At 43.4% G+C, this 70201-nt stretch overlaps 12 protein-coding genes across 12 annotated transcripts in view; 5 read left to right on the forward strand and 7 right to left on the reverse strand.

Moving 5' to 3' along the window:
* Positions 1-6323: 6323 nt before the first annotated feature.
* Positions 6324-10254, reverse strand: LOC308139843 (aquaporin-11-like). Its single transcript, XM_080509400.1, has 3 exons — positions 9595-10254; positions 7478-7594; positions 6324-7282 (listed from the first exon to the last, which is right to left on the reverse strand). The coding sequence occupies exons 1-3, from the start codon at positions 10184-10186 to the stop codon at positions 7176-7178; spliced, it is 816 nt and encodes a 271-aa protein (XP_080365526.1). The 5' UTR covers positions 10187-10254; the 3' UTR covers positions 6324-7175.
* A 1717-nt stretch (positions 10255-11971) lies between these two features.
* On the reverse strand, positions 11972-12631 carry LOC308139139 (histone H1.5-like; the record flags this gene model as incomplete). Its single annotated transcript, XM_080508484.1, has 1 exon — positions 11972-12631. The coding sequence occupies one exon, from the start codon at positions 12629-12631 to the stop codon at positions 11972-11974; it is 660 nt and encodes a 219-aa protein (XP_080364610.1).
* A 7793-nt stretch (positions 12632-20424) lies between these two features.
* Positions 20425-20953, forward strand: LOC308139922 (histone H2A type 1-C; the record flags this gene model as incomplete). Its single annotated transcript, XM_080509524.1, has 1 exon — positions 20425-20953. The coding sequence occupies one exon, from the start codon at positions 20425-20427 to the stop codon at positions 20797-20799; it is 375 nt and encodes a 124-aa protein (XP_080365650.1). The 3' UTR covers positions 20800-20953.
* Positions 20954-21943: 990 nt separating this feature from the next.
* On the forward strand, positions 21944-22312 carry LOC308139325 (late histone H2B.L3-like; the record flags this gene model as incomplete). Its single annotated transcript, XM_080508728.1, has 1 exon — positions 21944-22312. One exon carries the CDS (start codon positions 21944-21946, stop codon positions 22310-22312), a length of 369 nt encoding a protein of 122 aa, XP_080364854.1.
* A 4686-nt stretch (positions 22313-26998) lies between these two features.
* LOC308139326 (late histone H2B.L3-like) lies at positions 26999-27367 on the reverse strand (the record flags this gene model as incomplete). Its single annotated transcript, XM_080508729.1, has 1 exon — positions 26999-27367. One exon carries the CDS (start codon positions 27365-27367, stop codon positions 26999-27001), a length of 369 nt encoding a protein of 122 aa, XP_080364855.1.
* A 991-nt stretch (positions 27368-28358) lies between these two features.
* LOC308139823 (histone H2A type 1-C) lies at positions 28359-28887 on the reverse strand (the record flags this gene model as incomplete). Its single annotated transcript, XM_080509376.1, has 1 exon — positions 28359-28887. One exon carries the CDS (start codon positions 28885-28887, stop codon positions 28513-28515), a length of 375 nt encoding a protein of 124 aa, XP_080365502.1. The 3' UTR covers positions 28359-28512.
* A 20147-nt stretch (positions 28888-49034) lies between these two features.
* LOC308138979 (histone H2A type 1-C) lies at positions 49035-49409 on the forward strand (the record flags this gene model as incomplete). Its single annotated transcript, XM_080508274.1, has 1 exon — positions 49035-49409. The coding sequence occupies one exon, from the start codon at positions 49035-49037 to the stop codon at positions 49407-49409; it is 375 nt and encodes a 124-aa protein (XP_080364400.1).
* Positions 49410-50528: 1119 nt separating this feature from the next.
* Positions 50529-50897, forward strand: LOC308139219 (late histone H2B.L3-like; the record flags this gene model as incomplete). The annotated part of the gene is made up of 1 exon (XM_080508569.1): positions 50529-50897. The coding sequence occupies one exon, from the start codon at positions 50529-50531 to the stop codon at positions 50895-50897; it is 369 nt and encodes a 122-aa protein (XP_080364695.1).
* Positions 50898-52949: 2052 nt separating this feature from the next.
* Positions 52950-53729, forward strand: LOC308139140 (histone H1.5-like; the record flags this gene model as incomplete). Its single annotated transcript, XM_080508485.1, has 2 exons — positions 52950-53596; positions 53648-53729. The coding sequence occupies 2 exons, from the start codon at positions 52950-52952 to the stop codon at positions 53727-53729; spliced, it is 729 nt and encodes a 242-aa protein (XP_080364611.1).
* A 1968-nt stretch (positions 53730-55697) lies between these two features.
* LOC308139455 (late histone H2B.L3-like) lies at positions 55698-56066 on the reverse strand (the record flags this gene model as incomplete). Its single annotated transcript, XM_080508913.1, has 1 exon — positions 55698-56066. The coding sequence occupies one exon, from the start codon at positions 56064-56066 to the stop codon at positions 55698-55700; it is 369 nt and encodes a 122-aa protein (XP_080365039.1).
* A 1119-nt stretch (positions 56067-57185) lies between these two features.
* LOC308139007 (histone H2A type 1-C) lies at positions 57186-57560 on the reverse strand (the record flags this gene model as incomplete). Its single annotated transcript, XM_080508310.1, has 1 exon — positions 57186-57560. The coding sequence occupies one exon, from the start codon at positions 57558-57560 to the stop codon at positions 57186-57188; it is 375 nt and encodes a 124-aa protein (XP_080364436.1).
* A 3008-nt stretch (positions 57561-60568) lies between these two features.
* The window catches only part of LOC308139246 (alpha-1A adrenergic receptor-like), a 20351-nt gene continuing 10718 nt past the window's right edge, over positions 60569-70201 (reverse strand). The window contains exons 3-6 of the mRNA XM_080508618.1: positions 69227-69478; positions 67005-67398; positions 62367-62488; positions 60569-61817 (exon numbers count right to left, since the gene is read on the reverse strand). Of these exons, the coding sequence (XP_080364744.1) occupies positions 61506-61817; positions 62367-62488; positions 67005-67398; positions 69227-69478 (1080 nt within the window). The 3' untranslated portion in view covers positions 60569-61505. The remainder of the gene's footprint in view (positions 61818-62366; positions 62489-67004; positions 67399-69226; positions 69479-70201) is intronic.

The following is a 70201-nucleotide window of genomic DNA, read 5'->3' on the forward strand; positions in this document are numbered from 1 at the left end:
CCAGGTTTCACACTGAGGGAGGAAAAATAAAAAAAGAAATTGGGAAATACTTTTTTCTGTATTTATTTGATTCCTGTTGATAAAACATTGATGAGAATGACTTTATATTGTTAATAGAGGCTACAGAGGTTCACATTTTAACATTTCCGGGTGGTGGTGTGCCTCCAGATGTTTCCAAAGAAAAAAGTGTGCCTTGGCTCAAAAAAGGTTGAAAAACACTGTGGTAATACATGACTTTTTCTTTAGGGAATGTGTTTGATGGCAGCCTGCAACACACAAATGAAGCTTCAGTTGTTTTTTTTTTTCAGCTTTCAGACTTTTCCTGACTGAAAATCAAAAATGACACTGGTGTTTCAGACGGTAACCATTGTTCTCCTCAAAGGAGCCAAAGACGTCTCATAAGTGACAGACTTTACTGAAAACTAATACATGAATAGGTTTTGTGCGCATTTTCAAATGATCGCAAATAAAACTGGATAGAAAAGTAACTGACATTTCCCAGAAGATTACCTGCTCTGTGTGAACCGGCTGCCCAAAGCCTCCATCTTGAAGCACATTCTGCTGCCTGTATTTGGCCTAACAAGTCGCCTGATGTGATGATGATGATGATGATGATGATGATGCATCCTGCAGGTGAGAAAAACAGTAAAACATGAGCATCATCAAGAAATGCTGAGATGCTCAAACATCACCAGACAAACCGGGACGCCAGGTCAGGAAGTACAGGCTGGTTTTTATCTTCGAGGTACATGAGGACACTTATTCCGCCTCGTAGAGACTCAAGTCTTTTTCCAAACCTGTGGTTTTAGCAGGTTTGGCTGACTCTTCAACCCGCTACCTTTAGTTTTGATGTGTCTCCACATGACAGATCTTCCTTTTCACTGACGTGGTCTGTGGAGATGCTGTCTCATGACGCATCAAATTGTCAGTGTGATCTGTGAAAGAGCAAGCATGATTAAAGACAGACATACTATACAAGGCATATAAAATGACCACAATAGAGATAAAATCTTACAGCGAAACACAAGACAAAGATTAAAAAACAAAAACACAAAGACCCCACGTAGAAAGAAAACGACTAGAAAGTCAAGTCAAGTCATCAAAGACAAATATAACCATCAGATAAAGACATAAAATGAACTCAAAGAGGGAAAAAGACAAAAAAAAACTGACCGCATGACACAGAAAACAGACTCAAAGAGAAATACAAACACAAATGTTCCTAAAGTCCCAGGGGATGGGAGTCATCTCCAGAAATGGAGCTTCCAGTCACTGTAGCTGCCTGTTGTACAGCAACTGTAAGCTCCACTGTGACTGTCCAATCAGCTCACTAGTCCCTTTTATTAACTGACAGGGAGTTCCTCTCTTTTAATGAAGGTTTCCAAACCAAGCCACCAATGACAAAGATCAAATGGATTCATTAAAAGTGTGGCAAAAAGGTCTCATCAGACTTTTATCCATATTGAAAAGGTACAACTTTCACAGACAAAACAGACGCTGGTGGCCCTTTTTGTTCACTGCACCAAAGTTTTCTTTAAAGCTGTAATTGTGTTTTTCCTGAAGTCAATGTCATGTCCTTGATCTTTGATATGTTGAATTGTAGGTGTTTGTCCTCCTGACAAAGCTGTCAAGGATGGGGCAAAGACTGTTTTCATTTCCCTGTAGCAGGTTATTTTAGCAGCTATAAGTTATTTTAGCGGCTATAAGTTATTTTAGCAGCTACAAGCAGTAGCAGCACAGCTACTACTAAAGTAAGTAATATAATGTGATATATTTATACAGGTGCAGTCAGAGTAGCAGAAGCACAACGGACACGTTTCTGTTTTCCTCTCTGCAGCTGGACGGCTGAAGCGAGAATGACTCAGCGAACGAGTTAATTAAAGTTTGTTCAGTAAAAGAGTCACGGGTTTAGAACAATTGTTCAAAGTTGCACATCACTAATTGATGCAGTTTTGCTCATGTGCCGCAACTCTACACGAGGCCTCATCGACCCATACCGCGTGCATAAAGAAACATTTCCTTACATGTTAGGAAAAACTTACATCGTCAGGCCACGAAGCAGAAGTCAAGTGGGTTTGCTTGAAGGAGCTTGTTTTGCCAATTGGCACATCGCATTGTTGTGGTCAAGCTACTTTACATTGCAGTGCCAATGGCCGCCCGTCGAGGAGGTCACCATGTGACTATCCAGGGAAAATATACAGTGTATTTCAAATAAACAAAAAGATTTACTTTTTAAGTTTTACAGTTATTATCATAACTTGTTTGTGCGTGCAGTTAGTTTTCCCCTGTTCTCTATGAAATTAACTTAATCGGTCCCCAACTAATCGGGTGTTAGCCTAGCATAGTAAGCTAGCAGCTTAATATAAAATATTCGTTCATCTTCAGATCGAAATCAAACTTTGTCTGCTTATAGTTGGAACATAGTAAATCATCTCATCTGACCTTGGAATGTTCTCACTTCCACCAGGAGGGAGTGTACAGCTGTTGAAATGCACATAAATGTTTAATTGCTTCAGTCAGTCTGAAAAACTGGTCGATCTGAAAGATCTGAAATCAACGTGAGAGCTGGGGAGTCACTCTACATCATAGCAAGGATTACCACGGAATACCAATATGAACCAATCAGAAGGCTGCTTTTCCTGGCATGCCCTCCCGCTACACAAATAGATCAGCAGCAGCAGGATGCAGAGAAAATGATCGCGCTGAATCCACAGTTTGCCACATACCTGCTTACTGCAGTTATTTAAAAAACCAGCACCTGCAACGTTTACCTTTTCATTATTTATTTTATACTTTCACAGTCATTTCCTTTACCGAACACCCACATTTTTAATCATTATTCAGAATCTTCCGTCTTTGCCGTTTGTTCAATTTCCATGTTAACCTAGCATTAGCTGCTAATAGGCCTCAGTCAATGTCTGCACATGCTCAGTTCGGTGCAGTGTGTGTGAGGCGTGTTCCTGCACTGCCGTATTCTACCAGTAGTTGCCACCACTGAGTTACCCCTTCAACACACCGACACACACAAATGTTTTGTGTGAGTTGTGGGCGAGATGCTGAGAAGGTGACGGGGCATTTCTTGGGCCATTTTTCCAACTGATTCAAAGCTAATATTTGTGGAGACCAGCTTTTTGGTCCCCGCCAAAATTCTGGTTTCCACCCTGTGAGTGTCTCTCTCACACACACACACACACACACACACACACACACACACACACACACACACACACACACACACACACACACACACACACACACACACACACACACACACACACACTGGCCGGTGTCTATCAGGGTCGATCAACAAGTTGCCACCCACAGGCATGAATTAACTTATAGGTCCATGGACGAGCAATGTGGACTGGAGGAAATATAAGCAAGGTAACTTGGCTGTAGCCGGCCAGCCGCTTTGCTCTCACCACAGTGAAGTTAGTGGTGAGGCTGATGGCGACCACCGAGCCTCACCTAGTCTCTGAAGTGAAGCCTGAGGGATCGATTGGAGCCAGTCCCCGGCAGGTTGCCTCCAGTGAGTCTGGAGTCGGTCATGATGAACCTCCTCCGTCACTCCACTGCTTTAATCATATGTGGGTTTTTCAACTTTATATGCTTCTCCTTACAACATCTGGAGCAGGAGCAGCTGATCTCCAGAGGAGACATCCAGGTGACCCAGAGCAGTGACTCCCAACCAGAGGCCTTGATTTGATTCTAAAGCAGGGGGTTTCAAACATCAGAGCCGTGGATCAACACTGGCCTATAAAGTTCATTCAGTTGTTTTAGTACAGAATTGTACGGGCTGGTGGAGGTGGCCGGGGTTTACAATGGTAAACATTTGGGTCCCTCAAGTAAAGGGTTGGGAAGAATCACTGACCGTAAGTGGTGTCACAGTAGAGCAGTGGTTTGCGCTCTCACCTCACAGCAAGAAGGTTGTAGGTTCAAATACAGGGCCTTTCTGTGAGGGCTTTGCATGTTCTCCCCACGTGTGTGTGAATTTCCCACGGTTTCCCCCACAGTCCACGAAGCACTGGGTGTCCTTGAGCAAGACCCTCAACCCCCCCAGCTCTCCAGGACCCACTGGTAAAAGAGATTATTAACCTCAATGTGGTTCTCCTGGCTAAATAAAGGCACAAAAAGAAGTACAGTTTTGTGGATGAAATCGTGCAATTCATTAAGGAAAACTGCTCAGCAAGGTCACGGCTGAATCTTGTAAGAGGAAAGAGACGTCAGTCTGTGTGATTTCACAAAATTGACTTTTCAGTGTCATCAAAGACGTCCAGCCTTGAAAACAAGGAAGAGAGCCCCGGAAAGGTAAAGTGTGTTTTGTTGGGCTGCTTTTCATTGCTGCCATTATGATCCTTACATTTGCTGCTGTGTTACTGTTTATGATTGAATTTGGTTTTGCTCGTCTGCTTGATTTGCATTAGAAACCCAGGCTGGTCTGTGCTGGTCTGTGCTGGTCTGGGCTGGTCTAGGCTTGTCTGTGCTGGTCTAGGCTGGTCTGTGCTGGTCTGTGCTGGTCTGGGCTGGTCTGTGCTGGTCTGTGCTGGTCTGGGCTGGTCTAGGCTGGTCTGTGCTGGTCTGTGCTGGTCTGGGCTCCAGGAAGTTTAACTGACTTGCTGGGAGTCATTGGTCAATCATTTCACTCTTTGTTAAGGTGACATCATTTGCAGGACTGCCAGTAACACTAAGGAACAGACACTTTGAGCTTTGCTCTTTTCGTCAGTCTCACTGCATTTGATTGATGCATTTAACCTGAAAGTCTGTTTAATTTTGACCTTTGCCAACCGAGTTGGCCGTGAAAGTTATGCGTTTGTTTGTATGTGTGTTTTACCAATTTAGTTCAACGTGTCTGAAGAGAAGGAAACACTAAAACACCTTGAGTCCTTCTTCTTTTCCAATACGTTTTCAATAATCACATTGTACAATCATCCTTCTTCCTGAGTCTTTGTATGTAACAAATATCTCAGGTATTGTGCACACTGGTAAAACTACATATCTGAAACACACACCCAGTGTGTTCATGAACACATAATAACTATACTTTACATCAAACACGGTGACAGACTCACCAAACCTTTTCTACAATGTGTTAACAGGAAGGTAAAACCTGGAATTTGTCTCATTTTGAATCTCATAATTGGGAAATATGTGCGAGTTTAATGTAAATGAGTTTATATTTATTCAGGCCAAATATTTTCAGTCCTCTCCAGTGATGTAAAACATTACAATCCATCAAGAACGAGACAATGTCAAAGCACAAAATAATGATTAAACAAAGGAATGGATTTTCAAGTTCAGATCATTACAGAAGTTGCTACGACGACGAGATGATGAACTGCAAAGTTCATCACTTTGATCAGGAGCATTATTCTATTGCACTTGTCGGTATTATTGCACTTTGTCCCATTTCACTGCCTTTGAAAGTCACAAATATAAAAATCTCCAGGGATTATCCAGCACAGGGTTAATGGACGGTGTGCAGGCAGACACACGGCCCTCACATGTTTGTTATGTGTTGAAAATCAACTATGCAGCAAAGAGATGAGCTCCTGATCGAGTCCAAGAGTGAAACCAGGAGGAGGAGGAGGAGGAGGAGGAGGAGGGCAAAGGTCAGGTTGTGTAACAGCGATCATGCGGACTCTGTTTTTGGGAGGTGAGGATAATCCAGACCTCAGTGAAGAGATTAACTGCTGTTTGATTCAGATTTCATCGCTTCAAGTGTTTTAATTTGGGCGATTTTTTTTTTTTTAAGTCCTGGTTTGAAGAAACTGTAAACGATCTGACTAAGACTTGTTTGAATAGTAAATGCAGAAGTTGTTTGTTTACAAACTGGTATCACTAAATGTTTGATTAAACCCAGAGTCACTCAGGATCAAGTGAACTTTATTTCTTGAGCACTTTAAAAAAAAAAAACACAGCTGAAACTAAGTGCAGGATATAAATAGACATAAACATTTTAAAACAGAAGTGTGAACAGTAAAACACAACAAAAAACCCTAAAATATAAACAGAAAATGGGAGGCTGTGTTAAAAGCCAAGAAATGCAAACGCTTTTTTAAGATTAGTTTTAAAATGAATAGTAAAGTACAGATGACCTCTGAGACATTTTTGATTTTGAAAGCCTGCGTTTCATTTAAAAAATCTAGTCAAAAAAGTAAAAAAAATCTTTTGTTTCAAAATGTTTTGAAACACTTAATCTCCACTTTTGTTGGAGATTAAAGGGTTAAAATATTTTGGAGTAGATCAAGACTTAAAGAGACCAGATTAAAAAAATAACATATTTAAACATCATCAGGATAAGAAATGAACTACTGCGACTGTGAGACTTTTAAAAATAGATCATTTTATTTCAAATCTTCCAGTCAGGATGTTAAAAATGTCTATAAATTACATCAGTGTCTGAAAGTTCATTTATGATTACACTCACACTTAAAGCACAAGTGTATTGAGGTATTTAATCACTCTGAGTTCATTCACACGTAGAAAACAGGAGATTTTTTTTCATTTAACAGTCATAAAACAGTAACTTGCTTATAGGTATAATTATTGTTTCTCCATGTATTGGCAATAAAATAGAAGCTAGATCAACACATTCAATTAGTAAAGCATGGAGCAGACAGCAAAGCTTTGGTCTTTCAAGCATAAATATCTTATATGATCACTGTCTTTTACTTTGAAATTCTATTGAAAGCATGTTGATGCAGGTAAGTCACAACCACTCTGTGCTTTTCCTCCTTCAAACAACCTCCCACAGTCCTGAAGCTGATAAAGAAGACGCGTCCATGAAAAACCCCTAAACATATTACCATCTCAGACATTCTACTATTATTCTACCTCATCGTTTTGCAGCATTTAGCTGTTGTTGTTGTTTTGCTTCCATGCAGACGACTGTCACTTGGACTGGTTGCATAGAGGAAAGGTTTCATGTAAATGTCAAAGTGCTTCGTTACAACACTAAAACTGCTGAAGAAAAGTACGAGGATATCAAAAACAGCAGGTTACTAATGATTTATAGAGGCTTGCAGGTCACATCCTGCTGCATTTTAACCCGATTTGCTCGAGGCGTGTTGTGTGGCGGTAAACACACGTGATGTCGGCTGCTTGGATTCTTTTGCATTTTCACAGCGGCACATGAAAGGATGTTAACGTGGATGAACATGTGCAATAGAAAGTGGCTACTGGGTCTTCTGTTTGAGTGCTGCGGGGGCTTCCAGCCTCGCGCTGCTCTGTCCAGACAGGAAGGGGACGATCTTCTCCAGCAGCAGGATGCAGCTCGCCATGCCTGGAAGACATGGTCGTGTACCATCTTTATTCTCACTTTACAGTCAGTTTAGAGATATCCCGTTATATAGATTTGCTCAAATTAAATGAGAGTTAGCATCAGAGCAACCCTCGGAGCTGTCAGTTTTCTTCACGGCTCACTGAGATTGGCTTATTATCTCTCCCCGCATGCAGGAATTAAAGTGCCCCTTCTTACCCAGCAACGGTCCCAGCCAGTAGATGAAGCAATACTCCAGGTAGGTGTGGCCGCTGCAGGGGAACTGGATGGAGAACGCTAAGACTGGGTTAAAAACAGCACCTGAGGTACTTCCACCTGCACAGAACAAGAGAGAGAAATGGCATTTGGAGTCTTCGGACCCAGCTCAAGTGAAAATGCATCGTTTTGGAGATTTCGTTTCAGAAAAGTTCTATATTTACATGGCAATGTTCTGAAAATGACTTCTATTTCCATGGAAATGACAGAAATGCTGAAAACAATGCAGCAAACATGACAATCCTCTAGTTGGTGCTGTTGGTTGTCTTTGTGGTGAAACCAGACACACACACACACATGCAGCAGAGAACAAAATGCTCTAAACATTAACAAGTGAACACAGACATTCTAGTGGACAGGTGACCAAGTTGGATTCTTATTACAGTGACTGTCAAAATAAAACTAAGTCTGAGGAGAATATGGACTGGGGGTCAGGGAGTCAACCACGGGGAACCAGGTGACCATGACGAACCTGTTCATCCACTGTGCAGCCAGCATGGAAATAATCCAAACGGCACTTTCTCCCAATATTCAATCCATCCACCCCTCTTCTTCACCACTTTAACTCAACTGTTTCTGTCACCAAATCACATTTAGGTCACCCGCCAAAGACCTTTTCCTTTAAATGAGGCAAACACAGGTTCGGTTTAACTCTGTCTAATGACCTGAAATGGGTCAAAAACACTAACCGGATTGTTAAAAAAGCTCGTCAGCGTCTCTACTTTCTGCGTAAACTTAGAGAATTTACCACTAACTCTAAGATTCTGCTTAATTTTTATCTTTGCACCATTGAAAGTGTACTTGTTGGCTCTGTGACTGTGTGGTTTGGTAACACCACAGACAAAGAGAGGAGAGCTCTAAACAAGCTGCTCCGCTCTGCAAAGAGGACTGTTGGCTGTGAGCTTCCTGTTCTGGAAGTTCTTTATAAATCCAGACTTTTAAACCGAGCACTTGGAATAATCAATGACTCTTCTGGCCACCCTGGAAAAACCTTGTTCCAGCTTCTTCCTTCTGGCAGAAGATATCGTTCACTGAGATGCAGGACATCTCGATATGCCAGCAGCTTCTTTCCACAAGCTGTTATCAGTCTAAACAGCACTTTAATGAATGATCTTGCACTTTATTGAAACTGTTTCAGTCGATCGATTTCACAGTGTCAATTGTTTACTGTTCTGTTTGTTTTATTTCTGTACTTTTATCTTGTTTTATTTATGTACTTTTAATTAATGTTTTATTTCTGTACTTTTATCTTGTTTTATTTATGTACTTTTAATTAATGTTGTTTTATGGCTGTACCTGTCTTGTGCACACTGGGGACTTTTACAAATGTATTCCAATGTGGTTTTACTGCAAATGGCAAATAAAATTAATCTGAATCTGAATCAAAGGTTTCATGTAGAGTTCTGTGCAAATTTGCATTCATTAAGTTTCAATTGCATTTTAGGATGTGGAATCTTTCATTACATTGTCAGTTGTTCTTGAATCTGATTTTAGAGGTTTCACTCTTGTGTTTCACAATTTTGACATTTGAGCTTTACATCATTTTGGTGCTTTTTTTTTTTTTTTTTAAAGAACTTTTGCATGTTTTCTTAGTTATTTTAGTCATTTTCACGTTTATATATCCAAGTTAATCTTCTTTCTGGCCCCTTTCATTGAGGAATTTGAAAACCTTCATCCTGTATTCCATTGTATTGAATTGATGTATTTTCTTTATTTAAACAATGATTAAATAAATAAACCAACTTTTTTTTTAATTTATCCGTTTTAGCATCTTCCTTCATTTATGGTGGTTTTAGCTATTTTTCCTATTTTAGTTTTTTTTTTTTTTTTAGCCCTTCTTGTCCAGGAGTCAAGTCCTTTTTAAAATAATTGTTCAAATAATTGGTGCGTCAATAAGGTAAAATAAGACAAAATGTTAATTTAGGTATAATTTTCTGAACTCTTCATGGAGCAACAGAAGAGCCTCGTGAGGCTCCAGGCAGGTACTCTCTCCACTTCTCTGTGTCAATATGTGCAAACAGAACAAATAACTGATCATCCACGTTGTTGTTGTTGTTTACCGGCATACACCAGCACCGTGACGACAGCGGAGACGAAGTGCGCGCGGAGCTTCTCGTCCAGTCTGTGCAGCTGCATGACCGCAGCCTGGAGCGCGAAGGCGCACGCCAGCTCCACGGCCGCGGCCTCGAGCACCGTCCCCCCGAGCGGGTCGAAGCACCGGAACCCGAACCTCTGGTGCCGGACGTGGACGTCGGACAGCCCCAGCGACCACACGGACGCGGCGAAGTGCCGCGCGGCCACCGCGGCGGCGAACTGGCAGGCGGCGACCGCGGCGGCGGCGCGGACGCTGCTGGTGCCGCGGCAGACGCTCTCCAGAGCCGCGGCGGGGTTACACGTCGCCTCGCGGAACGTCAGCAGGTGCACGAGGGTCACCGTGTAGGTGAGGGCGAGGCCGAGCGACGGCTCCAGCGGGGACGTCTCGCCCAGCAGCTTCAGTTCGTGCGTGCAGCAGCAGAGCTGGAAGGTGGACGCCGCCTCCAGCAGGTAGATCCAGCACGAGCCGGGGGAAAGACGCGCGGCCGCGCGGCGGATCGCCTCGCTGACGAGCACCGCGACCCCCAGCACCGCCAGGGAAACCCACAGGTCGGTCATCTCCCCGCCGCCGGTCCTGCACGCTCTGCCGCTCTCCACGTGCCGGGTTGAAGTCCGGAGCCAAAGTCCGACCGATCCAAGCTGCTGTGCCGTCAGCGCGCCGCGCGCCTGGAAGAGACGCCTTCACAATCAGAGCGCAGCCGGGAATCCAACAGATTAGAGGGGAGGAGGAGGAGGGAAAGTTAATCCTCTCTGACCTGGATTAGTCTCAACATGCTGGCGGATTCCTGCACAACTGGAGAAGACTCGTGTTGGAACACAAATACATAAATGACGCCACGAATAAGACGCATAATGTAACAGACGCGTCTCCGAAATGAAAGTAACAGTGAAATGTTTGGTGTTTTGTCAGTTATCTCAGCCCGCCACACGTTTTAAGAATAAATTTAAGTTCATATATTAATTGTCTACTTATTAGTTTCTTGTTTTGATATTGAGACACAAAAGCAGGAAACGGGACGTTTTTATGTAAAATATATGGAGCGTATTGAAGTTCCACTATTATAGTGAAAAAACACATTTTCATTCTATCTATCTATCTATCTATCTATCTATCTATCTATCTATCTATCTATCTATCTATCTATCTATCTATCTATCTATCTATCTATCTATCTATCTATCTATCTATCTATAACTAACAACCCCGTTCAAGAAATAAAGCTACATTTTATATTTCTGAATCCAGTTTCAGGTTTACTAAAAACAGGAACTTCGTGGGAAATTACAAAAATGTTTTATTTTCTTCTTGAGGTGAAATACACCATGTTTAGTACTGCGTAAAACATATACATTGTTTAAAGATAAGAGTGAGTGTTTTTAGTTGAACTAATGTATGAATGGCTTCACCTTCCAATGTGAAATATGTATTAAGAGGTTAATATGTTCTACAACCAATAATACAAAGACACGTTTCTCCATATTAGAAGTTTTGCATGAAGAGAAAAGGCGAAGGGAGGCAACAAGGAAGCAGAGCTTCATACACTGTTATATTTCACTTTGGTCCGTATTTGTTTTTTTCTCCAAAAAGTAAATTCCACGTAATTAAACTCAACATGTTAACCTGTCAAACCTTCCTGGAGGTTTTCCGAGTCTGTTGCGGGCTCTCTCTCAAAATTTTATACTGGAAGTTAAAACCGGAATGAAAAGGTGACACTTCCCGCAGCTTCATGTTTTTCTTTTTTTGTTTTTTTTCTGGGAAGGGCCCAAAGTCTGGGCGGGACTAAACTGAGAGCCCGAGGGGCTCGAGCGGGGCACGAGAATTCCTGCAGGAGCAGTTGGGCGACTTTAGGAGCAGAGAGAGTGACGGTTACACCTGCAGCTTTGCCATTGGCTGTTTTAAAACTTTTATTCCCCCAGCGTTTGGAGCATTATTTAATCTGATTCGTCATCCTAATTCTAACTTCCCATGTATTCAGAGAAACATTCATCCTGCAGACATATTTAAGGTTATATCATAGTTTTATGGATTACAACTTACTTTGATTTCTAACTGACAGTACCATTCATTTTGAGTCCACGATAGAAAATACTCAAGATCTGGAACTTGAGGTGAGAGATGTCATAGGAATCATGTTTCATCAATAAAATAGAGGAATTATAATTATAATTATTGGAAGATATCTAATAAATACTGTTCGTCGTTTTAAGCTCTGGAGCCATTTTTGCATCTTTAGCTTGTTGGTGTCGGTTGTTGGTCTGCAGGTGTCGGTTGTAGGTCTGTAGCTCTTCACAGTCTGTTGTGGCTCTGAAAAGAGCCGTTGGTGTTTTTCGTTGCTGGATGATTTAATTGTTGGACCTCGATCTCTTGGTGGGTGTCGCCTTCTGGACACCGCTGGTCTTCTTGGGTTTGGTGGTCTTCTTGGCTGCTGGTTTCTTGGCGGTGGTCTTCTTGGCTGCTGGTTTCTTGGCGGTGGTCTTCTTGGCCGCTGGTTTCTTGGCGGTGGTCTTCTTGGCCGCTGGTTTCCTGGCCGGAGACTTCTTAACAGACTTCTTGGCGATGCTCTTCTTGACAGTGGTCTTCTGAACGGTGGTCTTCTTGGCAGTGGTCTTCTTCTTGGCAGGAGACTGCTTGGGGGTCAACGATCTGCTCTTGGGGGTCTTGAGCTTCCTGGGTGTGACAGTCTTCCTGGCCGGTTTGGCTTCAGGGGTCTTCTTGGCCAGCAGGAAGGAGCCGTTGGCCCCCACCCCTTTGACCTGCTTCAGGGTCCCGTTCGTCACCAGCCGGGCCAGGGTCAATTTGACGCGTTTGTTCAACATGGGGGTGTCCACCCCGTTACTGCGCAGGTACGTCTTGATGGCATAGACCGACATCCCCCCGCGGCCCTGGCTGGTGGACACCGCCTCCACGATGAGCTTGGAGAGGGGGGTCCCGGGGTTCTTGCTCCGGGGGGCCCTGTTCTTCTGGGCTTTGGCCGGAGCCGCTGCTGGCTTGTCTTCCGTCATGTCGAGTGTGATCGGTGAATCTGTTGGAACCTCCCCGCGCCGTGCGTAATTTATGACGCACATGAGAACCGTGGAGAGAGAAGCGGCCGCTCGGGACGCGCCGCTCTTTGTGTTTTCTCAGACACTTTATACGTTGAAATCCCGCACGAAAGAAGAGCGTGCGGGAGCGCGTGGCGCGGGGGCGGAGAGGAGACCCCCGGCCCTCCACACCGGGCTCATGTCCCACCTCCACCCCTCCCTCTCGGCTCCTCGGGGGGCTTCAAACCGCCCGCAGCGGCGCTCACACGGAGCCGCTCGCACACACTTTTACGCACGTTTCGTCTCCTGAATGCGTCAAAAGCGGCGCGAAGAAACGAATAAATGCGTGTTTCTGCCAGACGAGGAGTCCGGGGGCTGAGCTCCAGCGAGGTGGTCCCTGAGGGGGGGTCTGTGGGGGGGAATGGGGGCAGTTTCGGCTGGAGGTAAACACAGAGCGGAAGATGGAGCCTCAGGTGATCCAGACCTCACCTGATCCACTCCAGAGGAAAGTCATTCAACAGCAGCGTAATCAAGAAACACTCGTTTCAACACCAAAAGACTTTTTCTTCTTTTCTCTGATTATTGATTGTAGAGTAAATCAGATTATAAGAGATTTTAGTCTCTCTGGCGATCATTTCCTTCTGTTGTGGAAGTGACGGAGAATCACACAGGACAAGCAAAGGCGCGAAGACAAAGATAAATGATTAAATATTAACACAATGTGAAATATAAGCAATAAATGTGCATAAACAATGACATTCATTTGATATAAACAAAAGAAGTAAATTGAAAGATTTTTTGAAGTTTATGAAAAAGTTGCTTCATTAATAATTTTTTTCTTATGAACTTAAACATAGTTAAGCAGTCAACCAAACTATCCGATTTTAAAATGTTCCCTACATTTTCACTAATTCCCTCATGTGCAAACTTCGGTAGGGAAAGATGTTTTGTAAATGTGAAGATGTCTCAGTCTAATGAGGCCAAAAGTACAATTTGTATGAGATAATAGAAAGAAAATGGAAGGAGCCACATTTCTTAACATGCATGATGGTCTTTGTTTGGTCTTTGTGTATTAGCTGCCCTTTAATGTTGTGTAAATTTGGGCTACACCATCAGATCTCCTTTACAGAAGCCTTGTCTTTATCCTGAGAAGACGATGTAAAACAAGACATGAATGTATTAACAGAGGAATCAGGGAGGAAATTATTGTAAATGAGTCTCATCACCATATCACTGAAAACAACATTTGGACCTTAAAGGTTTCAGTTTCTGGTGTTTTAGAGGAGGTTGACGAAAGCTGGCTTTCAGGTTCTGTTCAAGTGTAAAATACTTTTAATACAATTATCATTTTGTTTTGACCAGCAGGTGTCGTTGTTCACTGAAGCTGCCTCACACACCTTCTTGCCACAGATTTTATATCCTGATTCATGAAATAAAACCTAAGATTCCTGCACCTTCTCATAAAGTGGATTTCACTAACTTTCATTCGATGTTTCATCAAAAATCGAATAAATGTCAGTGAAACTCCATTACGTGCATGTTTAAAGAGTTTGAATCAAAGAAAATAAAAAAGAGAGAAGAGGGCACTTCACACTACCTCCTGATCTTTTGTGAATATTTCATAGCTCATTATTGCATTTCATTTGAAACAGTCCTGCTTTTTTCTTCCTGCAAAACAAAACACATTTGTGTTTTTTAAAGGCCGAGAAAAGTAAGAAGGATAACTGTTATTATCTAGTTAAATGGATCAAATAAGTCAATACCATTTATTCTGTATTTCAGTATTTCAATATTAGGAAGTAAATATCATTTTTATTATTTCATTAAAAAGTAGAACATGTTGGTAAAATTATTATTTTTTTCATTTGAAAATTCCTTTGATAACTTAACAAATAAATAGAATAAAATAGAACTGTATTGATCTTTTGGTGGTGAATGAAGTCCAGGACGACGGACCGGTAAAGAAATACTTCATTAAATAATTAACATATAAAATAAATAATGAATAACATAACTATCTAAACTGAAGGGGGGCGGAGCTTCGGGAGGGGCTGGGAGGGCGGCTGAATGAACCCAGAAAGAACCCAAACTTTTAACCTTGACAAGCACATTGTGGAGACGGAACCTGGTGGTGCTGATTGTTATGTATCGGGTTATATTTGTGCCAAAATTCTGAGCGAGCGATGAGAAAATTTGAGCGCAAAAAAATTAATTATGCAAGCGCACTAAAAGCATTTTGAGGAAATATGTAAATTGCGCAAAGACAAACTTGGGATTGCGCGCTCAAAAATAATTTCTGCGCTCAGATTCTTCCTCTGCGCGCTCAACCTCTCTCTCTCTCTCTCTCCCTCTCTCTCTCTCTCTCGCTCGCTCGCTCAAATCTCTCCACCTTCGCTCAAGTCCTGCTGTGCGCTCGCTCAAAATGTGCAAAGCCCAAATGTGACAGACACTGGTTACTTCGGATTCAGGAAGTGCCTCATAACCAACGAAGAAGAAAAAGAAGAAGAAGAGGGAAAAACAAACTGCGAGGGAAAACATGTTGTAATCCAGGATCATTATCTTTAGTTTTCATTATTTCTGTTTTCCCTCGCAGTTTGTTTTTCCCTCTTCTTCTTTGTCGGTTATGAGGCACTTCCAGAAACCGAAGCAACCAATCAGAGTTCAACGCCCGCCCCGAATTTCTGTGATTGGTGGACAACCGTGTCTGTCACATATGGGCTTTGCACATTTTGAGCAGCGCACAGCAGAACTTGAGCGCGGACGTGGAGAGATGTGAGCGAGCGAGAGAGAGAGAGAGAGAGAGAGAGAGAGAGAGAGAGAGAGAGAGAGAGAGAGAGAGAGAGAGAGAGAGAGGTTGAGCGCAGAGGAAGAATCTGAGCGCAGAAATTATTTTTGAGCGCGCAATCTCAAGTTTGTCTTTGCGCAATTTAAATATTTCCTCAAAATGCTATTAGTGCGCTTGCACAATTGATTTTTTTGCGCTCAAATTTTCCCATCGCTCGCTCAGAATCTTGGCACAAATATAACCCGATACATTACTACTGAATCAGCAGCTCCATGTTCAAATGTCAAACTTTCCTCTTCAAATGATCCAGAGTTGATCAAACCGATTGATGATCAATTCTGACAAAATGTGTAACAATCAGTCTCATTTCAGAGTAAACACATAAATAGCACAGTGACAGCTGTGAGTAAAGCTGCAGTGTGGACGAGCTGGTGTGTAAAAAGTGATTCCTCTCCACTGACACTGACTGTCTGTGGCTGGGGACGTCTGTTCTGTTCCAGATGCTTCTATTAGTATTTACAGCGACAAGGTACAAATACACTGCAGTGTATGAACACGGTACGAACTAAAGTCAATCTCTGGGAAAGTCTCATGTAAAAAAAAAAAAACTGCAACTGAGATGATTTACCATGATTTACATGTGAAATAAAATGATAGATTCGATATTGCTTATTTTATTATTATACATACGTGATACGTGATACAGTTTAGTGTATTTCCACGTTATGGCTGTAAATCCTGATAAACGCCGCTCGCGGTCCAGTCATGCGCTCATGGCGAACTGCTGGACAACCTCCTCCACCCTCCTCCTCCAACTCTAGTGACGGAGGATAAAACACAAAGTCCACTGAACCTTTTCACCGTCCCTGTTCAAATATTTAATTCATACATTTAATAAACAGATCAAACTGAACGTTATCGGCCTGCTGTGTCTCAGACACCAGAGCAAAAGTCTGTTGCATATCTGGCAACAATGTTCCCCGTCAAGCAGCAACTTCTACTTTCAGTCAGGTTTGTACCCCCCACTGACTCTTCCCGTCACCATAGCAACCTCTGAGCCTCGTTCTCCAGGTTAAAACTCATTATAAACCACTTGAGGATCTCAGTGGGACAGGAGACACTGAGTGGACTTGTCATGTTGTCCACAGAGAACGAGAGAGCAAAGACAATGGACATGGATCATCGTGGACGAGTTCCCGGAGCACAAGACTCGTCTGTGTCCTTCAAGTAGTGGTGAGGAGGTCTGTAGTACTTTATACTGAAACTGTCCTTCAAGTAGTGGTGAGGAGGTCTGTAGTACTTCATACTGAAACTGTTTGTCAAGTAGTGGTGAGGAGGTCTGTAGTACTTCATACTGAAACTGTCCTTCAAGTAGTGGTGAGGAGGTCTGTAGTACTTCATACTGAAACTGTTTGTCAAGTAGTGGTGAGGAGGTCTGTAGTACTTCATACTGAAACTGTCCTTCAAGTAGTGGTGAGGAGGTCTGTAGTACTTCATACTGAAACTGTCCTTCAAGTAGTGGTGAGGAGGTCTGTAGTACTTCATACTGAAACTGTTTGTAGGTGAACATGTGGGCCAGTTTGACTAAACTTTATAACTATTGATACAGATTAGTAGCTTGCTGAGCTCTCATTGGTTGAACTAGTTAAAGTGGGGGACAAAATGAAGTGGTCGCTCTCCGTGGTGCTGAACTGATTTCAGTTTGTCTTGTTTTATCATCAGAGGCCATGGAGCCTCATGTTTTTCTTCTTCTCTTGGTTTCTCATACTTCAGGTCCGTTTGATGGACTTCAAGATGACATAGTTGCTCTTCGTGGTGCTGAAGCTTTAAGCCCCGCCGTTGAGGGCACGTGTGTGTTGTAAAATGACGTCATGCTGAGCTTTATGATTGAGGTTTAGAGGGCCCGGTCATGAGCCCCGCCCCCCGGCCAGGCTCTGATTTGTTCCCCGAGTAAAACTGAATGCAGAATTTACATACAATATATAGAAACCAGAAAAATATAGAGGCCTGAAATGTGCCGAATTTTAAGAATGATAAAAATGCAACCAAGCAAAACAACAACAACACAAAAACACAAACACTCAATATTTGAAATATGTACCGAATAATTAATGAACATTAATTTGCAGTAACAAGTTTAATATTGTATTTAATGTATCGTTGAGGCTATTGCAGAAAATGTATGGCTATATTACTATATTCCTACATTAGCATTCAATTTTAAATACAAATGAGCCACAGTCTAGACTAAACTGACAGAAGGATTGATGCTGGTATCAGTTTTAGCATTTGACAATAAATACTATAGTATTCTGGGAGAAAATATCATTGGTAGCAAAGGACTAACTTATTGTGTGACTATGAATGTACGTACACAGCCATTGGTAACCAGACTTATGACATACTGTGTGAGCAAAGCTGGACTACTTCTTAAATATAGCTGCTAAAAGTGGTGTAAAGTAAGAATAAATATGTGCTCTAAGTTTGTCATACCACAGAAGTGTGTTAATCACACTGTCAAATCTGAATGATTAATAGCGGGGGCTCGATGCACTGTCGTTGCAGCGTCTAAGGCAATTACATTATTTTGTCATTGAAATTGACTAATATCAGCACAGCCGAGGTAATTGCATGTGTTGCATCCCCCGTTGCAGCGCCTCTGCATGTTTGCATTCCATGATATTTCCAGTTAATTTACTTAAAAAGTTCATCATAACCAAGTTATAACTTGTTGTTATAAAGTTATTAATACATTAAGTGACAATCGAAAAGTAAACTCTGCGTCTTTGAGTGATTAATAATGGAGAATAATGGAATTAATATTAATTTTTAGAAGAAAAGAAAAAAAATCTTCTTTTCAGCAACTATTTTCTGGGCAGGGGAGCTGCTCGCTGATTGGTCCTGTTCACACCTGGCGGGAGAATGTGGGCGGAGCACCGACTCAGCTAAGCGCTGATTGGTCCAGAGCTGAGCAGCGCCACAAAGCTGGAAGAAACACTAAAAGTCAACAGTTTAAAATCTACCCAGTTGTTCCTATCAACTTTTGTTGAATATTATGATTTGCGATATTTAAGACTTATGTGTATAAATCGAGCAGAAAGAGGAAATGAATACATATAAATTCTATAACTTAAGTATTGATATGAAAATGATACTTGTTTTTTCTTTTTAAATACTAATATTAATCAAATAAAATACTGTTTGTTTATACTAGATCAGGCGGGTCAAACTCATTTCCATCGAGGGCCACGTCAACATAAGGCTGGCCTCAAAGGGCCAAATGTAACTGTAAGACAGTATTAATGTAACTAAATGTAAACAAATACAATGTAAAATAAATGCAACTACGCCTCAATTTTAAATAACTGACTTTATTACTTTTTCATATTACAAATATCACATTTGCATTTGCCGAGATATAAAAAACATATTAGCTAGTTGCTCTGTTAAATAATTTTGTCATATTTCGCTCTGCTTAGTGTCAAAACGTGGACTAATATTGTCTCTTTGACAACCGACACCCTCAGAACACTAAAGACAAACAGTTTTTTCTCCTTGAAGCACAAACATGTTTTCTCCTTCCCGTCGTTCATGAAACATCCGTTCATCTGCCTCACTTCTTCTCTTCCTGGACATTTTGGGATCGTTTGTATTTCTCAATTCGACTTGTTGAAAATTGCATTGATGTTTATACACTGCAATCTTCACTGCTAATATTTTATTTATTTATTCATTTATTTATTTGATTGGAAAACACGTTAATGAACAATCATATACAAATTGTACACAATGCCATATTGTAGCAAAATTGCAAATGTACATGTTTATTGTGTGTGTGTGTGTGTGTGTGTGTGTGTGGTGGGGGGGGGGGGGGTTATTTAAAACAGCACTGTATTTAAATTAAGACAATCAGATGTTTGATCAAGCGGCACATAAATAAAAATGTAGGTGATAAGAATAAACATTAAAAAAAAGGATTAGAGTACCTCAATAACAAGTCATTTCCTCCGGTTACATTTCAATGGCTTCTGAATAACTTAAATATACTAGACATTAAAAAAAATTGCTGAATTGTGATGACATTCATATTATTAAAAGCAAACAGTACGTTTAAATAATAAATGCTAAAAAAGGGGGTTCATTTCATTTCCGGCCTCAGTGTGATTTTTTTGTTGTTGTTGTCAGATTTGTGTTCTACAGGTTGATAAACGAAAACTCCATCCCACAACATCCATCCAATGGACTCTTTTTCATCTCATCTTAAATTTTTTTTTAATGTTTTGTAAAATGTGCTTTCTAAACAAACACATTTATTTTACACAATGTGAACCTGCAGCAAATCAGGGCTTTCAATGTTATTACTGCTTTTTGTGTCCAGAAAAGTACTGATAAATATAATGTATTAATCTTAGTAATAATAATAATAATAATTCTTATTATCATCATCATTAATAATAATAATAGTAATAATAACAATAATAATCGAATAATAGCAATAATAAGAATAATAAATTCTGTGATGTATTTTTTCTTGCTACTGTGTTTTTCTTTTATATTTGCACTGTTTAACACCAATCACACGACAACAAATTCCTCATATTGTGAAAAACGATTACTGGTATTAAATCTGTTTCTGATTCGGTATCACAAAAACAAAGAAAATTATTTACAAACCGCTGGTTCCCACAAAATGTACACTTTCTGTTGATACTGATTAAATGTCTGAATATTTTGGTCTGTTATAGTCAATGTGATGTTGCAGGTTGAAATGAAAACACTTCACCTTCCGTGTTTCATGTGACTGAAGTTTAAGTTCCGCTTCAAGTCAGCGGGAGAGTGAGACGAGCTCTGATTGGACGATCACACTCACGGTCAATACAGCCAATCAGCGAGCAGCAACCCCTTAATAAATACAGGAAACCGAGTTGAGGTGAAGAACGAAGAACATTTCTCTGTCGATCAGCCCGAAGAAGAAGAAGAAACATTCAACATGTCTGGACGCGGAAAAGGAGGCGGAAAAAGCCGAGCCAAGGCGAAGAGCCGCTCCTCCCGGGCCGGGCTGCAGTTCCCGGTGGGTCGTGTCCACAGGCTGCTGAGGAAGGGCCACTACGCCCAGAGGGTGGGCGCCGGGGCTCCGGTGTACCTGGCGGCGGTGCTGGAGTATCTGACCGCGGAGATCCTGGAGCTGGCCGGTAACGCCGCACGCGACAACAAGAAGACCCGCATCATCCCGCGTCACCTGCAGCTGGCGGTGCGCAACGACGAGGAGCTCAACAAGCTGCTGGGCCGAGTCACCATCGCTCAGGGCGGCGTGCTGCCCAACATCCAGGCGGTGCTGCTGCCCAAGAAGGCCGAGAAGAAGTGAAGGCTGCCGGGGAAGCCTCCGCGAACACAACGGCTCTTTTCAGAGCCACAAACTCCGATCTGGAGGGCGAACAGCCGCCTTGACGTCACAACCTGCTTCCAGCACGAGACTCACACTGACACTTCACGTTCCACTGCAGCCTGCAGCTAAAACGTTACATTACATGTATCTAAAGTAACAATGTCTCTTTCCTTGAAGCGACATTATACAACTTACTGATATCAGGAAGGAATTCATCATGATTTACTTCTACCTGAGTACTTCAGTGTAATGGTCACCATGATTTCTGCATTTATACTTTAAAATTCACATTTGTAAAAACGTTTGCTTTTTTTGTCCACTGTGTTATGAAATCTTGATGAGAAACAATTTGAATGCCAAAATAGATTCCCTTATTCCCTTAAACTCTTCTGTCGCCTCAACATCTTAAATCCAATATATGTTAGAGAAAAAATAGTTAAATTTCCATCACATATCTATCAAAAGATATATTTTTCTTACCACTTATTCTACCACTTTTTACGTTTATGTTTTTGTCCGTTGAATAATTGACTGTACAGTTTAAGTTGGGTCTTTGTGCGGCTCTAATTTGACGCACCTACAGATGAACTTTATTCACTTTAAATGTCTTAAGACAAAACATCAATATTCATGTTGACTGTATATTATCGTGCTCTCTTTATGTGCTCCCACTGAACAGTTTGAATGAAGTCATGAACACCAACATTTAATACGACTTCTTACCACATTCTTATTTTAGTCTTCCTGCTTTGTTTTTTACACTTCGTGTTTTCTATTGTGGCGCCATTCCACGTCGCCAAGTTTCACTTTTGAGCTGTTTTAACTAAAGTTACCTTCCGCTATGCGTCGAGATAGAAACCGTGTCGCCCGTTTTTTTTGTGTTTTGATGTTTCGTGACATGAAAAGCCTGAAAAGTTTCTCTGAATTCCGGACAAATCAACATTTAATATCGCTTCCGTGTGAAAATTCAAACAAGTGTAAACCGCTCCAGTTGACAGCCGTTGATTTGATAAAGCAGCCAATCAGGGAAGAGCAACAGCGCAGGGATATCTGCATGAGCTTGTTCAATAAACAGAGCGCTGCAGCCGCAGACGAGACACAACCTGAACCCAAAACAACCGACATGCCGGCGGAACAAGCTAAAGCGGGTAAGAAGGGCTCCAAGAAGTCCGCCCCGAAGCCCAGGACCGGGAAGCGCAGGCGCCGCAGCAGGAGGGAGTCGTACGGCCTGTACGTGTACAAGGTGCTGAAGCAGGTGCACCCGGACACCGGCATCTCGTCCAAGGCCATGAGCGTCATGAACTCGTTCGTCAACGACCTGTTCGAGCGGATCGCCTCCGAGGCGTCCCGCCTGGCTCACTACAACAAGCGCTCCACCATCTCCTCCAGGGAGATCCAGACCGCCGTGCGCCTGCTGCTGCCCGGGGAGCTGGCCAAGCACGCCGTGTCCGAGGGCACCAAGGCCGTCACCAAGTACACCAGCTCCAAGTGAGGAGCCCCCAACCCCACCCAAAGGCCCTTTTCAGGGCCACACCCCCCGCTGAGGGCCCCGCTCCTGCTTCCACTGCACCAACACTGGATCCATGTCTGATATTCACTCTGCAGCCTGGATCTCCATTCCTCACCAGCTCAATCACTCACCGTTTATTAACCTTTAACTAGTCTCACCTTTTCACAAACAATCAAATTATATCCATGACGGCTTTCAGTCTCTTGCTGGATCATCTTTACTTCAGCTCTTTCTTTTTTATTTGATATTTACTTTGTGCTTCTACACTTTAAGGATCAGAGTTACACTTGCAAACGACAGTTGATTTAGACATAAACTACTGCAACAGTCAAATCAACTCGTTCATTTATCAACAATTCACAACTTATTAGCATCTTTTTCACCTGGAAATCTTCCATTTAGTTGAGCAACATTTTCAACTGAATCTCAAACTGTTCTGATCTTGACTGATTTATTAAACTTCCCATTCTTTTAGAATTGTGAAAGTGAAGATAGTCATTTACATATACTAGTATTATACTTGAACTGTAAATGGAAACAAACTATTGATGAGTGGATTTATTCTTAAATGTTTTAGTGACCTCTTGGTCTTTTCTGAACAATCCCCAATTAATCTCCATATTGAATCTTAATTATAATATCGCAGCTTTTTTCTTCCTGAAAAAAAAAGTTATTTAACTTCATCCGTGTCAAAAATCACGTAAATAATATGATTTGTGTTTTTTTTTTCGACACACACTGAAAACATTTTCAAATTCAGTGGAAATAGAATTAATATGTCAGTTACTGGTTTGTCTTCAGTTTGAACTATTTGCTTGAACTTTTCTGGATCTTTGGCTTCAAGTTAATTCAGTCATGATTCTTCTTTGGTCATTTCTTTAATTTTTCAATGAGACACTTCATTCTGTGACTTTATACTCAGATTACTTTACTTGCTCCAACACGACACTGGCCCTTTTCTTACTGATGTAATAATATTTAAATCAGGATTAAAACCAACCTGAACTTTACACTCGGGAAAACTCAGGAAATTCTACCTCATTTAAATTATTTAAACTTGATAAACACAACATTGTTTGAATTGATTATCATGTATTGACTTATATTGTGTTCGAATCTCTCCGTGTTGCTCACACAATACAAGATATTTCACATATGTCACTTTTCATATCATATATTTATATTTATTCTTCCGCCGATCATGTTTTAAGTATATTGTCTATACATTATGAATGTGATTATGACATATATTTATATCGGTTATGAGAAACCGCACAATGTTTCATATTCAACAATGATGTTTGACTTCCTGTGTGATTCTCCGTCACTTCCACAACAGAAGGAAATGATCGCCAGAGAGACTAAAATCTATTATAATCTGATTTACTCTACAATCAATAATCAGAGAAAAGAAGAAAAATTATTTTGGTGTTGAAACGAGTGTTTCTTGTTTGCGCTGCTGTTGAATGACTTTCCTCTGGAGTGGATCAGGTGAGGTCTGGATCACCTGAGGCTCCATCTTCCGCTCTGTGTTTACCTCCAGCCGAAACTGCCCCCATTCCCCCCCACAGACCCCCCCTCGGGGACCACCTCGCTGGAGTTCAGCCCCCGGACTCCTCGTCTGGCAGAAACACGCATTTATTCGTTTCTTCGCGCCGCTTTTGACGCATTCAGGAGACGAAACGTGCGTAAAAGTGTGTGCGAGCGGCTCCGTGTGAGCGCCGCTGCGGGCGGTTTGAAGCCCCCCGAGGAGCCGAGAGGGAGGGGTGGAGGTGGGACATGAGCCCGGTGTGGAGGGCCGGGGGTCTCCTCTCCGCCCCCGCGCCACGCGCTCCCGCACGCTCTTCTTTCGTGCGGGATTTCAACGCATAAAGTGTCTGAGAAAACACAAAGAGCGGCGCGTCCCGAGCGACCGCTTCTCTCTCCACGGTTCTCATGTGCGTCATAAATTACGCACGGCGCGGGGAGGTTCCAACAGATTCACCGATCACACTCGACATGACGGAAGACAAGCCAGCAGCGGCTCCGGCCAAAGACCAGAAGAACCGGGCCCCCCGGAGCAAGAACCCCGGGACCCCCCTCTCCAAGCTCATCGTGGAGGCGGTGTCCACCAGCCAGGGCCGCGGGGGGGTGTCGGTCTATGCCATCAAGAAGTACCTGCGCAGTAACGGGGTGGACACCGACAAGTTGAACAAACGCGTCAACTTGGCCCTGGTCCGGCTGGTGATGAACGGGACCCTGAGGCACGTCAAAGGGGTGGGGGCCAACGGCTCCTTCCTGCTGGCCAAGAAGACCCCTGAAGCCAAACCGGCCAGGAAGACTGGCACACCCAGGAAGCCCAAGACCCCCAAGAGCAGATCGTTGACCCCCAAGCAGTCTCCTGCCAAGAAGAAGACCACTGCCCAGAAGACCACCGTTCAGAAGACCACTGTCAAGAAGAGCACCGCCAAGAAGTCTGTTAAGAAGTCTCCTGCCAAGAAACCAGCGGCCAAGAAGTCTCCTGCCAAGAAACCAGCGGCCAAGAAGACCACCGCCAAGAAACCAGCAGCCAAGAAGACCACCGCCAAGAAACCAGCGGCCAAGAAGACCACCAAACCCAAGAAGACCAGCAGTGTCCAGAAGGCGACACCCACCAAGAGATCCAGGTCCAACAATTAAATCATCCAGCAACGAAAAACACCAACGGCTCTTTTAAGAGCCACAACAGACTGTGAAGAGCTACAGACCAACAACCGACACCTGCAGACCAACAACCGACACCTGCAGACCAACAACCGACACCTGCAGACCAACAACCGACACCTGCAGACCAACAACCGACGCCTGCAGACCAACGTCCTCACACTGCTGCTGGGAGAGACTTGTCGGAGGTGGGAGTTATTATTGTCTCAGGGATTAGTTTAAACATATTTACTCCTCAATGCAGCAGAACAATATAGTGATCAAATATTGTCTTTATATATTATATATATACCTATTCATGTTCTTAACATCTGACCACCAACTTGGGTTTATGTCTGTTTTATTCTATTATTTCTTTTTTGATCATAGTTTTTTTTTTTTTGCTATAAATGTACTTTTATTACAGATGTTACGTTTCAATGTTTTTTAAGTAATGTCAGTAGTCGTCTTATAGATGAAACATATTTAATATTGGTTTATTGTTTATTAGGATTTTTGGGGTATATTTTGTGCTTGAAATTTAAATGAGCAACTTTCGCCTCTATTATCAGCAAAGTCTTTATCTTTTATATAAAAAAAAGTCTTAAATTTCAAATGATTACTTTTGTCCAATGGTGGAGCAGCTTTTTGGCGCGCGACAGCACTCCGGACCAATCAGCGCTCATCTGAGGTGTGGTCACGACCAATCACCAAGCAGCCCCACAAGCTGAGAAACAAATACTAAAAACAAACTGTTGTGATTTTCTGCTGTCATTTTCAGTGAAGTGACGCAAACACGTCGAATATTTTCTTTTATTTTTAGATTTCATGTGTTCGAAAACGCCTTTTTTGACAGTTTATTTAAAAACTTTGAAATTGACGTCATCGGCATGTAGCGCATGACTACAGGCGGAAGAAGAAGTAGTTCCTCTCGCACTGTCACGAATTTGCTCAGGAAATGTGAATAATTCAGATTTAACGGAAGATGCGTATTTGGAGTAAATGTTTACTCGTTCATGTTTATTAAAACAATTTAAATAATCATGAAATGTCTACCTGCTGTTGTAAAGTTCTATTTTATAAATCATGAACATATCTGAGGGAAACGATAAAAACTAATGGGAAAAAAAACATTTGCATTTTATTTTGTATGTGTCACATATCTAGTTTTTAGTAAAGTTTGAAAGAAATTCTGACAAAAAAGTTACATTAAAAAAAAAAACTCATCTGAAGAAAGAAAATGCTTTGTGTGTGTGTGTAGAAAAGAAAAACCCAAATCATATTATTTAGCTGATTTTTGACACGGATGAAGTTCTAAATAACTTTTTTCTCCTATATTGGACAATAAGAGTTAAAAAAAATGTTTTTCAGGAAGAAAAAAGCTGCGATATTATAATGAAGATTCAATATGGAGATTTATTGGGGATTGTTCAGAAAAGACCAAGAGGTCACTAAAACATTTAAGAATAAATCCACTCAATAGTTTGTTTCCATTTACAGTTCAAGTATAATACTAATATATGTAAATGACTATTTTCACTTTCACAATTCTAAAAGAATGCGATGTTTAATAAATCAGTCAAGATCAGAACAGTTTGAGATTCAGTTGAAAATGTTGCTAATAAGTTGTGAATTGTTGATAAATGAACATGTTGATTTGACTGTTGCAGTAGTTTATGTCTAAATGAACTGTTGTTTGCAAGTGTAACTCTGTTGCTTAAAGTGTAGAAGCACAAAGTAAATATCAAATAAAAAAGAAAGAGCTGAAGTAAAGATGATCCAGCAAGAGACTGAAAGCCGTCATGGATATAATTTGATTGTTTGTGAAAAGGTGAGACTAGTTAAAGGTTAATAAACGGTGAGTGATTGAGCTGGTGAGGAATGGAGATCCAGGCTGCAGAGTGAATATCAGACATGAATCCAGTGTTGGTGCAGTGGAAGCAGGAGCGGGGCCCTCAGCGGGGGGTGTGGCCCTGAAAAGGGCCTTTGGGTGGGGTTGGGGGCTCCTCACTTGGAGCTGGTGTACTTGGTGACGGCCTTGGTGCCCTCGGACACGGCGTGCTTGGCCAGCTCCCCGGGCAGCAGCAGGCGCACGGCGGTCTGGATCTCCCTGGAGGAGATGGTGGAGCGCTTGTTGTAGTGAGCCAGGCGGGACGCCTCGGAGGCGATCCGCTCGAACAGGTCGTTGACGAACGAGTTCATGACGCTCATGGCCTTGGACGAGATGCCGGTGTCCGGGTGCACCTGCTTCAGCACCTTGTACACGTACAGGCCGTACGACTCCCTCCTGCTGCGGCGCCTGCGCTTCCCGGTCCTGGGCTTCGGGGCGGACTTCTTGGAGCCCTTCTTACCCGCTTTAGCTTGTTCCGCCGGCATGTCGGTTGTTTTGGGTTCAGGTTGTGTCTCGTCTGCGGCTGCAGCGCTCTGTTTATTGAACAAGCTCATGCAGATATCCCTGCGCTGTTGCTCTTCCCTGATTGGCTGCTTTATCAAATCAACGGCTGTCAACTGGAGCGGTTTACACTTGTTTGAATTTTCACACGGAAGCGATATTAAATGTTGATTTGTCCGGAATTCAGAGAAACTTTTCAGGCTTTTCACGTCACGAAACATCAAAACACAAAAACAAACGGCCGACACGGTTTTTATCTCGACGCATAGCGGAAGGTAACTTTAGTTAAAACAGCTTAAAAGTGAAACTTGGCGACGTGGAATGGCGCCACAATAGAAAACACGAAGTGTAAAAAACAAAGCAGGAAGACTAAAATAAGAATGTGGTAAGAAGTCGTATTAAATGTTGGTGTTCATGACTTCATTCAAACTGTTCAGTGGGAGCACATAAAGAGAGCACGATAATATACAGTCAACATGAATATTGATGTTTTGTCTTAAGACATTTAAAGTGAATAAAGTTAATCTGTAGGTGCGTCAAATTAGAGCCGCACAAAGACCCAACTTAAACTGTACAGTCAATTATTCAACGGACAGAAACATAAACGTAAAAAGTGGTAGAATAAGTGGTAAGAAAAATATATCTTTTGATAGATATGTGATGGAAATTTAACTATTTTTTCTCTAAAATATATTGGATTTAAGATGTTGAGGCAACAGAAGAGTTTAAGGGAATAAGGGAATCTATTTTGGTATTCAAATTGTTTCTCATCAAGATTTCATAACACAGTGGACAAAAAAAGCAAACGTTTTTACAAATGTGAATTTTAAAGTATAAATGCAGAAATCATGGTGATCATTACACTGAAGTACTCAGGTAGAAGTAAATCATGATGAATTCCTTCCTGATATCAGTAAGTTGTATAATGTCGCTTCAAGGAAAGAGGCATTGTTACTTTAGATACATGTAATGTAACGTTTTAGCTGCAGGCTGCAGTGGAACGTGAAGTGTCAGTGTGAGCCTCGTGCTGGAAGCAGGTTGTGACGTCAAGGCGGCTGTTCGCCCTCCAGATCGGAGTTTGTGGCTCTGAAAAGAGCCGTTGTGTTCGCGGAGGCTTCCCCGGCAGCCTTCACTTCTTCTCGGCCTTCTTGGGCAGCAGCACCGCCTGGATGTTGGGCAGCACGCCGCCCTGAGCGATGGTGACTCGGCCCAGCAGCTTGTTGAGCTCCTCGTCGTTGCGCACCGCCAGCTGCAGGTGACGCGGGATGATGCGGGTCTTCTTGTTGTCGCGGGCGGCGTTACCGGCCAGCTCCAGGATCTCCGCGGTCAGATACTCCAGCACCGCCGCCAGGTACACCGGAGCCCCGGCGCCCACCCTCTGGGCGTAGTGGCCCTTCCTCAGCAGCCTGTGGACACGACCCACCGGGAACTGCAGCCCGGCCCGGGAGGAGCGGCTCTTCGCCTTGGCTCGGCTTTTTCCGCCTCCTTTTCCGCGTCCAGACATGTTGAATGTTTCTTCTTCTTCTTCGGGTTGATCGACAGAGAAATGTTCTTCGTTCTTCACCTCAACTCGGTTTCCTGTATTTATTCAGGGGTTGCTGCTCGCTGATTGGCTGTATTGACCGTGAGTGCGATCGTCCAATCAGAGCTCGTCTCACTCTCCCGCTGACTTGAAGCGGAACTTAAACTTCAGTCTCATGAAACACGGAAGGTGAAGTGTTTTCATTTCAACCTGCAACATCACACTGACTATAACTATTTATAAATATTCAGACATTTAATCAGTATCAACAGAAAGTGTACATTTTGTGGGAACCAGCGGTTTGTAAATAATTTTCTTTGTTTTTGTGATACCGAATCAGAAACAGATTTAATACCAGTAATCGTTTTTCACAATATGAGGAATTTGTTGTCGTGTGATTGGTGTTAAACAGTGCAAACATAAAAGAAAAACACAGTAGCAAGAAAAAATACATCACAGAATTTATTATTCTTATTATTAATGATGATGATGATGATAATAATAAGAATTATTATTACTAAGATTAATACATTATATTTATCTGTACTTTTCTGGACACAAAAAGCAGTAATAACATTGAAAGCCCTGATTTGCTGCAGGTTGACATTGTGTAAAATAAATGTATTTGTTTAGAGAGCACATTTTACAAAACATAAAACATTTTTTAAGATGAGATGAAAAAGAGTCCAGGGATTGGATGTTGTGGGATGGAGTTCTTGTTTATCAACCTGTAGAACACAAATCTGATAACAACAACAAAAAAATCATACTGAGGCCGGAAATGAAATGAACCCCCCTTTTTTTTGCATTTATTATTTAAACACACTGTTTGCTTTTAATAATATGAATGTCATCACAATTCAGCATTTTTTTTAAAATGTCTAATATATTTAAGTTATTCAGGAGCCATTGAAATGAAACCGGAGGAAATAACTTGTTATTGAGGTACTGTAATCCTTTTCTTTATGTGTTTATTCTTATCACCCACATTTTTTGGGCTTTGGGTTCAGGTTGTGTCTCGTCTGCGGCTGCAGCGCTCTGGTTATTGAACAAGCTCATGCAGATATCCCTGCGCTGTTGCTCTTCCCTGATTGGCTGCTTTATCAAATCAACGGCTGTCAACTGGAGCGGTTTACGTTTGTTTGAATTTTCACACGGAAGCGATATTAAATGTTGATTTGTCCGGAATTCAGAGAAACTTTTCAGGCTTTTCACGTCACGAAACATCAAAACACACACAAAAAAAAACGGCCGACACGGTTTTTATCTCGACGCATAGCGGAAGGTAACTTTAGTTAAAACGGCTTAAAAGTGAAACTTGGCGACGTGGAATGGCGCCACAATGTCGACACGGTTTTTATCTGGATGCATAATTAACGTAACTAACGTAGTTTTATTTACTTTTGGGTTTATCTGTCCCCCCCCTTCCCTTACCGGAGCAGCAGATTGAGCAGCGTCTCTGGATGTAGAACTGTGACGACAGAGCAGCATCATACCCACTGGAATAATATTAACCCTCCTTTCGTGTTCCAGTCGAATCTGACCGATTTAAACTTAAAACACTCATAAGTATTGTGTTTTACATCTGATTGCCTCAAGGCCTTATGATATCCTCCACACGATGCACTTGAACACATAAAAGTGGTGATCACCTCTTTCAGTGAATTTTAAGTGTTTTAATCAACCTTGTTCCACCTGTAGTGTCCCGGTCAAAAGTGACCACCATAGGAAATGAATGGCAGCCCTACTATCTTCATCCATAGTCATCCTCCCTCATGATTCCTGGTGAGACAATGGATCACATCAGGCCCGCCCCTCCCTACACGCAGAACACGCGCTGTGCGTAGGGCCCCGCGATCCATGGGGGGCCCCATTTTGCGCAAGTGAATTGAATTTCCCTCAGGATCAATAAAGTGTCATTACAGCAGCATTACTATTGCAACAACACATCATCAGTAGGGTAAAACTAACCTGTCTCACGACGGTCTCTGCAAATGCGCAAAGGATGCGCGTGCATTTTGCCGAGAGGCGCGTAGAGCACCGCCACCAAGTCAGGAGAGGCGAGAGAGAGAGAGAGAGAGAGAGAGAGAGAGAGAGAGAGAGAGAGAGAGAGAGAGAGAGAGAGAGAGAGAGAGAGAGAGAGAGAGAGAGAGAGAGAGAGAGAGAGAGAGAGAGAGAGAGAGAGAGAGAGAGAGAGAGAGAGAGAGAGAGAGAGAGAGAGAGAGAGAGAGAGAGAGAGAGCTTCCAAACGTCAATACGATTCAGGAGCTAGCAAAAGAAAGAAAAAGTCCAAACAGTCAGAGGCTCGTGCTTCACTTGAAGGTGGGATGTTGTTGAAATAAAAAAGAAAAAACTTTGTGGCATAAACTGTTTATGCCACAAAGTTTTTTCAGACGTGTGCATCTGTAAAGTTCTTGTTCGACTGTTGATAGAGGCTGTTCATTTGATTCGTTAGTAATTGTAGTTTATTATTATTATTATTATTATTATTATTATTATTATTATTATTATTATCATGTTTTTGGAAGGAGGGCCCCAAAATAAAATCCTGCTTAGGGCCCCCACTTGGCCAGGGGCGGCCCTGGATCACATCTTCACACAGACTAGAAGAGTGAGAGTCTGTTATGTCAGTGTTTTTCAACCTTTTTGAGCCAAGGCACACTTTTTTCTTTGGAAAAATCTGGAGGCACACCACCACCACCACCCGGAAATGTTAAAATGTGAACCTCTGTAGCCTCTATTAACAATATAAAGTCATTCTCATCAATGCTTTATCAACAGGAATCAAATAAATACAGAAAAAAGTATTTCCCAATTTCTTTATTTTATTTTGACTCCCTCAGTGTGAAACCTGGACCTGATGGATGAACACAGAGCTGATATCCTGGTTCACATTCTTCCTTTTCAAAAACTTCTCCATCACTGTCACTGACACAGTACTTTGATACAAGATGGTAGCAGGAGGTGGAGATTAACCACACTGACTCTGTTAACTTTCATTTCACCAGCAACGTTCTGTGCTGCCATCTAGTGGTGAAGAGTATTGTAGCATCACGGAGTTGGTCGCTGCAGGGCATGATGGGAGTTCAGGTTATGTGTTGCCGGAGGTTATTGAGGGTTATTGTTGGGGTTGTTGTGTGTGTTGGTTTGTGCTTGTGTTGTGTTTTTGTTCCTCGGTTCAGATAGTTAATTATTTCGTCTAGTTTGGTTTGGTTTGTTGGATGTTGGTGTGCAACCATGAGTGAGAAATGTGTTGTGTGGAGTCTGATGCTGTTATGAAGTTCTGGTTGTGTATGTTCATGTCTAAAATATAAGCATCTGGTGAGCAGCTGGTAGAAAAGAATCTTGACCCAGAACAATTCTTCAGTAGTGCTTGTCAGTTACAGATGAAAAAACCCAACTTCTTTAACAGAGTCAAAGGTCTTGGAGTCATTCATCCAAGCAAGTCGGTTGTCTGAGTCATTTGATTCAGTTGCGCATGCGAACTATAACCACCCGCTCCTGGACCTGGAGGCTCAACTGAACTGCGACATGAACCAGGGGGAGAATCATGTATTCATGGTAAAATGCTGAAACACTTGTGAGGAAAATAAACAATAAATACACATTAGTTTTCAGTGATCCTGGTCTCCTTATTCTAGATTATGTGTGTTGTTTCTGAGGTTTAGTTGAATCAGAAAATAAATTAGATAAATGATTAAACTGAATAAATACCTGGCATCCAGAACGGCAGATATACAATATATATTAATATATACATATGATTTTATAGGTTTTTTTCCTTCCAATGTTTTGATTTTCTTTTTTTAAAAGTATCAATAAATAATGTGACGTTCATAGGGCAGAACTAATTATAGGGGGCAATATTAAATGTAACACAATACACGCTACAGTGGTATTTTAACATTGTTTATTGTGCATTTATCCATGTATTATTCATGTATTTATCTCTACAAGCTTTGTGAAACAAACAATGTGTGTTTTTTTTTTCTCTGCTGTCTCTCAGAAACTTTCTGAGCGGAGCGCCGCTGCAGATTTTCAGGTGAGGGAGGGGCGGAGCCTCACCACTCACCAGGTGAACGACACAGCAGAAGTGCTACTGACCGATTCAGTGAACGACTCTTTCGAGTTTCGAGCTGACTCGGGCATGTGAGCTGAACCACGGAAACGAGGTGAGTCTGTCATCCGTGCTGAACTTCACCTACAAGCTGACTCAAGCTGCTGAAAGCCTCATGTGAATGTAAGGAGCCGGAAGCTGCTGTGCTTAGCAGCTAGCGTTAGCGGCTCGGCTACAAGCTGCTTTTAGCAGCTCTTTTAGCACTACAGCTGCTTTTAGCAGCTCTTTTAGCATTACAGCTCTTTTAGCAGCTCTTTTAGCATTACAGCTCTTTTAGCAGCTCTTTTAGCAGCTCTTTTAGCATTACAGCTCTTTTAGCAGCTCTTTCAGCAGCTCTTTTAGCAGCTCTTTTAGCAGCTCTTTTAGCATTACAGCTCTTTTAGCAGCTCTTTTAGCATTACAGCTCTTTTAGCAGCTCTTTTAGCAGCTCTTTTAGCAGCTCTTTTAGCAGCTCTTTCAGCAGCTCTTTTAGCAGCTCTTTTAGCAGCTCTTTTAGCATTACAGCTCTTTTAGCAGCTCCTTTAGCAGCTCTTTTAGCATTACAGCTGCTTTTCTCACAGGGCGACTAAAGTGAGTAATGGAGGTAGACGAGATGCAGAACAGTGACGTTTATATTTTCCTCTCTACGGCTGGCGGCTGTAGCAAAAATGACTCAGTGAACGAGTTAACAAACATGAAAACTCGTGAGTCACCGTTCAGTAAAGTGACTCTCGGGTTTTGAACGATTCGTTCAAATTTGATCATCACTAGTCACAGTATTTATTAGGGATGTCCGATAATGTCGGAGGGCCGATATTATCGGCCGATATTGACTTAAAAATGTGATATTTGGAAATATCGGTATCGGATTTTTACAACCGATCTTGGAATTTCCGAGTCTGCATGAACGCAGCATGGGACGTTTATGGGCGCGCGCTTGATGACGTTTAACAACAACAAGTACAACACGCTGGACTCGTGGCTAAGAAGGAGAAGCCCGGTGAATGAAATGTCCGTGGAGGACTGGAGGCTCAACCAGGCCCTCTTCCCTGCTGGTACCAGTACCTGACTGCACCCTGCACCAGTGTTGACAGTGAACCAGTGTTCAGCACTGGTACCAGTACCTGACTGCACCCTGCACCAGTGTTGACAGTGAACCAGTGTTCAGCACTGGTACCAGTACCTGACTGCACCCTGCACCAGTGTTGACAGTGAACCAGTGTTCAGCACCAGTACCTGACTGCCCCCTGCACCAGTGTTGACAGTGAACCAGTGTTCAGCACTGGTACCAGTACCTGACTGCACCCTGCATCAGTGTTGACAGTGAACCAGTGTTCAGCACCAGTACCTGACTGCCCCCTGCACCAGTGTTGACGGTGAACCAGTGTTCAGCACTGGTACCAGTACCTGACTGCACCCTGCACCAGTGTTGACGGTGAACCAGTGTTCAGCACTGGTACCAGTACCTGACTGCACCCTGCACCAGTGTTGACGGTGAACCAGTGTTCAGCACTGTTGCCCACATCATTGATGAGAAGAGAAATCTCATACATTGCTGAGATGCTGAGATTCTTGTGTTCATACAGAACAATCTCCCTCTTACACATGAGGACATGGGAAAAGAAATAGACCAGTTATATGGACGAGTCAACTTCAGTCTTTGTTTTTGTTGCACTTTAAAGGAGGGCTGTTTTAATTTTGTGAGCATTTCTGTGCCTTTCTTGTTTATATTTACACTATTTTGTTACTCTTAAAAGAGACTGAGCCCAGTTTGAGTCTATTATTTGACAAGTTATGTCCAGTTATTCATTCATTGACTGTTTACAACTAATGGCCTGAAGATATGCCTCTTCCTTTTTTTTATATTGTCTGTGGTGTTGTTGAGTTTGTTGTTGAGGTTTCTCTCTAACACTAAATAAATATGGCCCTTTTTTCCATAATTTAAGTTGTTGTTCTCTTATTTTTCTCAGTGTGTACATTTGGAAAGCCATGTTTGATTCACATATGCATCCAGTGGGGCATCACAATAAAATGAGGCATAATGTGTTAATTCCACAGTAGGAGATATTTTATGTTGTTGTTACCGAACAGTTTTGATGTAAAAAGCCAGCATATATCGGTATCGGTGATATCGGAATCGGAAATTAGGAGTTGGACAATATCGGAATATCGGATCTCGGTAGAAAAGCCAATATCGAGCATCCCTAGTATTTATACATGATTATTTTGCACACTGCTCTCACAACTGACACCGGCTGTGAGAGTAAATGTTTTAAATGTGAAATTGCATAATTTTCCATGGCACACCTTACTATTCACCTTATACCGGAAGATTTGCGATACCAGTCTGTTTAATTGTTTCCAATTTAAAGCTAATTGAATGCTATCAGAGATGGCCGGCACGTGGTCGTCATAATAGCTGGAGAAAAAGGAACCTAACTCTGTCGCAGCATTGTTTTGAACATCAATAGAAGAGGTCTGAGTGTTGTGGTCCTTTGTTTATCTTTTGCATTTCTGTTCCTGCAGCAGCTAAATATTTCCCGACATGGACATGTTGCATATCTTTACAAAGCATGTTTTGGGTAGTTTTTAGTCGCTGGGTTTGTTTAACAGATGCCTTTAGTTCCTAAGCAAGATGCAGCTTAAGAATCGCTAGACCGACTGGAAGCTATCTAGTTAGCAACATTAGCCTGTCGTCTTGTAAACACTGCCAACTCCGCGCTGCGCCGCGTCACAGTATATATACACGATTATTCTACGCACTGCTCTGACAGCGACTGTGAGAGAAGATATTCTTTTAGAAAAAATGTGAAATTGGATAATTTCCCACGACACACCTGACTATCTCGCGGAACACCAGTGTGCCGCGGCACAGTGGTTGAAAAACACTGCACTTGAGTGTGTCAAGGTCGTACCATGAACACACACACACACACACACACACACACACAGAGCAGGAGAAAGAAGGGATGCAAATACACACAGTGGTGAGAACAGTCCAGTAGGAACACATAAACATGAGTTTAAACTGGAGAGTTTGAGGATCAAATTAGAATTCGATGTGTGCAATGAAATTTATGACCTTTTGCAGATGTCCAGAAAATAAGTGGTTTATAAAATCAACAATAGATAAGTGACTTCTAAACTAACGTGGTGACTAAACTAAACTAAACTAAACTAAGCTAGACCAAACCAAACCAAACTAAACTAAACATTTAGATGAAGCTTGGAAACAGCCAGCTTACAAAAAACAAAACCTCGAATAAGAAACTAACAAGATGATTCTCAATATTTTTTTAGATAATAGATTGTTCCCTTTGCTGACAAAGAAAAAAGATTATCAGACATAATCTATATAGAACGTCAATGAAAAAACACACTTTAACTTAGAGCTACTTTATGATATGCTGCTATAAGGAGCCATGGAGGATCTCATGTCTCAACAGGAGGGAAGGTAAACATCATAAATGGATTTCTAATCACTCTAAAACATTTACTCAAACAGTGGACTGCAAAAATGGTTTCGTGACCTCAGTGCTGACTCAAAAACATGGAGATATGGAACGGCCTGTAGCGTTCTACTCAACTAAACTTGATAGTGTATTACATGCGCTGCCTGTGTGTACAAGTGGTGGGAGCAGCCTCGTGGTACTGCAGACTTCACTGGTGCTGTTTCACCCACTAGCATTGAAAGTACTGCACGCAGTGTCTGTCATATTACTTCAAAGTTACTTCTTATCTATCACCTGCGAGACATGACAGTTCTACTGTCTACTCAAAAAGTGCCGCCTTGACCGCCTTGACCAGAGCCTCTGACAAAATCCGATTTAACAGTGTTTGTAGATCATGTAAAAAGAACACAGATGGTTCAAACTCAACAGGCTATGCTGTGATGACCTCAAACAAAATCCTTACAGCGAACTCTCTACCTAAACATCTATCAGCACAAGCAGCTCAACTAGTAGCATTAACAGAAGCATGCAAAACAGGGAAAGGAAAATCAATTGCTGTGTTCACTGACAGCCAGTATGCATTTGCAATGGTAAATGTTTTTGCACAACAATGGAAAAATAGAGGTATGATAACTTCTACAGGGAAAGACATCAACCACAATGACCTAATCTTACAGTTACTAGATGCAAAACAACTTCCAAGGCAACTCGCTCTCTGGAAACGTGCAGCTCATACAAACGAAAGTGACCTCATCTCAAAAGGAAATGCTTTTGCCAATTGGACTGCAGAGAAGGCTGCCCAACAACTATTTAAAGTTCTAACGAGTCTCGAAAAACCAGCAGAATTAGACACGCAAATCCTAAAAGACATGCAACAAGTGTCACCACAACAAGAAAGGGATGGTTGTATTAGTAATGGAGCAATATTAAAAGATGACCTGTACTACTGACCAGAAGGAAAACCAACCTTACCAAAATAAACCTGTATAGATATGAATCTGTCATGAGCCACGGGCCTTGCCGTGTCTCAACAGGAGGGATGGTATCAATAATCAATAAAGTATTCATAACATATGGATTCTCAAATTATTCTACAAAATGTTGTTCACAATGACCTATAGAGTTTGTGCTAAACATAACTCGCAGGGTGCCATTAGACAAAAAGAGGTATATTTCCAGAACCACAATATTCATTTCAACATGTATGCGTGGACTATATTGAACTATTCAAATGTGAAGGTAAAAAATACTGTTAAGTGACAATAGACTCTCTCTAAATGGGCTGAAGTGTTTCCATCAAGCACACGAGATGCATTAACAGTGGCTAAAGCCTTGGCGAAAGAAATAATACCCCGATTTGGCATACCAGAAAAACGTTCGCGATAAAGGTACTCATTTTGTGAACGAAGTAATAAAACAAACAGGAAAACATTTTGACATGCAGTTAAAAAGCCATTGTGCTTACCATCTACAATCAGCATGGTTAGTGGAAAGACACAATGAGATTGTTAAAAATAAACTTAAGAAAACAATGGAAGAAACAAAAATGAACTGGGTATAATGTTGCACATGAGAATCACACCCGCAGGGGAAGGTTTACCTCCATCTGAATTACTATGTGGATGGCCATATATTCTTCCACAACTTGGACATTTTCCTAAACCTGATGAAGAAATTGACCAGACCTTGGCTGAGTACATGGCACAAATGTTAGCAAAACATGAGATATCATTTACAGAATCTGCTCCAGGTGAACCTGTTGTGAGCCAAGACTCACCTGTGAAACCAGGAGATTGGATGCTAATGAAAGTCATTAAAAGAAAAGCGTGGTCAAGCCCGAGGTGGGAAGGCCCATACCAGGTACTACTGACCACACCAACAGCTGTAAAAACTCCAGAGAAACAGTCTTGGATTCATCTTTCCCAGGGTAAAATATTTCAATCACTACAACAGGCCGACATCCTCTAGGAAGGGAAAGGCAGTTAAGGTAGTTAAGCTCCTGGCCGACTTCCTTATAGTGGCCGGGTCATCTCAACCCTGGTGAGGGTCAGAGGAGACACTAGGGGACTAAATAGGAGGACAGGGGTGGAGATATGGTGGCCTTGAGTCAGCTGGGGCTCAACACCTCCCTGTGTAACTGTAAGTTTGCGGACGACACAACTGTGGTGGGTCTCATCAACAACGATGAGGAGACCGCCTACAGGGACGAGGTGAGCCACCTGGCCATGTGGTGCAAGGACAACAATCTCCGCCTGAACGTGGAGAAGACGAAGGAGATTGTTGTGGACTTCAGGCGATGACACTCCCAGCATGCTCCACTGACCATCGACGGTGCTGCAGTGGAGCAGGTAAGCAGCACCAAGTTCCTGGGAGTGCACATCTCTGAAGACCTGTCCTGGAGCAACAACACAGCATCACTGGCCAAGAAAGCCCCCCAGCGCCTGGACTTCCTCCGCAAGCTAAGGAGAGCAAGAGCCCCTCCCCCATCATGCACACCTTCTACAGAGGCACCATGGAGAGCAAGAGCCCCTCCCCCATCATGCACACCTTCTACAGAGGCACCATGGAGAGCATCCTCTCCAGCTGCATCACCGTGTGGTACGGCGCCTGCACCGTATCCTGCCGCAAGACTCTGCAGCGCATCGTGAGGGCAGCCGAGAGGATCATTGGTGTCTCCCCCCCCCCCTGCAGGACATATACAACACCCGCCTCACCCGCAGAGCCATCAGGATCGCAGGTGACCCCCCCCACCCCTCCCACAGCCTCTTCAGCCTGCTGCCGTCGGGGAGGAGACTTCAGAGTCTCCGAGCCAAAACCAGCAGCTCAAAGACAGTTTCTGCCACCAGGCAGTCAGGAGACTCAACTCCCTCCCTGCTCTGCCCCCCCTCCCCCCTCTGCCTCTGCCCCCTGCCACAGCCACCCTTACACCCCCCCTCCCCTCCGGCACCTGACATTATGCCCCTCCCCCCCCCCCACTGAATGAACATTCTACCTCAAAAGAGACATTGTACATGCCACTTTACTGTTTATACGTTTATAAGGTGTATAGATTTTAGATGTATAAATTTTTAAGTCTTCATATTGTTCTCTTAATATATTATTAAGCTTTGCACTGTGGGTCTGAGAGGACCGGAATTTCATCTGGGCTGTATGTCATGCATATCAGCACATTTGACAAATAAAGCTGACTTTGACTTTACTTTACTTTTACCTTAGAGATAGAAGAAGGTGAAAGACAAAGACCCCGGAACCCCTTTAGGATAACTGGATGTGGACTCAGGCAACAACAGACATTTGAGCAGATTGACACAAGCAGCACACAAGACAGGAATACCAACACTCACTTGTACACTAGGAGAGGACTGTGTGGTGCAGTTTGACATGTGTTCCATGATCCCCTGTGAGAAGTACTCAAGAACAGCTTTAGCGACTGCTCAGACGTATTTGTGCATACAAGACCCGACAGACCCGAGAGAACAGAATTGTGACTCCTGGCGGTGAGTGTGGACTAATCCAGGACCGTCTGACTGGAGGAACAGACCTGAAAGAGCATTTCAATACAGGCTAAAATAACGGTGGACATTGTTCAAACCCCAGCCTCCAGCTCAATGCTCAGGTCAAACAGACTGCCACCCATTACTCTAAAATAGTGTTATTCACTGATGTAGATTAGATCTAACAAGTGAAACAAATGAAAGAAATATGGTTAATACAAATTAATTAAATTTAATTAAATCACTTCCAACCAGCAGGTTTAGTTAAACAAACTAACAGAACAGGTTTTAGTTAATACTTAGTAAATAGGAGTAAAAGTTTCAGAAAGAGATCATGTGGGTCTCATAACAATTAATAGCAAAGACCTGAACCAAAAGTCCAATAATAAACCATCAGATGCAATTTAAACAGACCACCACCAGGGCAATACTTTCAAACTCCAAATTTAGTGATTTACCTGAACTTTCTACAGGGACAAAGTGACAAACAAAAGGCAAAACAACATTTTCTCAATTTCATTTTCTCATTTTCTAAGGCCCTGTTTACACAATAACATTTCACGTGACAACACCTAATCCATTAAAAAAAAAAGGGAGTGTGTTCACACTGCAGCATCAGGGACAACAATGTAGTTAGTATGTCTGGCCACAGGAGGGTGCTGTTGCTTGATTTTGTAATAAAACCACACAGACATGTGTGCAGAGAAGAAAACGCTTTAAACATGAAGAAAATGGAGAGAACCTGACACGAGTCGAACCACCGCAGGTCGCCATGTTTGTTTACAAGGGATGGAAGGGGGAGGGAGGGGGAGAGCTGTGCACTGCACTAACAGTGTCTGCAGGAGGGATGAGCAGCCGTGAAAGAAACTTTCCACTCTGGGAGCCGGTGCCGTGGAAACGAACCTCCCAACACTGAAGAAAGTTTTGCAGATAGATCGTAATCGTTGTCGTGGAAACAGGGCCGAGTGTCTGTTGACAACGGTGCAGGATCTCCTTTGATCCTCTACCGTCTCCTCCATGAGGTGCCTCTCACATATCAATGCACAAAATAATGATAAAACAAAGGAATGCATGATGTATATTAGATGTATAGATGTGTGATTAGATGTTGAAGTGTAAGGTTCAACACTAAGTTTAATCAGAAGCACTATTCTATTGCGCTTGTCAGTATTCTTGCATTTTGTCCTATTTTATAGTATTTCTACTGCCTTTGAAAGTCACAGATATAAAAATCTCCAGGGATTATCCAGCACAGGGTTAATGGACGGTGTGCAGGCAGACACACGGCCCTCACTTGTTTATGTGTTGAAAATCAACTATGCAGCAAAGAGATGAGCTCCTGATCGAGTCCAAGGGTACATCCAAGATGTCCCTCCTAACTCCTTATCTATGGACCCGATGAACCCCTGGATGATGTGACGGGGCTAAGGAAAGGTGTTAGGAGGCTTCCTAAAGGAGTTAAGGAAAGGTGTTAGGAGGCTTCCTAAAAGAGTTAAGGAAAGGTGTTAGGAGGCTTCCTAAAGGAGTTAAGGAAAGGTGTTAGGAGGCTTCCTAAAAGAGTTAAGGAAAGGTGTTAGGAGGCTTCCTAAAGGAGTTAAGGAAAGGTGTTAGGAGGCTTCCTAAAAGAGTTAAGGAAAGGTGTTAGGAGGCTTCCTAAAGGAGTTAAGGAAAGGTGTTAGGAGGCTTCCTAAAAGAGTTAAGGAAAGGTGTTAGGAGGCTTCCTAAAGGAGTTAAGGAAAGGTGTTAGGAGGCTTCCTAAAGGAGTTAAGGAAAGGTGTTAGGAGGCTTCCTAAAGGAGTTAAGGAAAGGTGTTAGGAGGCTTCCTAAAGGAGTTAAGGAAAGGTGTCAGGACTAGGGATGTCCGATAATATCGGCCCGCCGATATTATCGGCCGATATTGACTTAAAAATTTAATATTTGGAAATATCGGTATCGGATTTTTACAACCGATATTGGAATTTCCGAGTCTGCATGAACGCAGCATGGGATGTTTACGGGTGCGCGCTTGATGACGTTTAACAACAACAAATACAACACGCTGGACTCGTGGCAAAGAAGGAGAAGCCCGGTGAATGAAATGTCCGTGGAGGACTGAAGGCTCAACCAGGCCCTCTTCCCTGCTGGACCAGTACCTGACTGCACCCTGCACCAGTGTTGACGGTGAACCAGTGTTCAGCACTGGTACCAGTACCTGACTGCACCCTGCACCAGTGTTGACGGTGAACCAGTGTTCAGCACTGGTACCAGTACCTGACTGCACCCTGCACCAGTGTTGACAGTGAACCAGTGTTCAGCACTGGTACCAGTACCTGACTGCACCCTGCACCAGTGTTGACAGTGAACCAGTGTTCAGCACTGGTACCAGTACCTGACTGCACCCTGCACCAGTGTTGACGGTGAACCAGTGTTCAGCACTGGTACCGGTACCTGACTGCACCCTGCACCAGTGTTGACGGTGAACCAGTGTTCAGCACTGGTACCGGTACCTGACTGCACCCTGCACCAGTGTTGACAGTGAACCAGTGTTCAGCACTGGTACCAGTACCTGACTGCACCCTGCACCAGTGTTGACGGTGAACCAGTGTTCAGCACTGGTGTCAGTACCTGACTGCACCCTGCACCAGTGTTGACGGTGAACCAGTGTTCAGCACTGGTACCAGTACCTGACTGCACCCTGCACCAGTGTTGACAGTGAACCAGTGTTCAGCACTGGTACCGGTACCTGACTGCACCCTGCACCAGTGTTGACAGTGAACCAGTGTTCAGCACTGGTACCGGTACCTGATTGCACCCTGCACCAGTGTTGACAGTGAACCAGTGTTCAGCACTGGTACCGGTACCTGACTGCACCCTGCACCAGTGTTGACGGTGAACCAGTGTTCAGCACTGGTACCGGTACCTGACTGCACCCTGCACCAGTGTTGACGGTGAACCAGTGTTCAGCACTGGTACCGGTACCTGACCGCACCCTGCACCAGTGTTGACGGTGAACCAGTGTTCAGCACTGGTACCGGTACCTGACTGAACCCTGCACCAGTGTTGACGGTGAACCAGTGTTCAGCACTGGTACCGGTACCTGACTGCACCCTGCACCAGTGTTGACGGTGAACCAGTGTTCAGCACTGGTACCGGTACCTGACTGCACCCTGCACCAGTGTTGACGGTGAACCAGTGTTCAGCACTGGCACCAGTACCTGACTGCACCCTGCACCAGTGTTGACAGTGAACCAGTGTTCAGCACTGGCGCCAGTACCTGACTGCACCCTGCACCAGTGTTGACAGTGAACCAGTGTTCAGCACTGGCACCAGTACCTGACTGCACCCTGCACCAGTGTTGACGGTGAACCACTGTTCAGCACTGGTACCAGTACCTGACTGCACCCTGCACCAGTGTTGACAGTGAACCAGTGTTCAGCACTGGTACCAGTACCTGACTGCACCCTGCACCAGTGTTGACAGTGAACCAGTGTTCAGCACTGGTACCAGTACCTGACTGCACCCTGTACCAGTGTTGACGGTGAACCAGTGTTCAGCACTGGGGCCAGTACCTGACTGCACCCTGCACCAGTGTTGACGGTGAACCAGTGTTCAGCACTGGCACCAGTACCTGACTGCACCCTGCACCAGTGTTGACAGTGAACCAGTGTTCAGCACTGGTACCAGTACCTGACTGCACCCTGCACCAGTGTTGACAGTGAACCAGTGTTCAGCACTGGTACCAGTATCTGACTGCACCCTGCACCAGTGTTGACAGTGAACCAGTGTTCAGCACTGGTGCCAGTACCTGACTGCACCCTGCACCAGTGTTGACAGTGAACCAGTGTTCAGCACTGGTACAAGTATCTGACTGCACCCTGCACCAGTGTTGACAGTGAACCAGTGTTCAGCACTGGTACCAGTACCTGACTGCACCCTGCACCAGTGTTGACAGTGAACCAGTGTTCAGCACTGGTACCAGGACCTGACTGCACCCTGCACCAGTGTTGACGGTGAACAAGTGTTCAGCACTGGTACCAGTACCTGACTGCACCCTGCACCAGTGTTGACGGTGAACCAGTGTTCAGCACTGGTACCAGTACCTGACTGCACCCTGCACCAGTGTTGACGGTGAACCAGTGTTCAGCACTGGTACCAGTATCTGACTGCACCCTGCACCAGTGTTGACGGTGAACCAGTGTTCAGCACTGGTACCAGTATCTGACTGCACCCTGCACCAGTGTTGACAGTGAACCAGTGTTCAGCACTGGTACCAGTACCTGACTGCACCCTGCACCAGTGTTGACGGTGAACCAGTGTTCAGCACTGGTACAAGTATCTGACTGCACCCTGCACCAGTGTTGACGGTGAACCAGTGTTCAGCACTGGTACCAGTACCTGACTGCACCCTGCACCAGTGTTGACGGTGAACCAGTGTTCAGCACTGGTACCAGTACCTGACTGCACCCTGCACCAGTGTTGACGGTGAACCAGTGTTCAGCACTGGTACCAGTACCTGACTGCACCCTGCACCAGTGTTGACGGTGAACCAGTGTTCAGCACTGGTACCAGTACCTGACTGCACCCTGCACCAGTGTTGACGGTGAACCAGTGTTCAGCACTGGTGCCAGTACCTGACTGCACCCTGCACCACCCTGCACCAGTGTTGACAGTGAACCAGTGTTCAGCACTGGTACCAGTACCTGACTGCACCCTGCACCAGTGTTGATGGTGAACCAGTGTTCAGCACTGGTACCAGTACCTGACTGCACCCTGCACCAGTGTTGACAGTGAACCAGTGTTCAGCACTGGTACCGGTACCTGACTGCACCCTGCACCAGTGTTGACGGTGAACCAGTGTTCAGCACTGGTACCAGTACCTGACTGCACCCTGCACCAGTGTTGACAGTGAACCAGTGTTCAGCACTGGTACCAGTACCTGACTGCACCCTGCACCAGTGTTGACAGTGAACCAGTGTATTCATACAGAACAATCTCCCTCTTACACATGAGGACATGGGAAAGAAATAGACCAGTTATATGGACGAGTCAACTTCAGTCTTTGTTTTTGTTGCACTTTAAAGGAGGGCTGTTTTAATTTTGTGAGCATTTCTGTGCCTTTCTTGTTTATATTTACACTATTTTGTTATTCTTAAAAGAGATTGAGCCCAGTTTGAGTCTATTATTTGACAAGTTATGTCCAGTTATTCATTCATTGACTGTTTACAACTAATGGACTGAAGATATGCCTCTTCCTTTTTTTTATATTGTCTGTGGTGTTGTTGAGTTTGTTGTTGAGGTTTCTCTCTAACACTAAATAAATATGGCACTTTTTTCCATAATTTAGGTTGTTGTTCTCTTATTTTTCTCAGTGTGTACATTTGGAAAGCCATGTTTGATTCACATATGCATCCAGTGGGGCATCACAATAAAATTAGGCATAATGTGTTAATTCCACAGTAGGAGATATTTTATGTTGTTGTTACCGAACAGTTTTGATGTAAAAAGCCAGCATATATCGGTATCGGTGATATCGGTATCGGTGATATCGGTATCGGAAATTAAGGGTTGGACAATATCGGAATATCGGATATCGGTAGAAAAGCCAATATCGAGCATCCCTAGTTAGGAGGCTTCCTAAAGGAGTTAAGGAAAGGTGTTAGGAGGCTTCCTAAAGGAGTTAGTGAAAGGTGTTAGGTGGCTTCCTAAAAGAGTTAAGGAAAGGTGTTAGGAGGCTTCCTAAAGGAGTTAAGGAAAGGTGATCATGTTAGTGTGGCAGTCGGACACTTTCACTTAGTGACATCATAATAGTGCGACGGCGGTACAAGTTAGTAACGTCTGCTGTGGCGGGGAAAGAAATACAAGTTTCTAAAAATGGACTTTTAAAAACACATTTGGGTTTTAGATGATTTAAAGTTGTTAAATGCAGATTTTTACTTTGGTAACTTACATGATCTGCTCCTTTTTCTGACATCCTGACTTTCCCTGAACACTCTGATGAGCCGGCCCTTTAAATGTTGTCACCGCAAGGAATTGTGGGGCAGCATGAGCTGATCTCCTTTGATAAAGGAAGCATCAGTGTTTCCTAGGCTAAAGGAGGCTCCAAAGGAAGCATCAGTGTTTCCTAGGCTAAAGGAGGCTCTAAAGGAAGCATCAGTGTTTCCTAGGTTAAAGGAGGTTCTAAAGGAAGCATCAGTGTTTCCTAGGCTAAAGGAGGTTCTAAAGGAAGCATCAGTGTTTCCTAGGCTAAAGGAGGCTCTAAAGGAAGCATCAGTGTTTCCTAGGCTAAAGGAGGCTCTAAAGGAAGCATCAGTGTTTCCTAGGCTAAAGGAGGTTCTAAAGGAAGCATCAGTGTTTCCTAGGCTAAAGGAAGCATCAGTGTTTCCTAGGCTAAAGGAGGCTCTAAAGGAAGCATCAGTGTTTCCTAGGCTAAAGGAGGCTCTAAAGGAAGCATCAGTGTTTCCTAGGCTAAAGGAGGCTCTAAAGGAAGCATCAGTGTTTCCTAGGCTAAAGGAGGCTCTAAAGGAAGCATCAGTGTTTCCTAGGCTAAAGGAGGTTCTAAAGGAAGCATCAGTGTTTCCTAGGCTAAAGGAAGCATCAGTGTTTCCTAGGCTAAAGGAGGCACTAAAGGAAGCATCAGTGTTTCCTAGGCTAAAGGAGGCTCTATAGGAAGCATCAGTGTTTCCTAGGCTAAAGGAGGCTCTATAGGAAGCATCAGTGTTTCCTAGGCTAAAGGAGGCTCTAAAGGAAGCATCAGTGTTTCCTAGGCTAAAGGAGGCTCTATAGGAAGCATCAGTGTTTCCTAGGCTAAAGGAGGCTCTAAAGGAAGCATCAGTGTTTCCTAGGCTAAAGGAGGCTCTAAAGAAAGCATCAGTGTTTCCTAGGCTAAAGGAGGCTCTAAAGGAAGCATCAGTGTTTCCTAGGCTAAAGGAGGCTCTAAAGGAAGCATCAGTGTTTCCTAGGCTAAAGGAAGCATCAGTGTTTCCTAGGCTAAAGGAGGCTCTAAAGGAAGCATCAGTGTTTCCTAGGCTAAAGGAAGCATCAGTGTTTCCTAGGCTAAAGGAGGCTCTAAAGGAAGCATCAGTGTTTCCTAGGCTAAAGGAAGCATCAGTGTTTCCTAGGCTAAAGGAGGCTCTAAAGGAAGCATCAGTGTTTCCTAGGCTAAAGGAGGCTCTAAAGGAAGCATCAGTGTTTCCTAGGCTAAAGGAGGCTCTAAAGGAAGCATCAGTGTTTCCTAGGCTAAATGAGGCTCTAAAGGAAGCATCAGTGTTTCCTAGGCTAAAGGAAGCATCAGTGTTTCCTAGGCTAAAGGAGGCTCTAAAGGAAGCATCAGTGTTTCCTAGGCTAAAGGAGGCTCTATAGGAAGCATCAGTGTTTCCTAGGCTAAAGGAGGCTCTAAAGGAAGCATCAGTGTTTGTTGTGAGGTTGAAGGAGAAGTTGATAGATGAGGAGACAGGAGGGACTTTTTGGTTGTACCCAAAGAGTGGGAGGAGGAAGAGGAGGAGGAGGACTTGGAGTTGTTTGTTTACAAACTGGTCACTAAATGTTTGATTAAACCCAGAGTCACTCAGGATCAGGTGAACTTTATTTCTTGAGCACTTTAAAAACAACCACAGCTGAAACTAAGTGCAGGATATAAATAGACAAACATTTTAAAACAGAAGTGTGAACAGTAAAACACGAGTATTGGTTAAAAGCCAAGAAATGCAAATGTTTTTTTAAGATTAGTTTTAAAATGAACAGTAAAGTACAGATGACCTCTGACCTCTGTGACATGTTTGATTTTGAAAGCCTGCGTTTCATTTAAAAACTCTAGTCTATCTAAAAATCTATTAATTACATCAGTATCTGAAAGTTCATTTATGATTACACTCACACTTAAAGCACAAGTGTGTTGAGCTATTTTATCACTCTGAGTTCATTCACACGTAGAAAACAGGAGATTTTTTTCATTTGACAGTCATAAAACAGTAACTTGCTTAAAGATATAATTACTGTTTCTCCATGTATTGGCAATAAAATAGAAGCTAGATCAACACATTCAATTAGTAAAGCATGGAGCAGACAGCAAAGCTTTGGTCTTTCAAGCATAAATATCTTATATGATCACTGTCTTTTACTCTGAAATTCTATTGAAAGCATGTTGATGCAGGTAAGTCACAACCACTCTGTGCTTTTCCTCCTTCAAACAACCTCCCACAGTCCTGAAGCTGATAAAGAAGACCAGTCTATGAAAAACCCCTAAACATATTACCATCTCAGACATTCTACCTTACAGTGACTTTAAATCAAGTTTGGAGATCTCCTTCATAATTCTTGGCTTTTTCAGAGTAATAAATGAAAAATTGGGACATGAGACCAGTTTTAAGAGGATATTAACTGGACCAAGAGCATTTTTATCAGTAATGACCGACTGTACCACATATTTTGCGATCACTGATATAAAGAGAGAGGCGGTGCTTTATGGACATACCCTTGGGCTTCAAGCCCCGCAAGGCATGTTCTGAATGAATGGAGCCACATCCTGAGCATGCGCACTTACACTTGACTGCATGCAATACACACTGCATGGTGAGAGAGGGGCGAGCCCCACTAATGCACCACTGGTGTGGATCTGGAGGAAACAGCCTGAAACAGCAAGAGACCAATAATCAGGGAGTACTGTCCTCACGCAGTAATTATGGGCAATTGAAGAGGAAGTTCTATTCACAGAGAGGAAAATATTGTGGATAATCTTAAATCACTAATAGCAGACTTTGCATACAGTCCTTTCTGATGATACCAGGTGAGGCTCAGCCCCACCTGCCTCTAATGACCAGTCCCTGCTTGTTACTACTACAATGTCAGAATATTTTATTCTGTTAAAGAAGGAAGATTAATGTGAAGTGGCAAGTTAATCGCCATCTTCCGTGTTTCATGTGACTGAAGTTTAAGTTCCGCTTGAAGTCAGTGGTAGAGTGAGACGAGCTCTGATTGGACGATCACACTCACGGTCAATACAGCCAATCAGCGAGTAGAAACCCCTGAATAAATACAGGAAACCGAGTTGAGGTGAAGAACGAAGAACATTTCTCTGTCGATCAACCCGAAGAAGAAGAAGAAACATTCAACATGTCTGGACGCGGAAAAGGAGGCGGAAAAAGCCGAGCCAAGGCGAAGAGCCGCTCCTCCCGGGCCGGGCTGCAGTTCCCGGTGGGTCGTGTCCACCGGCTGCTGAGGAAGGGCCACTACGCCCAGAGGGTGGGCGCCGGGGCTCCGGTGTACCTGGCGGCGGTGCTGGAGTATCTGACCGCGGAGATCCTGGAGCTGGCCGGTAACGCCGCCCGCGACAACAAGAAGACCCGCATCATCCCGCGTCACCTGCAGCTGGCGGTGCGCAACGACGAGGAGCTCAACAAGCTGCTGGGCCGAGTCACCATCGCTCAGGGCGGCGTGCTGCCCAACATCCAGGCGGTGCTGCTGCCCAAGAAGGCCGAGAAGAAGTGAAGGCTGCCGGGGAAGCCTCCGCGAACACAACGGCTCTTTTCAGAGCCACAAACTCCGATCTGGAGGGCGAACAGCCGCCTTGACGTCACAACCTGCTTCCAGCACGAGGCTCACACTGACACTTCACGTTCCACTGCAGCCTGCAGCTAAAACGTTACATTACATGTATCTAAAGTAACAATGTCTCTTTCCTTGAAGCGACATTATACAACTTACTGATATCAGGAAGGAATTCATCATGATTTACTTCTACCTGAGTACTTCAGTGTAATGGTCACCATGATTTCTGCATTAAGACTTTAAAATTCACATTTGTAAAAACGTTTGCTATTTTTGTCCACTGTGTTCTGAAATCTTGATGAGAAACAAATTGAATGCCAAAATAGATAACCCCTTTTTTTTTTTCAAACTCTTCTGTCGTCTCAACATCTAAAAAAACAGTTAAATTTCCATGTCAGATCTATCCAAAGATATATATTTCTTACCACTTTTTACATTTATGTTTCTATCCGTTGAATAATTGACTGTACAGGTAAGTTGGGTCTTTGTGCGGCTCTAATTTGACGCACCTACAGATGAACTTTATTCACTTTAAATGTCTTAAGACAAAACATCTCAATATTCATGTTGACTGTATATTATTGTGCTCTCTTTATGTGCTCCCACTGAACAGTTTGAATGAAGTCATGAACACCAACATTTAATACGACTTCTTACCACATTCTTATTTTAGTCTTCCTGCTTTGTTTTTTACACTTCGTGTTTTCTATTGTGGCGCCATTCCACGTCGCCAAGTTTCACTTTTGAGCTGTTTTAACTAAAGTTACCTTCAGCTATGCGTCGAGATAGAAACCGTGTTGGCCGTTTTTTTTGTGTGTTTTGATGTTTCGTGACGTGAAAAGCCTGAAACGTTTCTCTGAATTCCGGACAAATCAACATTTCATATCGCTTCCGTGTGAAAATTCAAACAAGTGTAAACCGCTCCAGTTGACAGCCGTTGAGTTGATAAAGCAGCCAATCAGGGAAGAGCAACAGCGCAGGGATATCTGCATGAGCTTGTTCAATAAACAGAGCGCTGCAGCCGCAGACGAGACACAACCTGAACCCAAAACAACCGACATGCCGGCGGAACAAGCTAAAGCGGGTAAGAAGGGCTCCAAGAAGTCCGCCCCGAAGCCCAGGACCGGGAAGCGCAGGCGCCGCAGCAGGAGGGAGTCGTACGGCCTGTACGTGTACAAGGTGCTGAAGCAGGTGCACCCGGACACCGGCATCTCGTCCAAGGCCATGAGCGTCATGAACTCGTTCGTCAACGACCTGTTCGAGCGGATCGCCTCCGAGGCGTCCCGCCTGGCTCACTACAACAAGCGCTCCACCATCTCCTCCAGGGAGATCCAGACCGCCGTGCGCCTGCTGCTGCCCGGGGAGCTGGCCAAGCACGCCGTGTCCGAGGGCACCAAGGCCGTCACCAAGTACACCAGCTCCAAGTGAGGAGCCCCCAACCCCACCCAAAGGCCCTTTTCAGGGCCACACCCCCCGCTGAGGGCCACGCTCCTGCTTCCACTGCACCAACACTGGATTCATGTCTGATATTCACTCTGCAGCCTGGATCTCCATTCCTCACCAGCTCAATCACTCACCGTTTATTAACCTTTAACTAGTCTCACCTTTTCACAAACAATCAAATTATATCCATGACGGCTTTCAGTCTCTTGCTGGATCATCTTTACTTCAGCTCTTTCTTTTTTATTTGATATTTACTTTGTGCTTCTACACTTTAAGGAACAGAGTTACACTTGCAAACGACAGTTGATTTAGACATAAACTACTGCAACAGTCAAATCAACACGTTCATTTATCAACAATTCACAACTTATTAGCATCTTTTTCACCTGGAAATCTTCCATTTAGTTGAGCAACATTTTCAACTGAATCTCAAACTGTTCTGATCTTGACTGATTTATTAAACTTCGCATTCTTTTAGAATTGTGAAAGTGAAAATAGTCAATTACATATACTAGTATTATACTTGAACTGTAAATGGAAACAAACTATTGAGTGGATTTATTCTTAAATGTTTTAGTGACCTCTTGGTCTTTTCTGAACAATCCCCAATAAATCTCCATATTGAATTTTAATTATAATATCGCAGCTTTTTTCTTCCTGAAAAACATTTTTTTAACTCTTATTGTCCAATATAGGAGAAAAAAGTTATTTATAATTTCATCGGTGTCAAATATCAGCTAAATAATATGATTTGGGTTTTTCTTTTCTACACACACTGAAAACATTTTCAAATTCACTGGAAATAGAATTAATATGTTAGTTACTCATCGTTTGTCTTCAGTTTGAACTATTTGCTTGAACTTTTCTGGATCTTTGGCTTCAAGTTAATTCAGTCATGATTCTTCTTTGGTCATTTCTTTAATTTTTCAATGAGACACTTCATTCTGTGACTTTATACTCAGATTACTTTACTTGCTCCAACACGACACTGGCCCTTATCTTACTGATGTAATAATATTTAAATCAGGATTAAAACCAACCTGAACTTTACACTCGGGAAAACTCAGGAAATTCTACCTCATTTAAATTATTTAAACTTGATAAACACAACATTGTTTGAATTGATTATCATGTATTGACTTATATTGTGTTCGAATCTCTCCGTGTTGCTCACACAATACAAGATATTTCACATATGTCACTTTTCATATCATATATTTATATTTATTCTTCCGCCGATCATGTTTTAAGTATATTGTCTATACATTATGAATATGATTATGACATATTTATATCGGTTATGAGAAACCGCACAATGTTTCACATTCAACAATGATGTTTGCTTGTCCTGTGTGATTCTCCGTCACTTCCACAACAGAAGGAAATGATCGCCAGAGAGACTAAAATCTCTTATAATCTGATTTACTCTACAATCAATAATCAGAGAAAAGAAGAAAAAGTCTTTTGGTGTTGAAACGAGTGTTTCTTGATTACGCTGCTGTTGAATGACTTTCCTCTGGAGTGGATCAGGTGAGGTCTGGATCACCTGAGGCTCCATCTTCCGCTCTGTGTTTACCTCCAGCCGAAACTGCCCCCATTCCCCCCCACAGACCCCCCCTCAGGGACCACCTCGCTGGAGCTCAGCCCCCGGACTCCTCGTCTGGCAGAAACACGCATTTATTCGTTTCTTCGCGCCGCTTTTGACGCATTCAGGAGACGAAACGTGCGTAAAAGTGTGTGCGAGCGGCTCCGTGTGAGCGCCGCTGCGGGCGGTTTGAAGCCCCCCGAGGAGCCGAGAGGGAGGGGTGGAGGTGGGACATGAGCCCGGTGTGGAGGGCCGGGGGTCTCCTCTCCGCCCCCGCGCCACGCGCTCCCGCACGCTCTTCTTTCGTGCGGGATTTCAACGTATAAAGTGTCTGAGAAAACACAAAGAGCGGCGCGTCCCGAGCGGCCGCTTCTCTCTCCACGGTTCTCATGTGCGTCATAAATTACGCACGGCGCGGGGAGGTTCCAACAGATTCACCGATCACACTCGACATGACGGAAGACAAGCCAGCAGCGGCTCCGGCCAAAGCCCAGAAGAACAGGGCCCCCCGGAGCAAGAACCCCGGGACCCCCCTCTCCAAGCTCATCGTGGAGGCGGTGTCCACCAGCCAGGGCCGCGGGGGGATGTCGGTCTATGCCATCAAGACGTACCTGCGCAGTAACGGGGTGGACACCGACAAGTTCAACACACGCTTCAAATTGACCCTGGCCCGGCTGGTGACGAACGGGACCCTGAAGCAGGTCAAAGGGGTGGGGGCCAACGGCTCCTTCCTGCTGGCCAAGAAGACCCCTGAAGCCAAACCGGCCAGGAAGACTGTCACACCCAGGAAGCTCAAGACCCCCAAGAGCAGATCGTTGACCCCCAAGCAGTCTCCTGCCAAGAAGAAGACCACTGCCAAGAAGACCACCGTTCAGAAGACCACTGTCAAGAAGAGCATCGCCAAGAAGTCTGTTAAGAAGTCTCCGGCCAGGAAACCAGCGGCCAAGAAGACCACCGCCAAGAAACCAGCGGCCAAGAAGACCACCGCCAAGAAACCAGCGGCCAAGAAGACCACCGCCAAGAAACCAGCAGCCAAGAAGACCACCAAACCCAAGAAGACCAGCGGTGTCCAGAAGGCGACACCCACCAAGAGATCGAGGTCCAACAATTAAATCATCCAGCAACGAAAAACACCAACGGCTCTTTTCAGAGCCACAACAGACTGTGAAGAGCTACAGACCTACAACCGACACCTGCAGACCTACAACCGACACCTGCAGACCAACAACTGACACCTGCAGACCAACAACCGACACCTGCAGACCAACAACCGACACCTGCAGACCAACAACCGACACCTGCAGACCAACGTCCTCACATTGCTGCTGGGAGAGACTTGTCGGAGGTGGGAGTTATTATTGTCTCAGGGATTAGTTTAAACATATTTACTCCTCAATGCAGCAGAACAATATAGTGATCAAATATTGTCTTTATATATTATATTATATATATATATATATATATACCTATTCATGTTCTTAACATCTGAGCACCAACTTGGGTTTATGTCTGTTTTATTCTATTACTTCTTTTTTGATCATAGTTTCTTTTTTTTTTTTTTACTATAAATGTACTTTTATTACAGATGTTACCTTTCAATTTTTTTAAAGTAATGTCAGTATTCTTCTTATAGATAAAACATATTTAATATTGGTTTATTGTTTATTATGATTTTTTGGGTATATTTTGTGCTTGAAATTTAAATGAGCAACTTTCGCCTCTATTATCAGCAAAGTCTTTATTTTTTATATAAAAAAAAGTCTTAAATTTCAAATGATTACTTTTGTCCAATGGTGGAGCAGCTTTTTGGCGCGCGACAGCACTCCGGACCAATCAGCGCTCATCTGAGGTGTGGTCACGACCAATCACCAAGCAGCCCCACAAGCTGAGAAAAAAATACTAAAAACAAACTGTTGTGATTTTCTGCTGTCATTTTCAGTGAAGTGACGCAAACACGTCGAATATTTTCTTTTATTTTTAGATTTCATGTGATCGAAAAACGCCTTTTTTGACAGTTTATTTAAAAACTTTGAAATTGACGTCATCGGCATGTCGCGCATGATTACAGGCGGAAGAAGAAGTAGTTCCTCTCGCACTGTCAGGAATTTACTCAGGAAATGTGAATAATTCAGATTTAACGGAAGATGCGTATTTGGAGTAAATGTTTACTCGTTGATGTTTATTAAAACAATTTAAATAATCATGAAATGTCTACCTGCTGTTGTAAAGTTCTATTTTATAAGTCATGAACATATCTGAGGGAAACGATAAAAACTAATGGGGAAAATATACATTTGCATTTTATTTTGTATGTGTCACATATCTAGTTTTTAGTAAAGTTTGGAAGAAATTCTGACAAAAAAAATACATTTGAAAAAATAACTCATCTGAAGAAAGAAAATGCTTTGTGTGTGTGTAGAAAAGAAAAACCCAAATCATATTATTTAGCTGATATTTGACACCGATGAAGTTATAAATAACTTTGTTCTCCTGTATTGGACAATAAGAGTTAAAAAAATGTTTTTCAGGAAGAAAAAAGCTGCGATATTATAATTAAAATTCAATATGGAGATTTATTGGGGATTGTTCAGAAAAGACCAAGAGGTCACTAAAACATTTAAGAATAAATCCACTCAATAGTTTGTTTCCATTTACAGTTCAAGTATAATACTAGTATATGTAATTGACTATTTTCACTTTCACAATTCTAAAAGATTGCGAAGTTTAATAAATCAGTCAAGATCAGAACAGTTTGAGATTCAGTTGAAAATGTTGCTCAACTAAATGGAAGATTTCCAGGTGAAAAAGATGCTAATAAGTTGTGAATTGTTGATAAATGAACGTGTTGATTTGACTGTTGCAGTAGTTTATGTCTAAATCAACTGTCGTTTGCAAGTGTAACTCTGATCCTTAAAGTGTAGAAGCACAAAGTAAATATCAAATAAAAAAGAAAGAGCTGAAGTAAAGATGATCCAGCAAGAGACTGAAAGCCGTCATGGATATAATTTGATTGTTTGTGAAAAGGTGAGACTAGTTAAAGGTTAATAAACGGTGAGTGATTGAGCTGGTGAGGAATGGAGATCCAGGCTGCAGAGTGGATATCAGACATGAATCCAGTGTTGGTGCAGTGGAAGCAGGAGCGTGGCCCTCAGCGGGGGGTGTGGCCCTGAAAAGGGCCTTTGGGTGGGGTTGGGGGCTCCTCACTTGGAGCTGGTGTACTTGGTGACGGCCTTGGTGCCCTCGGACACGGCGTGCTTGGCCAGCTCCCCGGGCAGCAGCAGGCGCACGGCGGTCTGGATCTCCCTGGAGGAGATGGTGGAGCGCTTGTTGTAGTGAGCCAGGCGGGACGCCTCGGAGGCGATCCGCTCGAACAGGTCGTTGACGAACGAGTTCATGACGCTCATGGCCTTGGACGAGATGCCGGTGTCCGGGTGCACCTGCTTCAGCACCTTGTACACGTACAGGCCGTACGACTCCCTCCTGCTGCGGCGCCTGCGCTTCCCGGTCCTGGGCTTCGGGGCGGACTTCTTGGAGCCCTTCTTACCCGCTTTAGCTTGTTCCGCCGGCATGTCGGTTGTTTTGGGTTCAGGTTGTGTCTCGTCTGCGGCTGCAGCGCTCTGTTTATTGAACAAGCTCATGCAGATATCCCTGCGCTGTTGCTCTTCCCTGATTGGCTGCTTTATCAACTCAACGGCTGTCAACTGGAGCGGTTTACACTTGTTTGAATTTTCACACGGAAGCGATATGAAATGTTGATTTGTCCGGAATTCAGAGAAACGTTTCAGGCTTTTCACGTCACGAAACATCAAAACACACAAAAAAAACGGCCAACACGGTTTCTATCTCGACGCATAGCTGAAGGTAACTTTAGTTAAAACAGCTCAAAAGTGAAACTTGGCGACGTGGAATGGCGCCACAATAGAAAACACGAAGTGTAAAAAACAAAGCAGGAAGACTAAAATAAGAATGTGGTAAGAAGTCGTATTAAATGTTGGTGTTCATGACTTCATTCAAACTGTTCAGTGGGAGCACATAAAGAGAGCACAATAATATACAGTCAACATGAATATTGAGATGTTTTGTCTTAAGACATTTAAAGTGAATAAAGTTCATCTGTAGGTGCGTCAAATTAGAGCCGCACAAAGACCCAACTTACCTGTACAGTCAATTATTCAACGGATAGAAACATAAATGTAAAAAGTGGTAAGAAATATATATCTTTGGATAGATCTGACATGGAAATTTAACTGTTTTTTTAGATGTTGAGACGACAGAAGAGTTTGAAAAAAAAAAAGGGGTTATCTATTTTGGCATTCAAATTGTTTCTCATCAAGATTTCAGAACACAGTGGACAAAAATAGCAAACGTTTTTACAAATGTGAATTTTAAAGTCTTAATGCAGAAATCATGGTGACCATTACACTGAAGTACTCAGGTAGAAGTAAACCATGATGAATTCCTTCCTGATATCAGTAAGTTGTATAATGTCGCTTCAAAGAAAGAGACATTGTTACTTTAGATACATGTAATGTAACGTTTTAGCTGCAGGCTGCAGTGGAACGTGAAGTGTCAGTGTGAGCCTCGTGCTGGAAGCAGGTTGTGACGTCAAGGCGGCTGTTCGCCCTCCAGATCGGAGTTTGTGGCTCTGAAAAGAGCCGTTGTGTTCGCGGAGGCTTCCCCGGCAGCCTTCACTTCTTCTCGGCCTTCTTGGGCAGCAGCACCGCCTGGATGTTGGGCAGCACGCCGCCCTGAGCGATGGTGACTCGGCCCAGCAGCTTGTTGAGCTCCTCGTCGTTGCGCACCGCCAGCTGCAGGTGACGCGGGATGATGCGGGTCTTCTTGTTGTCGCGGGCGGCGTTACCGGCCAGCTCCAGGATCTCCGCGGTCAGATACTCCAGCACCGCCGCCAGGTACACCGGAGCCCCGGCGCCCACCCTCTGGGCGTAGTGGCCCTTCCTCAGCAGCCGGTGGACACGACCCACCGGGAACTGCAGCCCGGCCCGGGAGGAGCGGCTCTTCGCCTTGGCTCGGCTTTTTCCGCCTCCTTTTCCGCGTCCAGACATGTTGAATGTTTCTTCTTCTTCTTCGGGTTGATCGACAGAGAAATGTTCTTCGTTCTTCACCTCAACTCGGTTTCCTGTATTTATTCAGGGGTTTCTACTCGCTGATTGGCTGTATTGACCGTGAGTGTGATCGTCCAATCAGAGCTCGTCTCACTCTACCACTGACTTCAAGCGGAACTTAAACTTGAGTCACATGAAACACGGAAGATGGCGATTAACTTGCCACTTCACATTAATCTTCCTTCTTTAACAGAATAAAATATTGTAACATTTTAGTAGTAACAAGACAACGTGTCTTTTCTGTGGAAATGGCGTTTAATACATTTTATCAGCACCTTTCATGACTCACGTGTACATGATGCACATATTAAAACATTGTAATAACACAAACACTTTGATTGGCAGCAGGCCGGCATTGTTTAAGGCAAATAGGCTTGTTTTAAAAGATACATTTTAAGATCAGATTTAAAAGACTGCAGGGATTGAATGTGGCATATTGGATTTGTTTAACTGGCCAGTGAAGGGTTAAAATCACAGCGCGTATTAATGTGTTCCTGAAAAATACACGTTTTTAGTAAGTGAGTAAGTGAAAGGTGAAAATAGAAGCTTGACACCTGGAATTAAAGGTGTACAGGAGGATGTTCTTTTTCCGGGTGGATCATCAAGACTATTGGTCCTCCCAATTGTCAATCATTCTGGCGATATATTACGTAAGGCCGTCGTACGTGCTCGTCCCTAGGTAGGGACTATTAGTTTTCACTTTCTGCGCATGCGCGCTTTCAGGTGTATATGGTGAGCTACGCCTTCAGCTAGCTCACAGTTCTCACCGGGTACTTTGAAAATGGCAGAGGGTCGCAAGAGAAAAAGTGTCTTTGAAGTGTATGAGAAGAAGAGAAAGGCTTCGGAGAGAGAAACAAGACCAGAGTGTTTCTGGGAGATTGTTTCACACGATGGCGCTGAAAGCCCAGGTTGGGCTTCCCACTGATGCTTCAGTCGCCAAGTTTCTACTCCACAGGTAAAGTTTGGCTTCTATTTGGAGAAATCCATTTCAAATCACTTCCAGTAAAAGTTCTCTACGTCTATATTGTAACTTTCTAGGGTTGATTAGTTTATTTTGTAATTTGCATCGTCAGTAGTTATTACGGTGACCACAGGTCTGCTAACATTTCCTAATCTTTACCGCAGGCCTGTCAAGATTTTTAAATGTACCATCAGTCATTTTTGCGGTGAAACTTCTTGTACATAGAAATAGGTGAGATGAGATCTATCCGAGTGACAGTCTTTACCATTGCGTCCCCGCCCCTCCTCCCTCATGGCCTTTGCTGACAAACAAACAAACAGAGAGCGTAGCAGCGTGTAGAACACCCGCTCCTGCATTTACTAGATAATGCCGTTTAAAAGAGGGCGAATCACTTGCAAATCTTCTTGTAAAGTGAGCTTATGTGAGCGATGCCGACTTGTGACTCGTAAACAGAGCGTGCACGAGGAGAACTGGGCTCGTCACGTCTCTTGCACACGTTTTAGTAGGCGTTCCGTCTCGGGAGCAGGTAGAGCGTTGTGCATGTGCATTTTTTCAAAAGGTTCCTAAAATTTGGGAAAATCCTCCTGTACACCTTTAATATTATTAAAACTAAACTATCAGTCCTGATTTGGTTGCAGTGGGATTTCTGGTTCATGATAACAATATATACAAATTGGTAATAAACAACAACGAAGAATATAAGGATATTCTTGTTCCACGTTTACATTAAAAAAGAGAACCATTGATTTTGCAAAATAAACTTTATTGTTGGAGCAGTAATCACATTTTATCACTAGATGTCACTGCTTCCATCTATTTGAGGCTCCAAAGCTTCTAACCTTTGCATTCTGACTGGGAGAAAAAGTATTGCAACCATAAATTAAGCCAGAAAATGTGAGGAATTCACTGCAAAACACAAATCTGAATCACATTGAGAGGTAAAATATGCAACATTTTTATTCAACCAAACAGGTAATATCAACCTTCTCACAATGCAGCAATAGTTGTATGTCTACTGTTGTTTGTTTATTTTGAACATATTCTTTAAATGTAACCAGAAGACACGATTAAAAAACATACTTTTGTTATTCAGGTATTCTAATATGGTAAGTGTACTTATTTCCATCTCCTTAATTTCTATTTTTATGCTGCCAAGAAAATTGAACTGAACTGAAAAACTAGTTTTTGCATCGTTTCAATTGAAATCGCATCCACTTTGAGTTTTCATTTCAAGAGAATACCACATTCACTCAGCAATGTTCTGAAAAGAATTACATTTTTAGGAAAACAGCAGAAATGCGAAAAAAAAACAATGTTGACCATGTTCGACCAATAGTGAGTGCTGTTGATTATTTTTGCAATGGAACTACACACACAGTGCAGGCGATAACACTTGTAAACATTAACAATGGGAGTACATAGATATTTGTTTGGACATACGACCAAATTGAATTGCTATTACGGTGACTGTGAACTATAAAACTAGCAAGTTCCAGGAGAATATGGACTAGGAGTCATGACTCAATGGAGCAAACATTGTTCTTATTGTCCATCTATCAACACGCCTGCTGTTTGTATCAACCCAAACCACACGAGTAAGTGTTGTAAATTCAGTCCAGATTATTTAAACTTTGTAAATATCTCCTTCCTCAATAAAGGATCAATCCAAGATGGCCGCCACACTGACCCATCATGAAGAGTCTACTTTTTTATGTGAATATTTAGATTTCTACTTCAATGTGTTTATGTATAGAGTTGATTATCAGAAGCGTCGTTCAAGACGGGAGACACATGAAGGCTGTTTTATTGTGTTTAATCAATTAAAATTATTTTAATCACACTCCAAACACTGATGTCATGTGACTACGTGCCCTCAGCACAGAAATGTGCAGCACATGGTTAGCTTAGCACAAACACTGAAAACAAAGGGAAACTGTTGGCCTAGTTTAGCACGAACACTGAAAACAAAGGGAAACTGTTAGCTTAGCTTAGCACAAACACTGAAAACCAAGGGAAACTGTTAGCCTAGCTTAGCACACACACTGAAAACAAAGGGAAACTGTTAGCCTAGCTTAGCACACACACTGAAAACAAATGGAAAATGTTAGCCTAGCTTAGCACACACACTGAAAACAAAGGGAAACTGATAGGCGAGCTTAGCACAGAGACGGAAAACAAAAGGAGGTGATAGGGATTACAAAACAAGAGTCTGTGTTTTCCAAGTTTTTCACTTTAAAAAGTTGGCTGCAGACATTCACTATTTAAAGTCATCACTCTAGGAAACTGTCACAATAAGAGTGGTCTCAAGTTCAGTGAGTTCATATTTTCTCAATATGAGTCTTATTCTGGACATAACTTCACATTAAAAGTCTTTTTGTGACTCTTCACAAAAAACAATCATTACAGGCAAACTTTCACAATAAAAGCATTTCAGGATCATTATCGAGACACCACTGTTGAGTATTTTACAATAAAAATTCTGCTATAATCACTACCATCGGAAGTAATGCTTGTTGTCATCAAAACCTTTCACAACAAAAGTCTCATTTTAATGAATGAGGAATGACTTTCACAACAAAAGGCTTATAATAAGTCTGGTGCTCTTTCACAATAAGACTCGTGATGATTTTCACAATAAAAGCTTTATGATGATTACTTCTATAATAATAGTCAGACTATGACACTCAGGAGACATTCTGACATAATCAGACCGAGGTGAGACTTTCACAATAAAAGCTTGTCTCTCTGACGTGCTTCACTATAAACCACAAGTTTTATTTTGAAAACCACTGAAAGAGTTTGGTTTTAACAGGTTGGACCATTGCCACCTAAGTCCACTTGTGCGTGTTTTGAAGTCCACTTCCTGTTAGTGGCTGTGAGGGGAAGGTGTGGGCGTGGCTTATCACTCAGTACTTCCTGTTGGCTCAGCACGCCTCTCTTTCTCTGGTTATGCTCAGTCCATTCGAAGATGTCCCCCTTCCTGCCACCGGCCCCGCCTCCTGACGACCCCCCCTCCCCGCGGAGCCGGGCAGGGCTTTGCGGTTGGAGGAGGGCCACGGCGGAGGGCGGAGCCGGGGGGCTACGCAGCGCGGACTGGGGCTGACGGAGGACAGCGTTTGCTGGCTGCCGTTCAAGAAGGACGAGTTGTTGGAGCCCTGCTGGCTGCGGTAGTTGTAGTACGCCTGCCAGCCCTGACGCTTCTTCTTCCAGCGACAGCGAAGGATCCGGATGAACGCCTGAGGGCAGGAAGTGATGTCACAACAGGCAGGAAGAGGGCGGAGCATCAGCACCACACAAACTGCTTTCTTTCATTTCAACTCCTGAATATTTAGGAAATATTCACAAATTAAACTGAATCTGTATGGATGACAAGTAGTTTCAGTAGCAGTAGTAGTATCTTAAGTATCGGTAGTAGTATCAGTGGTATTATCAGCAATATTATCTGTAGAAGTAAAAGTAATATTAATAGTAGTAGTTGCGTCAATACTATTATTGGTAGTAGTATCAGTAATGTTATCGGTAGTATCAATAGTCACATCGGACCTGTTATCACTACTAGTAATTGTATTAGTTGTAGTAGCATTGATACTGTTATTGGTAGCAGTATCAGTACTATCAGTGTTAGTAGCATTGATACTCTTATCAATTGTGGTATCGATAGTGTGATCAGTAGTAGTATCGGTACTAGTATTGGTAATATCATTGGTAGTAGCATTGGTAGTAATAGTATCAGTGGTAGTAACAGCAGTAGCAGTATCGGAGGTAGTATTGGTAGGTGGGGTTACCTGTTTGAACTCGCGGCTGTAGCAGGGGTAGATGATGGGGTTGAGGCAGCTGTTGAAGTATCCCAACCAGAAAATGACTTTGAAGAAGGTGTCAGGAGCACGAAGGTTGCTGTTAAATGACCCTGGAAACAAACAAACATCATCGTCATCATCGTCATCGTCATCGTCGATGAGTCAGGGTTCTCTGAGTTCACACTGTTAACTTGACTTTCATAAAGCAGCTCCTTCTCTCTCGGGGCGTCGTTTATTTTCCCTTCACGTCTCTGCCGAGGTAAACACCGGGGAGGACGAGGAGGTCTGACCCGGAGGTGAGGCTGGGGGCGAGGGGGTGATGTCAGAGGATTTGGGAGGATCAGGTTCCTCAGATAAGGCAGACGGAGCAGCACGTGGATTATTTCTCCCTGAGCATGGACTTGTAAGGTATCCTGTGCCTGCGGCAGCTGTTTCTGACTTTATATGATAAATCTGAGAAACCTGTCGTGAATTAGAAAAAAAAAAAAAAAACCAAAAAAAACATGACACCTGCCCAGCGCCGTCTCCAAGTTTGGTCATGGTACCTTAGAGAGCAGGAGGGAGTTGTTTATCTCAGGGGTAAAAGACAGACATTCATCAAGTTTCTTTTTTTTTTTTTCTGTTCACATCTCACTCCTTCATCCCGCTCCTTGTCGAGGCGTTCAGGTACCACATGTTAAACCCAGCACTGGCCATGTGAATCAACGTTCCAACAGCATCCAACCAACCACATCACCTCAATGTAACACGTATCAAACAGTTGATCACACCAGGTGACCGTCTATAAATCCTTATTATAATAACTCTGGTTGTTATGGATCATGTGTGGAATGATCAACAGGATGGATTTAAAGCATGAACACTCGGAAGACGCCATGTTTGTTACACGATGAAACTCAAGCTGAATCACAGCCGACGATGTACGTCAGTCAACGTGATTGCGCAACAATAAAACACCGTAAACGTGCGCCATCCCCCCAAAAAAGCCACAACTTTACTCGACTGTCCTTTTCATTTACATCCCATATGCTTTCTGCAAAGCATCGATTTGGGTTTAGCACCAGTGTCGTGTACTGATCAGTGCATCGTTTCATTCTGCAGTTCTATTGGTCGGCTTGACGCAGACGTAGTGTGCGGCAGCGGTCAGACTGGGAGATGATCGCCGCACATTTCTGACACTGTCGGGATTTCATTTGAGGTTGTCTTTGGTGGCCGTGACAACGGCCGTCCTTGAGCCGGTCTCACGGTGCGACGCCGGACCACCGATTTAGAGCCAAAAGGAAAATCACAGTGTGAACCTGGTGGCTCCGAAAAGCTGACTCAGCCTTTATCTGCCCCGAGTCGATTCCTGCCTCTCCAGTTCCTGATCTGTAATGCAGCTCAGAAGATGAGGCCAATCGAGCATTAAATCCCAACAAGCGCTCTTTAAACACCGCGGGCGTGTCGGACTGTCTGATTTAAGAAGGACGCAGTGCAGATGATGACTCAGCAGGGGAAAAAAAACAAGTCAGCGTCGCTGAGCCGATCAGACTGAACCGGGACCAGAAGTCGCCTTCTGCTTTCTGTCAGGTGTTTTAATGTCTTCCGCTTATTTTATTTGTATGACGTGCAAATGACAGCGGGGCCGACGTCCTGAGATCACACACGTGTTTCTCGGAGGATTAAAGTGTGTGAAAGAACCGTGATCCTTCGTACAAAGCTCGGCCCTATAGACAGATCCCAGGATTGCCGCTCCCGTCTGACCTCCGGAGACGTTCACCGACCCTTTTTAGGAAGTCAAGGTCTCCGGCCGAGGCTCCGAACCAGCAAACCTTTTAAAGGAAACTTACTAGGAATCAAGTTTGTTCTGCTTGAAATAAACAAAAATAGAGTTTACAGGATTTTTCTCGTCTCTGAGTCCTTCCAGGTACATTTGATCTAGTTCTTGATCTACTGTTAATGTAATGGTTTTCAACATCTGCACCCTAAAATTAAAAACACGACTTTAACTCGCTCCAGCTTCTCTTTTAACAGACTACATTTTAAACTCGTACATTAACAGGGTAAAGTAATCTGTAATCTTTATAAGGACAATAACTCCTGTATGTTTAGTTCAGCTTTGAAGAAATGCTCCTCTGGTTCCTTTATTTTCTTGTTAATAATGTTCAAAATATGAACAACTTTCCACTGAGCTGCTTTGAGATCTAACTTTTAGTCAGAAGGAAACAAGCGCAGGGATTAAAAAAAAAACAAACAAACATCTGTTTGTTTATTTTGTGCGTTTTTGTTTCAGAAAAATCTTGCGTTAACACGGAAATCTTTTGAAAATGACGTTTGCGTGATGAAACAATGCAGGTTTCATGTTGGGCCACTAGTGGGTGCTGGTGTTTCTTTCTGTAATGACGTCACGGACAGAGAGAACAAAACACTACAATCATTAACAACAGGAGAACGCGGACATTCCAGTGGACAGACGACCAAGTTTGACTGTTATGACGGCGACTGTCAAAATAAAACTCCCAAGTCCCAGGAGTCTCTGGAGGCCACTACTGTTGTAATTGAGCATGTGCAGAACTATTTAGCATGCGTGTTAGCAGTGTTTCCTGCGTCTACATGAAGACAGAGCCCTTGCAGCTTATCCTGTTTCTATGGAAACGGAGTCCGAGTGTTTTCAAAAGCTTAAGTTTTCAGTGGCTCCCAGCATCATTGTCGCGTAAATGGGCGCCCAAACTATGAAAGTTTTCCATTTTCACTTGAACACCTTGTGGCCGCTGCTTATCTCAAGAAATAAACAGGATCAAAGACGACTTCCTAGAAAAAAACATGGCTCTCGTGTTTGAAGCACAAATGTTACAGCATCAAAATAGCCGAACAGATGAAAATAGTAATTCTTCAGGAATATCGGTTTTTTTTTGTGTGTGTGTGGTAGTGAACGCAGCAGTTCCAGTCTGGACTGACCCGAGCTTCATGGTTGACTGATTGGAGAGCGGTGAATTCTGGGAAATCTGCCGCTGTGCTTGTCCTTGAAGCGGCTCAAATCTCAGCTGTTTACGTCTCTTTGTGTCGTGTTATGGGAAACAAGCGGCTCGCTCCCAGAGAGCGGGGGCTGCTGATTGGCCGCCGACATCGGCCCCGGGCCGTCGCTGTTCGGGCCAAATATTTAAAATATGAAGAAATATGAAATATCAGTTTTCCATGTGCAGTTTGTGAAGGCTTTCTCACATCAGTCTCGCTTTTACAGCTCAGACAGGTCGGCCGGGACTCACAACCTGCGTCGCCGCAACCGACTTCTCGGGTTACCATGGCAACCAGCTCGAAACGCTGAAGTTATTATGCAACAATGAAACAACTGTGAAAATATGAGTAAAGTGTCTAACATATGAAGAAATGAAAATCATGTTGGCATTAGCCCACCTTGTTTTACACTGTTTGTGTTACTGACACAGCTGCATGCCTGCTTCACACACTGTCGTACAATTTACTAACAACACTGAAACTTGTTCCAAGCAAACAAGCGCAATTTAAACAAAAAACCCCACTCTGCTCAAAATCTCTGCTATGTTTTAAGAAAGCTGACGTAGCATGGCCAGCAGGTTTAGCGGAGCAGTGGTAGATTTAACAGAGCTCTAGCCTCAAAAGCAGGCTTAGCACAACAGAAGTTGGTTTAGCAGAGCAGTAACAAGAGGTTTGGCAGAGCAGTTACCAGGAAGTTTGGCAGAGCAGTAACAGGAGCTTCAGCAGAGCAGTGCCATGAAGTTTAGCAGAGCAGTAGTTGGTGATTTTGCAGAGCAGTAGCAGGAAGTTTAGCAGAGCAGTAGCAGGAGGTTTAGGAGAGCAGTGCCATGAAGTTTAGTAGAGCAGTAGTAAGTGATTTTGCAGAGCAGTAGCAGGAGGTTTAGCAGAGCAATAGCTGGAGGTTTAGCAGAGCAGTAGCGGGAGATTTAGCAGAGCAGTAGCAGGAGGTTGAGCAGAGCAGTAAAATTAGGTTTCGGAGAGCAGTGCCATGAAGTTTAGCAGAGCAATAGCTGGAGGTTTAGCAGAGCAGTAGCGGGAGATTTAGCAGAGCAGGAGCAGGAGGTTTAGCAGAGCAGTAAAAATAGGTTTAGGAGAGCAGTGCCATGAAGTTCAGCAGAGCAATAGCTGGAGGTTTAGCAGAGCAGTAGTAGGAGATTTGGGAGAGCAGTAGTAGGAGATTTAGCAGAGCAGTAGCAGGAGGTTTAGCAGAGCAGCAGAAAGCTTAGCAGAGCAGTAGTAGGAGATTTGGGAGAGCAGTAGTAGGAGGTTTAGCAGAGCAGTAGGAAGCTTAGCAGAGCAGTAGTAGGAGATTTAGCAGAGCAGTAGCAGGAGGTTTAGCAGAGCAGTAGGAGGCTTAGCAGAGCAGTAAAAGGAGATTTGGGAGAGCAGTGGTAGGAGGTTTAGCTGAGCAGTAGTAGGAGATTTAGCAGAGCAGTAGTAGGAGGTTTAGCAAAGTAGTAGCAGGCGGTTTAGCAGAGCAGGAGCAGGATGTCTGGCAGCTATTTTTAGCTGAGCAACAGAAGCACGTTGAGTAGAATTGAAGCAGCAGGCTCGGGGGAGTGGCGACGGCAGGTTTAGCGGAGCGTTAGCAGCAGCGGCGGGTCCAGATGTGCGGCGGCAGTGTGGACGTACCGATGGGCAGAGCCAAGAAGAAGGGCAGCCAGCAGAGGATGAACATGCCCACCACCACGCCCAGCGTCTTGGCCGCCTTCTTCTCACGGGAGAACTTCAGCAGCTTGACGGTGAGCGAGCTGCGCGCGGCCGAGGCCCCGCCCCCGCCGGACTTGGAGGCGGGACACATGTCCTGGATCTGCTGGTTCCTGCAGTGGATCCTCAGCGTGAGCTCATTGGAGTCCTGCTGGCGCTCCTTCATCACGCCGGCCTCCAGGTTCTTGGTGGTGCGCTTGGCCACGACGTAGACGCGGCAGTACATGGCCAGGATGACGGCCAGCGGGATGTAGAAGGAGCCCAGCGAGGAGAAGAGGGCGTAGAACGGCTCCTGGGTGATCAGACACACAGAGTCGTCCTGCAGGAGAGGCGAGACGTGGAGCCAGCGAGATCAGAGCCCTGGAAACCTTTCAACACACTTTCCACTAAATGTATTGAATTAAATATATTTAAAACTGTGGCCAGAACTGCTCGGAGGCCTTAAACCAGCCAGTCATTTTAACCATCTCAGCGAGTTCAGCACCGAGTCTTTTCACCGTGGCCTTTTGTAGTAACGTCATCTTTTACTGGCCATTCTTTTACTTTGGCCTCCAATTTATCAACATATTTTTGTGACTGATTTTTATTATTTTCACAGAGTTTTGTGAAAGCAACAAGGAGCCACTGCAGAGGGGCTGCGCACATACAGCTTTAAACTTAAAAGCGTAGTTCCAGACTTGGAGTCCACATTTCTCCTGCCATATTCTGACGCCGAGGACGTTTTTAACAAAGCAGAAGTGCAACAAACGCAACTTCACAGGAGAGTCTTGCAGCGACAGCCAATCTCAACAGACGTCACAACTCCTCAACAGTAAAATGGAGGGAAAGGAAGAGTATTTATCACATGGAGACATACAACCGCTAAAATAAATAAAAGTGGCGCACGTGTGCATTTTGATCATAAGGAGAACCCATTCACTTTTGGCGGTGATCCAGATCAAAAATCATTTTGACATGTTTTCATTTCACCATATTGCTACATGCTTTCGCCTGTCATGTTAACTGACAGGTGCATTGTGGGAAATGGAGTCGTAGCATGTTTTGCTTTTGGGAAGTGTAGTTTGTTGTTGTCCGGTTGCACTGCTCTAGTGCAGGTGTGTGTGTGTGTGTGTGTGTGTGTGTGTGTGTGTGTGTGTGTGTGTGTGTGTGTGTGTGTGTGTGTGTGTGTGTGTGTGTGTGTGTGTGTGTGTGTGTGTGTGTGTGTGTGTGTGTGTGTGAAATGAGCGGTGTTAGTCCAATGTGTGCTAAAAGAGGAATAAACAGCCACTATTATGCAACAACCAGCATCTTCACTTCTCCCTCCATCCAACGCCACAACAGAATCAGACCGGCGGCTTTTGTGCCACAAGTTAAGTGAGTAAAACGCAATAATATGTGACAGTATTGTCTTATCTTGTGTACCTTCGAATTGTGAAATCATTGGCTTACCAAACTAAATAATAAATGAATAAAGGCTTTTGATCTGGATGTGGAATGTGTGTAATTTCCTCGTGTCCATGTCTACCCTTGGCGGAGCTCAGAAATGTGTAATTGCTGTTGTGAATGAATGCAACCTTAAAAAAAAAAGGAGAAAAAGACTTTGTGTTAAAAATGATGGAAGAAATGCACATTTGAAGAGGTGAAAATCAATTGCACAAAGCAAGTGAGAAATGTAGAAGTTAAAAAAAAAAAAAAGTCCATTAACAAAATATTACAATGAAGTGCAATAAATAGACATGAATTTAAACCTCACACAAAATGTGGGTAAAATGAACATGGTATGTGCCTAAAAGAGGCACATACCGTGCAAAAATGTACTTATATTAACACACAATGTTATCGTCAGAGAAAATGTACAAAAAGTGTGAAAAATGTGCGACAACAAGGATTCTAATTGTTTTTAGCATCATCATCATCATTACACTTCCTGTATCATCTTCTTCTCTGGATAAACAAGGTTACTGAAATGACTCACTGCGCCCCCTCTGGTACAGAGTGGCACTGAGGCTTTGTTAGCAAACCTGAGTAAATATTCTGTCATCGTAAAGAAGATGATGTGAAAGTGAACATTTGTTGGATATTTGAAGGTATTTTGGGGATTTCTTAAACTCCGTATTTCACATATTAATTGGCAGTGTTCGACGTGTTGCTGGGCGTTTTCCCCACACCTGTGACGGAGGCTGCTTCCAGCCCAGCAGCGGGCCGATGGAGATGACGATGGCGAGGATCCAGACGCCCAGCATGGCGAGCAGCGCCCGCTTCTCGGTCACAATCATGGGGTACTGCAGCGGGTAGCGCACGCCGATGTAGCGGTCGATGGAGATGACGCACAGAGACATGATGGACGCCGTGCAGCACAGGACGTCCACCGCCGCCCAGATGTCGCAGAAGATGCGTCCGAACACCCAGCGGTCCAAAACCTGAGGGCGGGGAAAACATTTTCAGCGGTTCAGAGCTCAACCTCACCTGTTAGAACGCCGTCGTGCTGAGAGACGCACCAGCTTTAGGCGGTCAAATTAACACGACACAACATAACACATGTCGTATGTAAATTGGACACCAACAAGGGTTTAGCCTGAAAAACACTACAATTAAATAAAAAATCACAAATACACATAACTATCTCCATAGTTCTTTTCAATATGGAGATCTGTGCTCACTTTGGACTGCTTTGAAAATAGTGTAGTGTATATTGGTTTTGGGCAAACTTAGACTAGACTTGGACAAGTTTTTAACAGGTTGAACAAGTCTTGGATTAGTATTATATATATGGGTTTCAGACGAGTTTTGAACTACTTTTCGATTGACTTCAAACTGGTTTTGAGCAGCTTCAGTGCAGTTTAAGACTAATTCTTGGACTAGTCTGAGATGGTAGAAAGATTCTGGGCTGATTCGGGACAGGGTTTAGATTAGGTTTACACTTAGACTAGTTTTAGACACGTTTTGGACTAGTTTTATATGGGTTTCAAGCGCAGTTTCTTACGAGCTTCATGCAGGTTTAAGACTAGTTTAGGACAGATTCTTAACTAGTTTAGATGTGTTTACATCTTTGTAGGGTTTTGGACAAGTTTCGGTTTTGCATTTTGTCTTAGATTTAGACTTTAGGTTTTGGATCAATACTACTTTTGAAATAATACTAAAAT

The sequence above is a fragment of the Blennius ocellaris genome, assembly GCF_963422515.1.
Source record: "Blennius ocellaris genome assembly, chromosome: 14".
Lineage (NCBI taxonomy): Eukaryota > Metazoa > Chordata > Actinopteri > Blenniiformes > Blenniidae > Blennius > Blennius ocellaris.

Excerpts from the sequence above, each read along its gene's own strand:
- LOC308139843 (XM_080509400.1), bottom strand. The coding sequence starts at position 10,186 with ATGACCGACCTGTGGGTTTCCCTGGCGGTGCTGGGGGTCGCGGTGCTC. Across the intron at positions 7,595-9,594 it reads CACGGTGCTGGTGTATGCCG|GTGGAAGTACCTCAGGTGCT; the intron begins GTAAACAACAAC and ends TGTTCTGTGCAG. Across the intron at positions 7,283-7,477 it reads CTGGCTGGGACCGTTGCTGG|GCATGGCGAGCTGCATCCTG; the intron begins GTAAGAAGGGGC and ends CATGTCTTCCAG.